The sequence below is a fragment of the Ruditapes philippinarum genome, unplaced genomic scaffold (genome assembly GCF_026571515.1).
Source record: "Ruditapes philippinarum isolate M1 unplaced genomic scaffold, ASM2657151v2 ctg1599_1_1_1_1, whole genome shotgun sequence".
Taxonomy (NCBI): domain Eukaryota; kingdom Metazoa; phylum Mollusca; class Bivalvia; order Venerida; family Veneridae; genus Ruditapes; species Ruditapes philippinarum.
The window spans coordinates 288,547-356,485 of record NW_026862866.1 but is presented as its reverse complement, the minus strand read 5'-3'; the positions used below and the strand labels follow the sequence as shown (position 1 = coordinate 356,485).

The 67,939-nt window shown below is 32.1% G+C and overlaps 4 protein-coding genes across 10 annotated transcripts; 2 read left to right on the top strand and 2 right to left on the bottom strand.

Annotated features, from left to right (window-relative positions):
• Positions 1 to 7,832: 7,832 nt before the first annotated feature.
• LOC132720432 (NFU1 iron-sulfur cluster scaffold homolog, mitochondrial-like) lies at positions 7,833 to 51,639 on the top strand. Of its 5 annotated transcripts, none has more exons than XM_060704579.1 (9): positions 7,833 to 7,963; positions 10,009 to 10,145; positions 10,685 to 10,820; positions 11,240 to 11,306; positions 12,818 to 12,935; positions 13,710 to 13,813; positions 14,975 to 15,109; positions 17,688 to 17,762; positions 51,630 to 51,639. In XM_060704579.1, the coding sequence occupies exons 1-8, from the start codon at positions 7,905 to 7,907 to the stop codon at positions 17,727 to 17,729; spliced, it is 798 nt and encodes a 265-aa protein (XP_060560562.1). In that variant the 5' UTR covers positions 7,833 to 7,904; the 3' UTR covers positions 17,730 to 17,762; positions 51,630 to 51,639. The 5 variants fall into 5 exon arrangements, with proteins under 5 accessions (XP_060560562.1, XP_060560558.1, XP_060560560.1 ...); XM_060704575.1 differs by lacking the exon at positions 51,630 to 51,639 and adding an exon at positions 15,634 to 15,726 and having other exon boundaries at positions 17,688 to 17,938; XM_060704577.1 differs by lacking the exon at positions 51,630 to 51,639 and adding an exon at positions 15,634 to 15,758 and having other exon boundaries at positions 17,688 to 17,938.
• On the bottom strand, positions 32,861 to 38,224 carry LOC132720421 (uncharacterized). 2 transcript variants are annotated; one of them, XM_060704563.1, is made up of 6 exons: positions 38,014 to 38,224; positions 35,384 to 35,475; positions 34,802 to 34,832; positions 34,386 to 34,507; positions 33,932 to 34,053; positions 32,861 to 33,124 (listed from the first exon to the last, which is right to left on the bottom strand). In XM_060704563.1, exons 1-6 carry the CDS (start codon positions 38,136 to 38,138, stop codon positions 33,062 to 33,064), a joined length of 555 nt encoding a protein of 184 aa, XP_060560546.1. In that variant the 5' UTR covers positions 38,139 to 38,224; the 3' UTR covers positions 32,861 to 33,061. The 2 variants fall into 2 exon arrangements, with proteins under 2 accessions (XP_060560546.1, XP_060560547.1); XM_060704564.1 differs by lacking the exon at positions 33,932 to 34,053.
• LOC132720420 (uncharacterized) lies at positions 42,568 to 49,662 on the bottom strand. The gene is made up of 6 exons (XM_060704562.1): positions 49,498 to 49,662; positions 47,309 to 47,400; positions 45,956 to 45,986; positions 45,589 to 45,713; positions 44,575 to 44,696; positions 42,568 to 43,837 (listed from the first exon to the last, which is right to left on the bottom strand). Exons 1-6 carry the CDS (start codon positions 49,620 to 49,622, stop codon positions 43,772 to 43,774), a joined length of 561 nt encoding a protein of 186 aa, XP_060560545.1. The 5' UTR covers positions 49,623 to 49,662; the 3' UTR covers positions 42,568 to 43,771.
• A 4,898-nt stretch (positions 51,640 to 56,537) lies between the features above and the next one.
• LOC132720431 (plasma kallikrein-like) lies at positions 56,538 to 61,823 on the top strand. 2 transcript variants are annotated; one of them, XM_060704573.1, is made up of 9 exons: positions 56,538 to 56,619; positions 56,817 to 56,874; positions 57,434 to 57,522; positions 58,822 to 58,913; positions 59,392 to 59,577; positions 59,975 to 60,072; positions 60,411 to 60,550; positions 61,255 to 61,312; positions 61,610 to 61,823. In XM_060704573.1, the coding sequence occupies exons 2-9, from the start codon at positions 56,823 to 56,825 to the stop codon at positions 61,732 to 61,734; spliced, it is 840 nt and encodes a 279-aa protein (XP_060560556.1). In that variant the 5' UTR covers positions 56,538 to 56,619; positions 56,817 to 56,822; the 3' UTR covers positions 61,735 to 61,823. The 2 variants fall into 2 exon arrangements, with proteins under 2 accessions (XP_060560556.1, XP_060560557.1); XM_060704574.1 differs by lacking the exon at positions 56,538 to 56,619 and adding an exon at positions 56,625 to 56,699.
• The last annotated feature ends 6,116 nt before the right edge of the window (positions 61,824 to 67,939 follow it).

Below are 67,939 nucleotides of genomic sequence, written 5' to 3'. Positions count from 1 at the left end.
AATTAACCGTAGCATTATCAATGATTGTGCCAGTAATGCATTCTTTTTCTTTAGATGTATTATCTGATGAAGAATAATTGGATAAATTAAAGCCAAACTGTAGAAGTTGGCTATGACCCTCAATAACAATGGATCATGATTGAACAGGCTGCATTCCAAGGTTCATGAGCACCTTTTTTCTGTAACACAATATGAATCTGCCTGGCCTCAGAAGTCAATAGGTTTCAAAAGCATCCAGTGTCACGTCTTTCAAAGCCTTGGTTTGGCTTTTATGTAATGTTTGGAATTCAGATTGTCTTCTATCTAGCAGACTAAATTTGGTCTTCAGTATTTTCTATCCAGTGCAGGGTTTATAGAGTAAAACTGATTCTAATTTTTTTTGAGGAAGCACTGAAAGGCCAGTTTTACTCTTGATACTGGGTTTTCCCGCTTTCTGTACCTGCCCCGTATCTTAGTGACTTTCATACAACCAACAAAATTGCCAGCAGTAAGTAATAAGGGTATGGTAAATGAGACGAAGAAGAGAGAACTGTGGTCAAAAAGTGTTACAGTAATGCATTTTTGTGTCAAATTTTTAAAAGAGATACACTGTGGCTCCTCATAGAACTACAATAATGAAATGTTCAGATCTAACACACAAGATAGCATAAATAAACATAAGATATCAAGATGATGACTGTTGGATGCACTTGGCTGCAGTTGATTCTCTACCTTTCCTGTACTTCCTACAATATAAAGTCTACAAGCATCTTCACAGGTATCAGGATCAAGCAAGCATCTCAATAAACTTGCAAACATTACACATTATTTGAAACAGGATGAAGTACCTTGACATAAAAGAAACAGCGACTCATGTTTTAGGCGAATGTATGGAACTAAGAACACCACAGACCCAAACAGGCAAATTTTTAATACATTTACCGTGCTATCTCTGCGAAAAAGAGCAAGAAATAATGTGGCAAGAATTCATATTTGTCGGCTACTCTCTAGTTTACAAGTTGGCAAAGAAAATTGACAAAAAAAACACATACAGCATGAAAGGTTTAATTATAAAGTAAGACTTTTTTTAGTTGAGCTCATCCTACTGATAAAATAGATAATCTTACAGGCTTTTTTCTGTGTATTCTATAGGTTGCTAATCAAATATAAAGGAGAATGTAACCAGAATGAGATTTATATAATGAGAAGTGTTAGCTAAGTGCTACTAATATATTGATCAATGGAGGATATGTATCCCATATATCATGTCAGCAACATATTTAACAGATTAATGAATTGCAAATTCCACTCATTTACAGTTAAAGGGAGACACAGGCAAAATTTTCATTTCTTCGTTTTGAATTTTTCAGTGAGTGGGGGTAGATGGACGTGGTGTGGAGAGATGAGTCCGTGCCGAAAAGTGAGAGTGACACTAGTCAATCAAAGGAACAAAATTTTTCTCCTTATAAAGAATAAAATGTTGTTTTCTTACTGGACCCAAGCGTTAAGATTTCACAAAAGTTGTCACAGTGAACTCTTGAAACGTTAAAGAACGTGTCAAATGAATGATTAAGGTTTGTTTCAATCATACAATATCCACAATATTTTGTTTATTGAACTTTCCAGGGTTTGTTGCAAGTTCACATGAATGAGATTTAGAAACTAATCGGTGATTCTGTCAGCGTCTAAAATTTCTTTAAACATATATAGATATATTTACACTTTATTAACTCAAAATATATAGAATTTATACAGAAATTCATGCTGGGTCTTTTACAAATGACTTGAGTACATAAGATAATTTTGATATTTTTGTCATTCATTTGTCTGAGTATTCCTTTAAAATGAGAAACGAAATACTACCCAAAAATATTTTTTTTAATTCTCCAAATGATTTCTCACAAAGTCTGTATTGTTTGTGTGTTTATGTAATTTACATGGAATTTTGAAAAGCTTTTTTGAGCTGCATAGATATTTTTTTTCTCTAATGTTAAGATCCTTTAGAAATAATTTACAAGAATATTAATCTAAATTGATTGTATTGGGGAATATATCGGTGTGATAAACAAAGTTTTGTAAAATTGGATTAGTTTATTTTTTGTATTATTTATATTGTAGATGTTTCTTTTATATATATATGTGTTATATGAGTCATATAAATCACATTGATTTGAGTTATACATGTGTATTATATACTGTGAGAATGCTATAATTTCCCTTTGTATTATCTCTAATCTATCTTTCTAATTATTTTAAATTTTGTCTCTATATTAATCTCTATATTTAGACCTCAGGTATTCCATATTGTTTGTAGCGGACTTATGTCACACTTATTTCATTATTTTGCAAAGAGGACCAGTTATTGCCTCGTTGCCTGTATTGATATTTTTGACATTAAAAATCATTTGATCAGAGCTATTTACTATATATAATGGAAAGGGCATATTGTAAGTTTATACCTTCTTTAGTTACACTTTATATCAATATTCACTTTACATATCGTAAATAATATTGAGTAAATTAATCAAATAATTATTCAAAGCGACGATTCATAAACTTGTATAAGAAATGACGGAGATGATAAGCAGTTATAAATGGACAAATAGTTTGTAAATGGCTTGATACACCCGACAATGTCCCCTTTGCCGGAGAACAAAAAATCTCATCTAAGAAACCCCATAAATAAAAGACAAGGAAATAACCCCCACATCTTGAAGGTTTGGACCATCAAACTAGAGAGACGAGTGGCATTTATTTACTATAACAGAGAAATGTTACATACAATTATTAAAGAATCATTACATCCATACTCTCGATTTATATCGTGCAAAGGTATACTCAGTATGGGCCTCGTATTGAGTTTCAAATAAAGTATTCCTGAGATTGAACATTAGATATGATGAAGTAATCCAACCATCAATTAAGTAACAATTTTTGTGACGACTACGAAATGTACGTCCTCGTTGTCTATAGATTTTCCACTAAACCTGAGTGTTAGATATTAATAACGCAAATTTCATTTTGATGGTTATATGTGATAGTAATTGGAAGCTATAAGCTTATTGAAACACGTCATCTCACGAAATGCTGATTTTACATACCCGTGAACCAACTCTCATCGTCATAGAGCAAATTGATTAGTAAAGTTTTCTTGTGATCTATAGAGAATTTTGATGAGTGAACAAAATGTGTTCTAATCACGCATCACCCAACTAATAATGTTGAAGTCAAGGGATTATGAAACACACGCGGAGTAATCGAGGAGATATTACTTATGACTTACGAGTCCCCAGTTACATGTGAAACGACGAACTGACACTGCTCCTGAAGCTGAGTTAGACCCCTTCACGTAGGAGAAATACATGTGCAATGCCTGCATATAAGAACAAATCTTTAAATAATGTACATCTCGTTAGACAAAAGGATAATGGGTTCTTCTTAATATTTATGTATAACAGATATGGAGCCATCTCATTGCCGATGACCATATTTATATATGAGTCTTAACGTAATTAATTAATAGAAATCGACAGACATATTCAATCATTAGAGGCCATGTTTATGTCATATCCGTAGATAAGTTAGTTACTATACTTACGACATTTGAAAAGTTAACCAAAGAGCACTAATGGACATTTGAGAAGCGTTCTCATTTTTACCTATAATGTGTTCTCGACAGTGTCCTTTGAGACACATCTATTGAGATCGTCCATGGTCCTATCATTTACTGAAGGTTCGCAATGTGTGTGTGTACTTGTGAAATGTATTGATTTGTAATTTGATGATAAGCATCACTCATGCCATTATAGCCAGGTGAGACTTGTATCCTATTAATCAGAGTCTCCCACATACAATTGACAAAAAATAAGATACACTAATTTAGCGACAGACTCTAAACTTAGTTTAAGATAAATTTGTCCTTTTGCTACACAATACTAGATATGTTGTGACCAAAGAAATTTACTATTCTGAAGTATTATTTGTGGTAAACACATTATGATCGTATTCCAATAAGTGGTTAACGTAATGTATGTTCTATTGAGTACTATGCAAATAATTATTGTTTCTAGAAATATTTTCTTGCCGTTTCTCGCGAGGAGATTGCACTGAGTGTGCATTGTAATGCATGAAATTCCTTTTATTAGAAAACCTTAATAAAATTGTCTAGAGGGCTACAATCTGAAACTAACATAAGAGTTGCGTTTGCGACCAAGCAATGGATTCTAAAGCCTGCCTGCCATGAAGACCGCGCAGGGTTGACTGCTGTTCGCTTACATAGGTGATTATTCGCGACTATCTCGAACAGCATGGATGCACTACTGCGCAAAGGCTGGGGATGCCATGCTGAGAAGAGTCGCAAAGGAGCCATTATATGTATGGGTTTTGTCGTGGCAGCACTGCTCAAATATCTGCGAGGATTGCGTAGTCGCCGCCAGTGTTTCCTTTAGTCTTTAGGTCAACGCATAAGGTTTTTAATTTCGTTTGTATCATAATTTTAAGAATATCTGGATTGAATAGATGTTAGAAGTATTAAATGTATACAGGTGATACATGCACATTGATGTTAACTGGAATACAGTACGTATTAGCTACCTCACCCAAAGCATACAATAGATTTAGCCTCATTTTTTCTGGGTTTTTCATATTAATTGTGACAACGCCCCCCTCGTACAATTCCAGATAAACTCGTGTTTTCGATGGGGCTCTTTCTAATTACTTATATATATATATAATAATTTGATAATTTGTACTAAAGTGTTAGTGTAAGCAGATAGTGCATTTAGTAGAAAATTATAAAAAAACAAGAAAGGAAATTAAAGCTATAAAAGGACTCGCAATGTAAGTAAGGTATCAAGTGTACATTTGTCTACTGAAATAAATCACTCTTTGCGTCAGCTAGTACAACAGAAATAATCATCGGGGATATATATATGATTCTAAAATACATTTGTATTGTCATATTTGACAGTGACCTGTATGAAAAAGAAACAATTACAATTCTTTGATTTACAGACCTGAAACATGCATGATAACTTTCTTTTTAATTTTTATATGCAAAACAGATTGTAACACGGTAACACACATCTGCACGTGCATAACGTACACTGTAAATTTGCACGGTTGTTTACATTTCGTTAGCTGTTACATAAATTACATCACCAATTTGAAAACCACCTGGATTTACCAAATTCAACCTATATTGGATCATTAAGTTAATCGGTACAGAGCACCCTTTTCCTCCCCGTTATGTTTATAAAATATAGTACAAATACAATTATGTTTTGTTTATCTTAAACAAATGGAATTCGATAATTATATTCTAAGTAGGATGACTGTTTCATTTAATTTTAACTTTCTATATTAGCATTGAAAGTAATCGAGGATTTCCTGTTTCCTGTTAAAGTTTTGCTTGCTGATGAGGAAAGGGTCATTTTTGCTTCTTTTTTCATTTTCTTTTTCTTTTCTTTTTTTATATTTTACCATTTACATGTAAATGTTTTCTGAAAAAATATTTATGGATCTTACTCCATATAAATTGAGTAAGTGAGCAAATATATATTATTCTTTTGGCAACGTTACATGTAAGAATGTTGTGCAAGAGGTGCGGTTTGACTGGCAGTTAACTATTTTTTAAATTTTAGTAAAAGAGGCCGTCAAATGCTCATCGCTCGAAGCCAGTTGTCAACAATCGTCATCTCTAAAAATTACAAGCCGGTATATAAGCTTCAGGGTGCCGTTTTAATTCAACGGCCATACGCCCGATCATAGCTAGGATTTGGCCGTAAGTTACCGATCTTACTTTTATGCCGCATTTTTATCTACTTGGTTGCAGCAATTAACGAAGTCTTGAAACTGCCACCATTGATTTAGCTGTATTGCAGATTTGTCACCGTTTTTTAGTTATCATTCAAGAAGATTGAATTACAAAAAAAAACAGTAACAAAGATGAATTACAAGTATATAAAAACTTGTCTTATAATATTGAGCCCAAGAAAAAATCATGTTTGGATTCAACTAGGTATCTACTTTTGTATTTGTTTTTTATTTTTTAATCATGTAGATCTATTTTTTCATCAAAGTTGGAAATAAATATGCGTATTTCTCAAGATTTTTACACCACGGTTGCTATCTCTTGGACAGCAGGACTATTTCAAAATGTTGTAAATAAAGTTTTAAAATGTTGTAAATAAGCAATAAAAATCGCTTTTGAAAATAAAGAATTTAATTGAAATGATAAAGTTATGTGTTTCATTTAGTGTAACAAAAATAATAAGATAACGTATAACCCCGGCGGTAGGTTGAATTACAAATACATCCTATAAATATCTAAAGAATTTTAATTAGCAACATAATAGAATGCGAAACGTTTGTTTTGCCATTTTATTTGTATGTTTGCTATTTTTATTTATATTTGTTTATACTGATACGTCTTTATTCTTGAATAATCTGAGTTAAAAGAAATGTTTAATCATAGTAATTTAAGATTATGAGAAGAACGTTAAAATAGTACAGATCGAAGAATTTTAACTTACCTGTCGGAGTGTCTGAGTAAAATTGCGGTATGGGCAGAATTTATATTAGAAAAAAATCGTGATTTTAATGACAAATAATGAAAAATTAATTAAAATCGCAATAGACAAAAAATGTTCTTTAAGTTATGTGTTGTAGGAATGAAAGATGGAAAAACAAAGAAAGGAGAAGTTGAAATGGTTTTGAAATATTAGTTAATACATCTTTAAATTCCAGAACATATATAAACACTGCAGGATATACACACATTCAGCTACAATGTGCGAATTAGTAAGAATGAAAGATATAAAAAATTACTTTTATCCGGGTTTTTTAAAGATTTTTTTCTATTAGAAAATTTAAATGTGGGTGCGAACGTAAAATGTCTCGCGGTATAGGACAGTCTTGAGCTTTTCTTTGAAGAAACGCAACATGAAATATTTCTATGGCATATACAGTACATATAACTTGACTTTAAAAAGATAAATTTTACATACATGTATATATTTTATATGCAGTTCCTATTCAGTAAATTGTTTCAATTTAAAATTTCTTGTCCTTTCCTCAGATATTAACATTACATGATTTTCTGCAAATATGATAAATTTTCCCATGTTTTTAGCTCAGAAATCCAAATCCTTTTGCAGCAATAATATTGGCACTCTTAAAGTTGAGGGGTAATGATTTCCTAACAGTTAATGTGAAATTGCCCTTTTTTCAAATAAGAAAAAATGTCTACTTTGACAGAACACACCTTGTATCGATGTTGCTCATATACTTTACTCTTAATTGAATATAATACGGGACAAGTAGGCCTAAGCAATGCATATATGGTTTTATAAAAGAAATAAAATTTGTTTACACAATTCCGTATCGTCTGCAAGTATATATTGTTCCAAAGTATTTTCCTACAATTGGATCTCAATTATTACGCATGAGCATTCGAACTGGAATTCCCTAGGAGTTGTAGCAAAATTCTCTGAAATGACTTTAAAACTAGGTAAATCTTCAAAATATATAGACCACTGTACTAATTTAATATGTATTTGCCTAGAACAAGTCTCTCTAATTTCACGGAATTACATATTTATATGCCTTATTGGCAAAAAAAAGACTGTACTGGAAATGGTCGGGAAATTTGCTAGAACAGGAAATCAGCATGTGTTGTTCACATACAAAAATGATATCATGACTGACTAGAGTGGAATCGGGAGTTTTGTATTAGCTGTATACAGTGCAATCAAATTACTTTATGTACTAAAATACTACAAAAGCGGATTGAGCTTATTATATATACTCCTGGTTAAGATCCCGTGGTCTAATCTAGGATATCTAGCCGATTTGTTTAGGCTGAAACTCGTCTGTCCCGGGATTTATTGAGTACGAAATAAAGGAACACAACAACAACAACAAGTATGGCTGCAAATGGAATTTTGAGAAATTTATCAAAATTTAATACGCATTTTCGGTTATGGTGAGTTTGTTAATGTTAAATTTGATTGACATTTACAAAAATATACACTTTTCAGTATACAAGCAAATTTACAAGGCATGACATCTTCATTTATAAAAAATAAAAGCATTTTTATATGACCTTTTCCGTTTGTCTCTAATTTTCGCGAATGATTTTTGATTTTCATTGACAAGAAACTGTCTGTTTAAATTGGTAAATGGTTGCAATAATTTTATTGTGCTTAACTTCACTTATGAATTGAACATTTTTATCTTAATCAACAGGTCTTGAAAATAAAATAACTATTTTTATAGATACCTCGATACTGACAATGGCAGTAACTTCAATCGATACTGACAATGGCAGTAACTTCAATCGATACTGACAATGGCAGTAACTTCAATCGATACTGACAATGGCAGTAACTTCAATAGTTCTATAAATATGACGTTGCTTTGCGATATTTTTGCTTCTGGGCAAAGCATCGTCATATTGAAATTGCTCAAAAACCCATAGCACGTTCCGCCAGAAAATCAGGCGGAACGAAATAACAATTAAGACAGCATGTATTTACATTAATTTTGACCTATTTATGAACAAAACTAAAAAATAAATACCTTTTGACAAAATTACTAAACTGTCATATCTTAACAATCATGATTTAATCCTCTCGTGTAATTAAATTACCATATATAAACAGCCGATAAACAAATGGATGTCATACAATGCGCGAAATTTGATTGGCTAATTCAAATGCAAGCGTTTAACTGAGTCAGAAGATTCTAACAGAATATTTTTTACTGAATTAATTGCCATGCATCATCAGCGTGTTTGAATTTATTTTTTCGTTCAAAAATTTGGAATCAATCTGTAAAGCACCTAACTTAACCAGTATGGCCGTTAGACAAAAATAGATTGATGTTTATATTTTATTTTGAATTGATATGTACATTGTTTGAGAGACTTTGTTTATGATTGAGCATGAAATTGAAAGAAAAGAAGATAATCTTTTGAATACAGTTTAAAAGGCAAGACAATAGACATTTTTTTAGTTATTTATGATGCTATGCGTTTATGAGCAATTACAATTAGACATCAGGCTTGGCCGACATAAACTGTAACAAGCCTGTAATGTCTGATATATTGGACTATAACTTCAACAGTTCAATGTCTTATTAAATAGAATTTTATCTTTTTGCCCAGGGTTTCAATTTGACCAACAATAAGGTACATGAACCTCTTATTCATTAATTAAACTTTAAAGGTAGCTTTGCTACCAACAGGAGATGTGCAAACTAGTAAATTTTGTGGCTCATTGATTTACATTCTGTCTCTGAAAATAAAATTATGAGAGAAATTTTAAAGAGGGAATAAAACCATATTGTACTGGCATGTGATTAGTTCCAAAACAAATATTGTAGTTACTTTAAAACTATATTTTGATATGTTTACTCAACTTAAAATGAATTGTAACACATCAATATTCAACTTGTCACACAAATTCATGGAAATTCCATTTTGTTCTACATTGAGAATGACCGTTAGTTATGAGGGCAGAAATTGGGTCAGAAATTACATATTATCTGTTTTCTCAGATTATCGTAGGGTTAAGGACTGAACTGGTGCAAATGAACATTTCATTCATAGCATTTCTTAATAGTATTTTTTGGCTTATACACAGAAAAATACCCCTTAAAGAGGTTATAAACAAAGAAAATATCTTAAGTTTAAACTGTGGGAAGATTTATAACATTCTTAAAAATTTAGTTCAGAAAATGTTCAACAATTACTTTGAGGTATTTTTAATTTGTTTTCTTAAAAACATACATGCATGTGTTGTCAGATCAGTAAAAAAACTTGTACATCTCTGTCAACATGGGACTTAAGTATATTGTCGTGGTAAGGCTTCTGTTTGAGATCTTATTGATAGAAGGTGCCTGCAATACATTTAATTAAATAATCTGTTTAATGAATTTGAAATGATGCTTGCTTGAAATAATTTGTAACGTTTAAATATTGTATGATGGTAACAAATTTTAATATATGATTTTAATGTATGTTTTCAGTGAAAGGTCAACAGTTTCAAGACTATCAGACATATGTAAATCATGCAGACAGCATTCTACAAGTATTACTGAAAATCAGTCCAGGGACAAACACAGAAAGTTGCTTTCAACAGTCAAGTCACCTCTGATACAACATGGTAAGTTTTTAACTGTCAAGACACCTCTGGTACAACATGGTGAGTTTTTAACTGTCAAGTCACCCCAGATTCATCATGGTGAGTTTGTACTGTCAAGTCACCCCTGGTACAACATGGTAAGTTTGTAACTGTCAAGCCACCTCTGATACAACATGGTAAGTTTTTAACTGTCAAGTCACCTCTGGTACAACACAATAAGTTTGTTACTGTCAAGTCACCTTTGGTACAACATGGTAAGTTTTTAACTGTCAAGTCACCCCTGATTCAACATGGTAAGTTTTTAACTGTCAAGTCACCTCTGATTCAACATTGTATGGTTTTAATTGTCTAGAACTTCATATTTATCGAAAGATAAAGTTTTTCATCAGTTTAAATGAAATATCTTTAAGATTAGTGTATTTGGATTTTAGATACTGGTACTGATACTGGTAGCATTTTATTAGTCCTTTTTTTCTGTGCAATATGAAAGAATTAGTCTAAGATGTTATGCAAATACCAAATATGTGTATATTTTAAGCATTCATTTATTATTATTTTAGCAAGGAGCATGTTTATACAAACACAAGACACACCAAATCCAAACTGCTTGAAGTTTATTCCTGGAGTAACGGTTTTAGAGTCTGGTACTAAAGATTTCCCAAATGGTCAGGCAGCATTTTGTTCTCCACTAGCAAAGTGAGTGATATATACATGTATTGAGGTTATGATTTTTTTTAAACAGAGAAATTTCACTGTGTTTATTTATAGTTTGAGTTATTTGATAGATTCATTATTTGTAGAGTTGTTCTAGTATCATGTACACTGCAATAATGTTTGACTAGAAATGAATGAATTATGACCACAATAATTTATACAAAGGATAGTGCTACCAGCCTGCCACTGGTTCAATTCTGTCAATGGGTTCATATGTTGCAGGTGATTTATGCACATTTTTGTGTAGCTGTTATTTCATAATTACCAGAAAATCTTTTTTTTAATCGAAATGAAATTTGCAAAGTTCAAGTAAGCAAATATGTTTTATTTGTATGTTTACCGTATCTTTTATTTTTAAACTATATAAATAACATACCTACCCACCACTTATTTCTTTTCAGGCAGTTGTTTCGTATTCAAGGTGTAAAGGCTGTTTTCTTTGGACTTGACTTTATAACTATTACCAAGGTAATTTGTTTTTTTTAAAAACTTCCATTTGTTTCTACATAAGTATATGGAAACAATATGAATACATGTATTATATTTTCTATCTCACATGGTTTCCTAGCATTCATAGCACTAGAAGGAATAATAAATTGCTAAGGCAACTAGTTAAAGTTTTTGGTATCTAGAGCAGTTAACCTTTATAATGCTCCTGGGTTTAGATTTGAATATCTTCTGCAAGTAACTGTCGGCTTGAATCACAGGTGCTTAATAAATACCCTCTTTTGTATAATGTCTCAAATAATAATTTGCATACATGTGAACTTTTTTTGATTATCAAGAGGGAGATTTTTCTTTAAAAAAAAAACGAGATTTTTCTTTATAAAAAAGCGAGATTTTTCTTTAAAAAGAGGGAGATTTTAGAATTTTCATTTTTCAATAAAGTTGAATAAGCAGAGAAGAAAGTTCTGACATCAAAGAGGGGTAAATTTCTTTAATTTGTGAAAATACCCCTTATTTTAAGAAAAATCTTTGAAAATATGGCTGCAGAAAGAGGGAGTCTCCTGCTGAAAGTGGGGGAGTCCACTTGTATGAATTTGTAATCAGCATATGCTTCCAAACTTCTTCAAAATCAATATATTGCTCAGTATATTTAGTGTCACACAGATTTGTATATAAACAGATAGTAACATTGTTTGTATGGTATATAGGTAGATGATGATATGGATTGTTATTATATATAGGTAGTTGATGATATGGATTGTTATTGTATATAGGTAGATGATGATATGGATTGTTATTGTATATAGGTAGATGATGATATGGATTGTTATTGTATATAGGTAGATGATGATATGGATTGTTATTGTATATAGGTAGATGATGATATGGATTGTTATTGTATATAGGTAGATGATGATATGGATTGTTATTGTATATAGGTAGATGATGATATGGATTGTTATTGTATATAGATAGATGATGATATGGATTGTTATTGTATATAGATAGATGATGATATGGATTGTTATTGTATATAGGTAGATGATGATATGGATTGTTACTGTATATAGGTAGATGATGATATGGATTGTTATTGTATATAGGTAGATGATGATATGGATTGTTATTGTATATAGGTAGATGATGATATGGATTGTTATTGTATATAGGTAGATGATGATATGGATTGTTATTGTATATAGGTAGATGATGATATGGATTGTTATTGTATATAGATAGATGATGATATGGATTGTTATTGTATATAGGTAGATGATGATATGGATTGTTATTGTATATAGGTAGATGATGATATGGATTGTTATTGTATATAGGTAGATGATGGTATGGATTGTTATTGTATATAGGTAGATGATGATATGGATTGTTATTGTATATAGGTAGATGATGATATGGATTGTTATTGTGTATAGGTAGATGATGATATGGATTGTTATTGTATATAGGTAGATGATGAGATGGATTGTTATTGTATATAGATAGATGATGATATGGATTGTTATTGTATATAGGTAGATGATGATATGGATTGGTCTGTGATAAAGCCGGATGTTTTTGGAACAGTGATGGATTTCTTCGCCTCAGGACTTCCTGTACTAGATGAGAATGCAGCACCATCACCAGATACATGTAACAATAAAAAATCTTAACTTAATTACCTTTACATAATCAAACTAGAATAAAATTCTTTATAAACCAATAGAAATCTTACCTTGAAATACAGGATTAGATTGAAATCTGGCTTTTGTTTCATGACTTATTTTCTGTGCAGAAACTTAACAGTTGATGCAGGAGGTCATATATAGTTGCTTATTTGTGTGTGTCCATCTGTTCATTCATCATATTTATTTATCATGTCACAACACCTTTATTTATTAACTTATGATTTTAGAAAAGAAAATGTATTTGTTCTTAGAGAGTCTTTTCCTTTGTGTGGTGTTTTCAGGTCAGTTGGCTGTTGGACATTTCAGTTAAAAATAAATTTTGCATGTTTTCTTGACCATTTAGATAGCTTTGTCAAAGTGTCATTCCCTAATTTTTTTCTCTGTAAAATTTATGAAATGATAATCATTTTTGTCAGCATTCGAAAGATAAGTCTAAGTTATTATGTGGAAAGTACTATATAACCAAGTAATGCCACATAAAAGTTTGTTTCATTTTTATTAGATGATCAGGTATAGCAATTTTGTAATTTTCTTTTAATGTATTGTGTTGTCTAGGGTTCGAGGTTATAATTTAATTATCTAGGCTCAAACTCAGATTTCAGTTATTTAATTGGTCAGAAACTGCCACAGAATGTTCACTGACCAATGAAAATCCTGATATTTGAGACAGAACTCAGAAAATAGTTCTATAACCTTGTGGTCAGTATCTGGTATACAATGAGTGTTATATTTTCTATAGTGGCATGTGATGAAGATGATGAGACGGTGTCAATGATAAAAGAACTGTTAGATACAAGGATAAGACCTACAGTACAAGAAGATGGCGGCGATATTATATTCATGGTAAACAAGTATTTTTATTACCTACTGGCTTTTATAAATACTAATACCTTAATTGAACCGCTGAAATCCTGTGCATCCACTGTGATGAAATGAACTGTTGATCAGTCAACATTTTTTAACTGTTTCACCATTGTCAATGGATATTTCCATTAATGCTGTCCGTCACTAGTCACTAATCAGTAATCGAACATCACTCAATGAATGGTACTAGTTTTTCTGAAAATCATCTGTAGGATTCAGTTGTAAACAAATCAGTTGTAAACATGTAATTATAGTATATGGTTGCAATATATATCATACATGTAGTTAGATTGCAAAGAATTAGGTAATAAAACAGTTATTTCTTGGGTGTTTGTGAAACAGTCAAACTGTTGCCCTGAGGTATCAGGTATGATATTTGGAACTGTTGCTGGAGAACTGTATACTTTTAAAAACATGTTTTCCACAGGATTACTAAAATATCTGACGGACTATTATAATGATATTCTTAATAAAATTTCACAAAAATACAAATATAATCACAATATGATTTCACTGTAGATTTACTTTATTTGAATGGGAAAGAAAAGCATATTATAAAGGAATAGAATTTACAGAAGAATTATGTTCTGTCATGATAAAAACAGGGGAATGAGCATTTGTGCACTTCATATTAAAATGAAAACAAAACAACATTTAAAATCAAACCGAAATGTTTTGAATTATAAACATTCTGATCAGCCGGCTGTAAAGGTCTTGTATTTTTTAATCAGAATAAGTCACATAAACAAAGGGCAGTATCAAATTTTAAACTGGACAAATTTAATGCAGAATTTAGCATGGTTCCAGTATGGCTTCAGAGAGCATCACATAATATTGTTCTTTAACTACATTCAGTTAAATGACAAAGTTGGCACTATATGGCTTAGTTTATGGTAAATGATGTACATGTATATGGAATGGGTATCTTCCAATTACTTTAATAATGTTTAATTGCTCTTTGAATACAATTTAAGAACATTATTTTCACATAACAACAATTTTAACAAAGGGAAAAAGGATTGAACAACAACTTCTAGAATCAGTAGCAACTGTCTTTCCCTTAAGAATTATAAGATATAGAAACAATCCAGTTATTTTCTGTTGATTTGATTTTTTAATGATGATTGTTTCTGTTTGTAGGGGTATGAAGATGGAGTGGTGAAATTAAAAATGCAGGGTTCATGTACAGGTTGTCCTAGTTCAACAGTTACCCTGAAAAATGGTGTACAGAATATGCTTCAGTTTTATATACCTGATGTAACAGAGGTTATACAGGTAATTATTGTATACTGTGTTAATTAGATTGTCAGTTATGAGGTGTTATAATTTCTATAATGAGATCATGTGTTAAAGTATGTGTGGGGACATAATTAAGCTTCCAATAAATAAACATCAGAATTGTATTGTCCAGGCCTTGAGGTTATAAAATTTTTTTTCTGGTTTCTATCTCAAATCTCAGGACTTTCATTGGTCAGTGTACATTATGTGGAAGATTCTGACCAATCAAATACCTGGGATCTGAGATTGAACCTAGGGAGTGTCACATGACCAGTTATGAGTGTACAGTCCGGGCCAAAAAGTCATAATCATAATCAGTCCGTTGAACATAAGCAAACACTAAAACTGTCAAATGTGATGTCAAATATGATGTGATCAAAACAAGCCCTTGGACCATTATTCATTTTACAGGTGAATTATCACCTTCCATCTGTTCTCTGTTATAACTTGTATATTAACCTCATGTTATTGATAGACATGATATATAAAGGACTACTAACCATTATTGTTTTCTACCTTAGGTGGAAGATGAATCTGATGAAGTTATCAACAGTGAATTTGAAAAGCTTGAAAAAAAGTTGGGAGAAAAATCAACTGACGATACTTGAGGAATGGTACTAACAGTTTCTATTTATTCCAGATTATGGTAATCATTCCAGGACTACAACCATAGGGCATAATGTTTCATACTTAATACAACTTTTCATTTTGTTGTGTTTACCTCTAAAAGAAAACTTAACAATATGATTAGCTGAACTTTTATATACCCAAATTATGTAAAATAAACGGTTTATAATCAACCTATTGACCTGAAATTAGATACTAAAGACAAGAAATATTTTCACTGTGTATTTAAGTGTTCACTTAATGATACTGTTGGTTTATCAGATTGTACAAGATGGGCTGTTGAGATGAGCACATGCACGTCTGTCTCTCTGCGCAAACATTTTTGGTATAGCTGCAATACGATAAAGTTAACAAAGAATAAAAATAGTTTCATATTTAATTGGAACTACTGCTTATAACCTAACAAACAACAGATTAATGCCATTATTAGCTCACCTGACACAAAGTGACAGGGTGAGCTTTTGTGATCGCTTTTCGTCCGGCGTCCGTCCGGCGTCCGTCCGTAAACTTTTACTTTAAATGACATCTCCTCATAAACCACTAAGCCAATTTCATCCAAACTTCACAGGAATGTTCCTTTGGTGGTCACCTTTAAAAATTGTTCAAAGAATTTAATTCCATGCAGAACTCTGGTTGCCATGGCAACTGAAAGAAAAAACTTTAAATATCTCCTTTTAAAAAAACATAAGAGCTAGAGCTTAGATATTTGGCATGAAACATCTTCTAGTGAGTGTCTACCAAGTTTGTTCAAATAAAAGCCCTGGGGTCAAAATTGGCCCTGCCCCGGGGGGTCATTGATTTTCCCTATATGCATATAGTAAAAACTTAAACAATCTTCTTTTAAAGAACCCAAAGAGCTAGAGCTAAGATATTTAGCATGAAATATGTTCTAATGGGTGTCTACCAAGTTTGTTCAAATAAAAGCCCTGGGGTCAAAATTGGCCCCGCCCCGGGGGGTCATTGATTTTCCCTATATGCATATAGTAAAAACTTAAAATATCTTCTTTTAAAGAACTCAAAGAGCTATGGCTAAGATATTGAGCATCAAACATGTTCTAATAGGTGTCTACCAAGTTTGTTCAAATAAAAGCCCTGGGGTCAAAATTGGCCCCGCCCCAGGGGGTCATTGATTTTCCCTATATGCATATAGTAATAAAAGCCCTGGGGTCAAAATTGGCCCCGCCACGGGGGTCATTGATTTTCCCTATATGCATATAGTAAAAACTTAAAGAATCTTCTTTTAAAGAACTCAAAGAGCTATGGCTAAGATATTTAGCATCAAACATGTTCTTATAGGTGTCTACCAAGTTTGTTCAAATAAAAGCCCTGGGGTCAAAATTGGCACCACCCCATGGGGTCATTGATTTTCCTTATATGTGTATAGCAAAAACTTAAAAAATCTTCTTTGAAAAAACCCAAATAGCTAGAGTTAAGATATTAAGCATGAAACATCTTTTAGTGAGTGTCTACAAAGTTTGTTCAAATAAAAGACCTGGGGTCAAAATTGGCCCCGCCCCGGGGGTCATTGATTTTCTTTATATGTGTATAGCAAAAACTTAAAATCTTCTTTGAAAAAGCCCAATGAGCTAGAGTTTAGATATTAAGCATGAAACATCTTCTAGTAAGTGTCTACAAAGTTTGTTCAAATAAAAGCCCTGGCCAGGGGTGTCATTGTTTTTAACTATATGTGTATAGTAAAATCTTAAAAAAAATCTTCTTTTAAAAAGCCCAATGAGCTAGAGCTTAGATGTTTAGCATGGAACATGTTCTTATGGGTGTCTACAAAGTTGGCCCTGCAACGTTGGTGGGTGGGGGTTGGGGGGCCTATATACAGGTGAGTGACCTCAGGGCCATCATGGCCCTCTTGTTTAAGTATTGATTTCTAGCTTTTTTTCATCTATACTTGAAGTTTCATTTTGGTCTCAGAATTTTTGTTCTTTGTTTACAGGTTGATGATGAAGAAGTGTCTGATGAAGAACAGGCTGCTTAGTTGGACTTTGATATTATCAATGAACTATTTATTCATAACCAAACTCTGTGCATTATAAGTGCTGCATTATAAAGGGCGTTGTTGTGAATTATTTCTCTTTGTGAATAATTAATTGATGTATGTCTTATTTTAAAATATAAGATGTTTTTTATTATTAATCAAAATGTTTTCTTTTGTTTGTTTATAAATCAATAAATTGTTTTTTATGATACCTTTTTACATTTGATGAGTGATGAGTGAATATAATTAGTTAAAAATGGCCTGCCCTCAGTGATAGTCCCTTTTTAGCTCACCTGTCACAAAGTGACAGGGTGAGCTTTTGTGATCGCTTTTCGTCTGACGTCCGTTTGACGTCCGTCCGTATCTTTTACTTTAAATGACATCTCCTCATAAAACACTAAGCTAATTTCATCCAAACTTCACAGGAATGTCCCTCTGTTGGTGACCTTTAAAAATTGTTCAAAGAATTTAATTCCATGCAGAACTCTGGTTGCCATGGCAACCGAAAGAAAAAACTTTAAATATCTTCTTTTAAAAAACCCTAAGAGCTAGAACTTAGATATTTTGCATGAAACATCTTCTAGTGAGTATCTACCAAGTTTGTTCAAATAAAATCCCTGGAGTCAAAATTGGCCCGCCCCAGGTGGTCATTGATTTTCCCTATATGCATAAAGAAAAAACTTAAAAAATCTTCTTTTAAAGAACCCAAAGAGCTAGAGCTAAGATATTCAGCATGAAACATCTTCTAATGAGTGTCTACCAAGTTTGTTCAAATAAAAGCCCTGGGGTCAAAATTGGCACCGCCCCATGGGGTCATTGATTTTCCCTATATGCATATAGTAAACACTTAAAAAATCTTCTTTTACAGAACTCAAAGAGCTAGAGCTAAGATATTTAGCATGAAACATGTTCTAATGGGTGTCTACCAAGTTTGTTCAAATAAAAGCCCTTGGGTCAAAATTGGCCCCGCCCCATGGGGGTCATTGATTTTCCTTATATGTGTATAGCAAAAACTTAAAAAATCTTCTTTGAAAAAAACCCAAATAGCTAGAGTTTAGATATTTAGCATGGAACATGTTCTAGTGAGTGTCTACAAAGTTTGTTCAAATAAAAGCCCTGGGGTCAAAATTGGCTCTGCCCCTGGGGTCATTGATTTTCCTTATATGTGTATAGCAAAAACTCAAAAATCTTCTTTGAAAAAACCCAAATAGCTAGAGTTTAGATATTCAGCATGAAACATCTTCTAGTAAGTGTTTACAAAGTTTGTTCAAATAAAAGCCCTGGGGTCAAAACTGGCCCCCAGGGGTGTCATTGTTTTTAACTATATGTGTATAGTAAAAACTTTAAATAACTTCTTTTACAACACCCAATGAGCTAGAGCTTAGATGTTTAGCATGAAACATCTTCTAATGGGTGTCTACCAAGTTTGTTCAAATAAAAGCCCTCGGATGAAAGTTGGCCCTGTTGGAGGGGGTGGGGAGATCATTGTTTTTCATTATGTGTGTAGTAAAAACTTAACATCGTGAAACATCTTCTAATGAGTGTCTTTCAAGTTTGTTCAAATAAAAGCCCTGGGGTTTAAACTGGACCCGCTCCGGGGGCCTTAATACAGTTGAGCGACCTCAGGGCCATCATGGCCCTCTTGTTTCATAGATTTGAACAGTAATCTTTACATTAAAGATACATACACTGATTTGAATAGTAAAAATCATAGAAATCTTTTTGTCAGAAACCATATCTTATACAGTCTTGATATAGCTCACCTGAGTTTAAAGTCACAGAGTACTTGGAGTTGAGCTTTTTCTGATCTCATGATTTATGCTTTGTGTCTATCTATAATCTCTTTTAAAACCATGTGCTATATTTTGACCAACTTTCACAGGCAAAAGTTAGAACACAAAAGTTATCTGAATGGTTCTAGTCTGATGCACATGTAGGTCACAGAAGCTAGACTTACACGACATCTTTAAAAAATGCCTAGTGCTAAATATTTGACAAATAGCATCGCACTGTGGACAAATCATGCCCCTGGTGTCAAAATAGACCCTGCCTTGCAGGTTACTTTGGTTTGTTAAATTTAGGTTACTTAGTTTAAATAAACCTGTCAGGGAAAAAAGATGACCAGGGACAGTATTAATTATATGCTCTGTTGTGCTTCGGCTCTTACTGAAAAGACTTTTATCAATCCTGGGTTTTGTATTTTTGAAAAGTTTGTGCATCTGCATTTGTACCATACCGTAGATAACTATTTTTAGCTCACCTGTCACAAAGTGTGAGCTTTTGTGATCGCTTTTCGTCCGGAGTCCGTCCGTCCGTCTGTCTGTCCATAAACTTTTGCTTTAAATGACATCTCCTCATAAACCACTAAGCCAATTTCATCCAAACTTCACAGGAATGTTCCTTTGGTGGTCACCTTTAAAAATTGTTCAAAGAATTTAATTCCATGCAGAACTCTGGTTGCCATGGCAACCGAAAGAAAAAACTTTAAATATCTTCTTTTAAAAAACCCAAAGAGCTAGAGCTTAGATATTTGGCATGAAACATCTTCTAGTGAGTGTCTACCAAGTTTGTTCAAATAAAAGCCCTGGGGTCAAAATTGGCCCCGCCCCAGGGGGTCATTGATTTTCCCTATATGCATATAGTAAAAACTTAAACAATCTTCTTTTAAAGAACCCAAAGAGCTAGAGCTAAGATATTTGGCATGAAACATCTTCTAGTGAGTGTCTACCATGTTTGTTCAAATAAAAGCCCTGGGGTCAAAATTGGCCCCGCCCCAGGGGGTCATTGATTTTCCCAATATGCATATAGTAAAAACTTAAAAAATCTTCTTTTAAAGAACCCAAAGAGCTAGAGCTAAGATATTTGGCATGAAACATCTTCTAGTGAGTGTCTACCAAGTTTGTTCAAATAAAAGCCCTGGGGTCAAAATTGGCCCCGCCCCAGGGGGTCATTGATTTTCTCTATATGCATATAGTAAAAACTTAAAAAAATCTTCTTTTACAGAACCCAAAGAATTAAAGCTTAAAAATTTAGCATGAAACATCTTCTAATGGGTGTCTACCAAGTTTGTTCAAATAAAAGCCCAGGGGTCAAAATTGGCCCCGCCCCAGGGGGTCATTGATTTTCCCTATATGCATATAGTAAAAACTTAAAAAATCTTCTTTTAAAGAACCAAAAGAGCTAGAGCTAAGATATTTAGCATGAAACATGTTCTAATGTATGTCTACCAAGTTTGTTCAAATATGAGCCCTGGGGTCAAAATTGGCCCTGCCCCGGGGGTCATTGATTTTCCTTATATGTGTATAGCAAAAACTTAAAAAACTTTTTTGAAAAAAAAACCAAATAGCTACAGTTTAGATACAAAGCATGAAACATATTCTAGTGAGTGTCTACCAAGTTTGTTCAAATAAAAGCCCTGGGGTCAAAATTGGCCCCATTCATTTTCCTTATATGTGTATAACAAAAACTTAAAAAATCTTCTTTGAAAAAACTCAAATAGCTAGAGTTTAGATATTAAGCACGAAGCATCTTCTAGTGAATGTCTACCAAGTTTGTTCAAATAAAAGCCCTGAGGTCAAAATTGGCCCCGTCCCGAGGACATTAATTTTCCTTATATGTAAATAGCAAAAACTTAAAAATCTTCTTTGAAATAACCCAAATAGCTAGAGTTTAGATATTAAGCATGAAACATTTTCTAGTAAGTGTCTACAAAGATTGTTTAAATAAAAGCCCTGGGGTCAAAACTGGCCCTGCCCTAGGTGTGTCATTGTTTTTATCTATATGTGTAAAGAAAAAACTTGAAAAATCTTCTTTAAAAAACCCAACGAGCTAGACCTTAGATGTTTAGCATGAAACATCTTCTAATGGGTGTCTACAAAGTTTGTTCAAATAAAAGCCCTCGGGTTTAAACTGGCCCTGCTCCAGGGGCCTATATACAGGTGAGTGACTTCAGGGCCATCATGGCCCTCTTGTTGCACAATACCACTAAATGCAATATGAATTGAGCATGGTGGTGGTTGTATTACCTATTCTTTAACTATTAGTGAAAAAGGTAAAACAGAAAACTATTTAATCAAGGAAATAAAACAAAGTCATACAAGTACAACTGATAATAAAAAAATATGACAAGTGTTGACTGTAGGGGAGGTCAACATATTTTCCTGTTTTATGACATGTCGTTAATTTCAAGCGCTCATTCAAGAGTATCATTAACTTTTGAATGTACATATACGTATGTACAAGAAATTAAAGAATGTATTATATGTACATAGAATAATGCAATTATAGCTAGTAAAGTAGGGTTGTAAAGGTTCACTATAGGAAAGGCCAACAGATGTCAGAGCCTTGCGTGCAAAGTGTTAAAACAATAACCAGGAATAATATATGAATTCAGTCAAGAATAAGTCGGTAGATTGAGAAATTTAGAAATTTTCTCTTTTTCCCTGTGTTATGTCATGAGATAGTTGACACCCTGTAAAATATACCTACGGAAAACCAATTTCAGTCTTACATGAAACTACAATGACCAGAGTTTAGTTAATTGGAATGTGACATTCTAGTTAACATCTACAAAATGTATATAAATCATGCTCCTTTGGTAAAAATGGCGTCTTTTTGGGTGTCATTTAGTTAACATAGACTTTTATAGTAAATGTGTTAAAAAATCTCATCTAAAACTACAATTATCAAAGTTATGATATTTTGTATGTAACATCAACTTGTCAATATTGAACCCACCCAATTTGTCACTTTAGTTTATGTAGACTTACATGTATGTTGGAGAACACAAGACTTTATCCAGTAACTGAAGAAAAATCAATGACCCCCTAAAACTAAAGAATGTAACAAAATAAATGGACAATTTACATGTTAGTGTGGTCAGGTACGTATATTATTAATATACGTACCTGTTAATATACGTACCTGTTAATATACGTACCTGGTGTGGTAGCCATATTAATATCCTCTCAATAACTTGGTAACTATCTGGCTTGCCTTCAAACTTAATAGGGGGAAGGTCATGGGCAGTAGATGACCCATTTTCATAATGAGGTCATTAGGTTAAAGGTCAAGGTCACAGTGACAATTATTGGAAATCTTTGTGTGCTCTATAACTTAACATGGAATTATCGTATGTTTGTAAAATTATGTTTTTGAAACTTGGTGGGACAGTAGATGACCCTAATCATTTTGACTGTAATGTTCAAAACCAGTGCCACTTCAAAAATCTGCTCAAAAACTTTAAAATGATTAAGTCTAGGTTGGTAAACTATTTATGACACTTTTCATTAGTCTTTAATACACTTTGCAGAAATCGATTGCAGGAATAGAAAAAGCTTAACCAAGTGCAAACCATATCAAAAATATCTCGGATGTATTGCCTGCCACTCGCTCTTGGCCTACGTATTGTTTCTTGGGTATTCCTTCGATGTGGCTGTGTGACGTTGGTGTCTTTAAGACTACTAGTATTTCCGACTAAACATTATTGATAAATATGCAAAGAAAGGAAAACTTTCGTATTTTTATGAATGTTATAATACAATTTTTGTTTTTTTTTGGTAAATAACATATTGTAACTCTTTAACGAAGAGAAATATTAAATGTGTATCGGTTACTGGCTAATAGGTGACTTTCTAACATATTAGTTTTAATAAACACGTATCTATATATACATGTACAATGCATATAGGGATGTTTGACAACGGGTGTATAAGAAAATAGAAAATATGTATTGGAAATAATGATTGTACATAAACTTTTATTAAAGCATTTTGCTCTGAAGAATTATAAATTGTTTTAACAATAATAATTTCATTTCGTTGAATAGTTGAAAGTTCAAAGATTCTAGATTCTTATTTTTTGCCAGCTTGTGCCTGTAAAGCAGCTGAAAGATCGCATCCCTCCAGAGTCATGTGGAAGTGTAAGTTGCCATTCTGAAAACAAATATTTATGAGGGTATATTCACAATTTTACAATCAAAGAGCTAACTTTTTATATACAATGTATACTGTAATAGAAAGTCTCTAGTACATTGTATATCATCATATCAACGAAAGGGCAGATATCTTGCTACTGTTTCCTTTAGTTAACGTTCAGTTTATAAACCAAGATTCATTTTTATTAAACTTAGCCACCATAAATAGCGACTTTGGTTGAAATGTCAGAATGCTCAAAGTCAATACGTAATTGCATATCGTGAACCATTTTGCTTGCTTTCAATTTATTTTTGTTTGTTTGTTTTGGGTTTTTAAGTCACATCGACACAGTATAGGTCACATTGCGACCTACTGGTCTTCCTCCTACAGCTTTACTGGTGGAGGAAGACCTCAGGTGCCCTTCCGTGCATTATTTCATGCAAGAACTAGCACCTGAGTAGAACCACCGACGTTCCGTATGCTTTCAATTTAAACGACGGTTGTTGCACGAGTAATTTAAAGAAACGCTAAATGAATGTTTGGATATATCCAAGAATGCAAATAAAGCAGTATTAATTATTTTCTCTTGGTGCCAAAGTTTATTCAGTATTGAAAAGATTATCCCCGGGTCATAAAATGTTCAATTTTTTAAATTTAATTTACAGTTCATTTTATAGAATATTAAATGATTGTTCCCGTGGATATGTTTTCTTATTTTAAACACTTACCTCTAGACAGGAAACTGTCCCGCAAGCCTCGTTTATCATTACAGATTCTCCTGATGGTATCTGATGTGTTGTGTCGCCAACAACAAGTTCACAAGATTCCCCTTTAAAACGATAAAAATCCACTATGAGATCTTTTTTTTAATAAACTTGCGACTAAATGAAAATGTGCAGTACATGCGGAAGTAGAGGAACATATGTCTTTTAGATGCCTATTGTATTGTACCTATTATGGCATTTATTTTCGTTCCATTGTAATAACCAAGACTTTTTTTCTATGATGTTTCCGGGACAACTTTAACAAACATTGTCTTGATTTCTGTGAAATAATGGCAATGCATGAACTGTCTTTCAATTGTCGTTAACATGCATGTACGTTATAGTAAACGTATCTAGAATCCATTTCTTATTTAAAAAGATTCATCAGGCAAAATGGACTTAAAACAATATGCTTCTTATATTTGTGTGAGCCAGCAAGACTGAAAGTTACAATGATCAACAACACGAATATTAAAACAATTAAAACAATTTCAGTGTCTGATGTACTCTCTCTCTACCGCAATAATATCATTAACACCCTTTGTTATGAAATTTACAGAAGTTATGCATGTACGTTTGCTAGATAGATATGTCTTTTAATTTATAATTATTATATAATGAAATATAGCATTAAACTTCATTTTATTTCTTTCATAGAATTAAACTCTTTTTTAATTATGTATGACAAGATGTGCAATACTTTTTAAGTTTTCTCACTAGCATCTATTAATTAATTAATGTTTGTTTTTTTTATTTTGAAAAACGGTTTACAGATGTCTTCCCGGCAAAAACTCATTTATACAAGTTTAAAGGTAATTCTAGGTGTATTAAGACGTAAACATACCTGTAGCGTCTAAGGTTCCTAAAAGGAGAGAACACAGGAAGACAAAAACCAGTATATGCCGAGCCATCGTGATTTCTAACAAGACTCTAAATAACTAAATCTGCCCTCACTCTGGACGATGTGAATAATTGATTTGGTATATTCAGAATGGCAACATATTTTGTATATTTTATCTAGTTAACCATTAAATACGCATTTGTGAGGATAAAGAGAACCCTAGTCGTGTGGCACGTGCGTGAAAAGTTTGATTTTTTTCGACCGAATGCCGTCTGATCCGCTAAAATTAACAGTAAAGAAATGAATATAGGCAAAATTTTCATTGATCATTTCAACACTTAAAGCATGTTCGATTGATATTTAAGAAGAGCTTCCGTTATAGGCAGAGGTCTGTTCGATTGCGCGATGGCAAGAACTGTTGGAAAAAGACATAAGTCAGAATAAATATAAAACACAATAATAATATTTTCTAGATGGTTCTTACAGCTTTTCAATAAATATATAAAATTAAATATGACAGACCGCCTTTTTGATACTTTAGTTTTCGATTTGGTTTCTCTTATTGTAGTAAAACAAAATGCAGACATGTTGAAAAATTCTGATGTGACCTTGATCTTAAATTGAAATTTGCTTAAATTGTCACAACTTTGTTATTTATTTACGTATTTAATGTATACTCGGACAAACATACTCGGACAAAATACACATATGAAAAACCCGACAGGTTGCATTCTTCTGATCTGACCTTTACCTTTTTCTGTTCAGATTAATTATTGAAATTTGCATCAGTTGTCATAACTTTGTTATTTTTTACGGATTTACGGAATATACTTGACCAAAAGGACGCATGTGACAAAACCGACAAGTTGAATTCTTCTGATATGACCTTGACCTTTCTGTTGAGATTGACTATCGAATTTAGCTAAAATTGTCATAACCTTGTTATTATTTTACGGATTTGATTTATACTTGGACAAAAGTGCACATATGACTAAAGTGACATGATGAATTGTTCTGATATGACATTGACCTTTAATTGACCTTAACCTACAAGGCCAAATTATTGATGTTTGTTAAATTGTAATTACTTTGTTATTTATATACATATTTGATTTTCTACTTGGACAAAAGAGCGTGTTCCCCGCCTGGCGGTGGCTCTGGTTAATTATTATATTAGACATAATTTAATCAAACTGGAACGAAACAACACCGACAAACATAATTGAAGTATGCTTTGTAAATGACGCTAGTCGAGACTAAAAATGAAACTTCAATTATTATATTGTACGAGAAAATAATGTTTTTATGAACATGTTGTACTACTGGACAATATTCTACCTCCGATGTGATTGACTTAAGACATAAGAGAGAGTTGAGCTTGGCCCCTGCTTGGTGGTGGCTTTTGTTATGGTTAAGATATTTCGAACACACAGTCTACAGGTTTGGAGGAACGCAACCGTAGGACATATCTCTATAACGACAACGTTTTAGTTTAAAACGTTTCTGTAAACACAATACTTCCCGATTATTATTGCTTTTTGTCATGTTAAGTTAATATTATGTATGTTCTATGCTCATTTTCCTAGTAAAACTACAAAATATTGAAGATACTTGTGTTCATGTATAAATCATGTTATCATACATTTATTTAGTGTCTTGTAAAAATTAATACATATGTACTGTTTTTCAAAATTATTATTAAGAAATTGATACAAAAAAATAAGAAACAAATACAAAAAAACAACACAAAAAAACAACAATACACAAACAAAAAACTTATAAAGGAATGCTAGCTAAACCATTGCCTAATAGAATTATTCATCATACATTAGGTTTATGTTAATTAGACCACAATATATAGTGAAAGAAATCAGAACGGATTAGCGCTTTCGCCAGCTTCAAAATATGTTAGCTTCAGGAGATTAATTATTCATGATACAAAATCATGTAAAGTATTTGTCTCGTTTTGCCTGCCAGTTAATACAGTTTGTTTTTCTGCCATATGGTATTTTATGGTCGAACAAACATATACATCAACCGCGAGGATAGATTAATACAAAATAACTGCTGAATTAATTAAACACATACTGATATAAGAGGTCGAACTGGCCAAACACATCCTCATATGAGTAGAGAAAATGGTGTTATTTATTGACATTATTATGACATGCAAGTCTACAAAACACATATTGTCCGCAGCGAAAAGAGCCGTCTTATGAAACATGTATAAAGGGATCAACGTGGGTTGTTTGTAGTCTACCGTTCGACCTTCGAACAACAACTGCGAGTCACATTGGATTCACCAGAGCGGAGTTCAGCCACAGCACCTCTCCTTGACAAGCTGTAGAGCAATTACTAGACCTAGATACCTTTCACTTTCGAAAGGAACTGTTAGTTACTTCAACAGAGTTAGAGGTAGGGTGCTCATATTCGTAGCAGGATTTCATGATTTATCGCAACGAAAGTTTCCTACACCGTCCGGGAATCGAACCTAGGTTGCCCGATTTACAGTCGAACACTTTACCATTTGAGCTGACCGGTCGTAGTTTAAACATATGTAACTTAAGTTTAGCCATTATCTATTGCAGCCTGACCAGACTTTTAGTTGGAAGACAGAAAAAAAACTTATTGAATAAAAAGTTGTTTTTGTTTTGTTCACTTCTATTTTATGGCTGTCTTAGAATTTTTAAAAACATATTCTATCAGCGGAAGTTAAAAACTAGCTCTAAGATTGATCGTTGTAGTACATGATTGGTCTACAAATCCTACTAAGAACTTTTAAATCTTTATCCAAGTGCCTACCAATGCTTGAAATGATGTCTTGAATAGCACTTAAGGTCACCCATCACCCGTACAGTTGAAGTCCTTGAACATTGTTAGCGTTAAAACAATGATATAATACCATTTCCCACATATAACCGGGGGTTGTTTTTTTAATCCAGTAAGTCGTACAACAAACAATGTGATTAATATAAACAAGTGTGTCAGCTGGAAAATACAAGAATTCTATAACTCATACTTCATTAAAATCATTTGTTGATGGTGTATATTGACATTATTAGCATTTCTCGTAAATACCCTAATCTTAGAGAAAAACAATTTTAATGACCAAGGCATGTATTTGTATTTCAACAGTTAATTAAGTGGCCGTATTGAGAATGAAGGTATAGTCATGTTTATTTTGGCCCATCCAAAATGAGTATAGACGAATAGAGACCCTTTGCACAAATGAATGATTCTTGTTCATGATATTATATCGGAAGTGAGAACGTGGCTCATTTTGTAAAACAAGCATATATTATTTTTATAAAACAAAAGATACAACCCACAGTTATTGTGTGCAACAATAAATATGTACTGAAAATCTAGAAAAAAATGCATGTGTATATTCTAAACGAAATCGTAGCATTTACCGTGCATCGAAATTTGTTGACCGTTGAAGACACTAAAGGGGAAACAAACAGAACATAAATGGGTTAAAATCAGATGCAAAAGAAATGTAGAAAATGATGAAAGGATAATGTTAATCATTCATAAAGCAGTAATGTAAAAAAATGAAACTAACGAAATGATTTGCGCGAAACCTACAAGTCATACTTTAAACATCAAAATGTATTCAAATATAAGATTTGATATAATCATTGTCACAATCAACATCTCTAGTTTAGTTTGTGATATTTATATATTATTGTAGTGTTTCTCATTTATTAACATATGAATTATCTACGATTCAGAACATGATGGTACGTATATAGTAGAGAAATGATGTAACATCAGTGCGCATTCCCGGTCCGTCCGGAAAATATATACAAAAAGAGTCCCTATATATAGAACATCGCGTTAACGAAAACGTTTAATATTCTGGTTTAAGGGGAAAAAATCTTACAAATCAATATGCATCATGGTCGACTTTATTTTTTTTTTCCTGCTGATGAGTTGTAGAATAGCTGTTAATGCTTTACTAACCAATGATATCTATATAAAGTGAATGATTTTTCAATGAGGTAAGCCATTAGGCCAATAAATTTCAAATATTGTTTGGGGATTATGAACTTCCTTTACAAAATAGAGAAAACAGTATCTCTAAAGAACGCCTAAAACGACGAAATTACCGGTTTTATTGAGCCTGTTTGTAGATGGTAATGGCAATTGCAAATTACCGTCCATGTTCCCTGGTAGCGGCTTAAGCAGTATGCAACATTTAAACATGAAAATGGTGAAATTTTGAATTTAGAACCATCCGCAGAATAGAATAGAATAGAATAATTTTATTTCACCAATCAAGGGTCATATTATATGACATATATAATCACAAGCATAAAAAAATAAGGCATGAAACAAAATATATCAACCAACAAATTGTGTATTGTATGGTAGAAATGAAGACAATAAAGTAACTAAAGCTTATTTCGTATTATTGGAAAAAAAACAAACAAAAAAAACACAGGCATAGTAATGTTAAAATAAGAAGTAAATAAATCAAGTACAATAATATACATTCAATGGTCTGACAAATTTTTATTACTAATAGTACTACCTTACATAAGATTTCTTTTATTATAAATTTCGAGAAGGTATCTAGAAAAGACATTCAAGATTCTAGGGTCTTCTGAGGACATTAACCAAACAAATTTCTGCTTATTATTCATCATATAAAAGTTCTTATTTAATATTTCAATTTGTCTAAATAGTAGTTCTCTATTACTATCAAATTTTGTACAACACATGGAAAAATGAATTTCATCTTCTACAAGATTGGAAGAGCAACAGTTACAATACCTTTGATTTACTGGGATCTTTTTATATCTGCCTGTTTCTATTTTCAATCTGTGTGCACTTACTCTAAACTTGGTGAAGAAAGTTCTTATATCTTTGTTCTTAATATGGTAAAGTACACTTCTCTACAAAACATTTGTTTAAACAAAGAGTATGTTCTAAGTTTCCCTTCAGTACCTGAGATATTCAAACACCAGTTGGTTTGGTACATTTTCACTAACTTGAGTTTAACAACATTTACTAAGTTCTTATTGGTTAAACCAGCATCAGATATACCTAAATGCTTACAACAATGTTGTACACCAGAAACCCAGCAAACTTTTTTATCCGTAAATAATGTTTGACTTTCAATAAAGGCAGCAGATAGTAATTTGCTAACATTTCCACTTAGCAGTCTTTGGTAAAACTTAACATAATTACATATTACATCAACAAATAGTGGATACCGTCCTAGTTCACTGCATACTGCCTCATTTGATGTTTTTTTGTGTACACCCAGAATATATTTTAAAAATTTCACATGCATCTTATCACAGGACATATTTCCAAAGGATTTCAGCAACACATAATCTGTTTTCTTAACAATAGAACTACTAATATTTGGTATACCCCAAATCTCACTACCATACAGAAGAATGGGTTTAATAGTATGATCAAAAAGATGGATGATAGTGTCAACATTTTGGTGTAGCTGACCAAAAACCTTACTAATCTTAAAACTTGCTTTCAGTGCTCTTTTATAAAGATCATCTTGGCAGTAACTGAAAGTACCAGATGATGCAAAAATAATTCCGAGATATTTATAACTTTTAACATGATTAACTTCAGTTCCCTTAAAGTAGAATTTCTCACTAGAAAGCCTTCCACTTTTGCAAAAGGTCAAAATACTTGTCTTTTTAAGATTTACTATAAGACCATTATTGTCACAAAATGTTGATAACTTATTCAAACAATTCTGTAAACCTTTTGGTGTAGTTGACAACAATAACAAATCATCTGCATACAACAAACAGCTAATTTTTACTTGTACATGTTTAAATGTTGAATTCTGCTTCAGCTGGTGCTAAGGGCGTGGACGGTAGCTTTCAATTTCCAATACCGTGACTGTGCTTTTCTTCATTGCATATTCAATTTCGTGTACATGTACAAAGGCAGTTGTATGCAGTAACATTTTAAAAGCATAATTCCTTCAATGTATAAACTACTTTTACAAACTATCCTTTACCATATCTTAGAGCCAGTACTCGGAGGAAAGTATAAGTAACCAAATATATGTTTGATGTAATTTATTGTTTATATGTAAAACACAAATTGATTTGCAATGTATTGACAGGAACAAATAAGAGAGAATTAAAATGATCATTCTTGAAACAAAAATTGTATTATGAATTTGAGTCGTATATGATTCTGCATCTCCACCCGCTGTATAAATTACAGCAATGCTGCACCTTGTCCTCATTGATATTGCAAGATAATTGATTTTGTTTAAAGGTTTTGTATTTCCGTCGTCTGCTGTTACAGCAGGACAAGACGCATTGTCCTCATGATGAAAAGTGTCTGTAAAGATGCTGTTGTGAACTGATCTGAAGAGTACCACGACTTTGAGTGCTGTGTACGATCTTTGTGGTTCAAAGGATGTATTTATTTATTTTTGCAAGTCTTTCCCATCAATAATATAAAATGACTATGGATTGATAAAATCATGATAATGTCATTTTAATTGCATTTATATATTAATAAATAAAACAGATTACGACTTTAACTTACCGAATAATTTCGACAGCTTGATGGCGTTCTGCAATAGTCATTCTTGTTATAAGTGCGTAATTATTTTATATAGGGCAAGCTGTGACAAAAACTTACATGCTCTTGCAATGCGAGCACATAGCCTATTTTTACAGGTGCACAATACTAAAATTTATGTCGAAAAACATCAAATTTTATGTTGTTCATTGTCGTTTATCTGAAGAACACGATTAACTTGATGTAATCGTACAATGTATAAAAAAATAATGTAGATTTTCTCTGAATATATTCACAATTGTATACATGGTATGCGGGTTGCTTCTTTTTGTCAAACAATTACTCTTCCTTAAAACATTATGTCACCTTATGTAACGTTACGATAAATATGTGTTATTATGTTTTACTTGATTGACCATTATCAAATAACCTTTTTTTCAGCGATTGGTCGGACTTTCAGTGACACCGACATTCCATATGTCATATGACAACTTTCCAGGCTTACCGGCGGGTAGAAATCCTCAGGCGCCACTCCGTGCATTGGGCAGGTGTAAAGGGCCGCCGTCCTTTCGTATGGAAGCTAGAAACCATCATCATTTCAATATTCCCGGAGATATGATTTCTTTAATTCTAATTCAAATATAACAATGTATTTTAATTTGCAGGAAATATCCCCACTGTACTTGTTTTTTAATGGTTTAAAATTAATTTGTCGAATTAGTTTTGGGTATTTATTTATTGAGTTCACAGCCAACTATACGTATGATTTTCAAATTATTGAATATTGCTGTTACCACTGAATCTTTGTCCATGTTTCATTCCGTTGTTTTTTTATCAATATGTTGTATGATGATTGATCTAAAAACCTATTTGACCAGCTCCTTTATTGGATGCAGGTACTAAATTAGGCATGTCAAACGTAAACACTTGTTTAAGAATAAATTTTAGTCAACAATGTAATTTTATTTTTGAATATGTAATAATTTAACAAATACACTTAAAAGCAGTTGCTGTGTTCTAAAGACATTTAATGAAAAAGGGAAAAATACATTTTATGTAAAAGTATGTACGATGTAATGTTTTTGCAATATTTACTGTGTGCCATAGAAAATACATTTTAAGAAAAGGGAAAAGTTTTTAAAATAAGGTTATAAAAACTTGAAACAGAAAATAATATGTATTGTAATGTCATGTAAGCAAGATGATAAATGTATAAATGATAAGCATTGAAACATAAAAATCTTCATAAATTAGAAAAGACTCTTTCTTGTCTGATGACCATCTGATGTCCGTTTATGGATCGAAAATCAGGTGAAGTGCTGCATTACAATTCGGTTTTGGGCGGCAAAAATCAACCTGAAATATATACAATGTAGAAGTAAAAGTCTCTTAAGTACTGGAAGAAAGGACTATACACGAAATATCCAAACAGTGTTAAGATTTTCAACGATCCTCAAGAATCAGATAGTGGTGTAACATATGAATTTAAGAAAGTTTAATGATCGTATAGAAATGCACGATGATGTTACATATGAATTTAAGAAAGTTTAAAGATCGTATAGAAATGCACGATGATGTTACAATTTGATTTAAGAAAGTTTAATGATTCCTCTAGAAATTCACTGTTACGTTACAATTGGATTTAAGAAAGTTTTATAATTACACAGCGGTGTAACAATTAAATTTAGGAAAATTAAATGATTCTACAGAAATACCCTTTGATGTTGTAATTGAATTTAAGAAAGTTGGATGATTCTAAAAAAAATAACGATAGAGTTATATTTGAATTTAAGAAAGTTAAATGATCCTACAGAAATACACGTGCGTGTTACAATTGAATTTAAAAAAAATATGAAAGATTCTATAGAAATAGCCGGTGGTGTAACAATTCAATTAAAGAAAGTTTAAATATGATCCTACAGAAATACTCGGGCGTGTTACAATTGTATTCAAGAAAATTAAGTGATTCTAAAGAAATACCCGTTGGCACATTTGAATTTAAGAAAATTAAATTATTCTATAGAAATGCACGATTGTGTTACAATTGATTTTTACCCAAACCTTAGGAACAAGAAAAACAATCTAAAGTCATAAAAGTTGCACTATTCTAAAGACCAATACGGTGATGTAATAATTAAATGTAACAAAGTATGAGAAGCTTACATAGCGTGGGTATCTCGGCATGCACATGCACTCTTTACACGGCATCTCTTTAATCGTGTGGAATTTGTGGTCTAACGGTATAAATATCTTGATCAAATCAACGGCGACAAAGCAGCCTGGACCTAAGAATATATAGGTCGACATCAATGTCATGTCAACATTTCACGTGCAATGAAAGCAGATACAGCCTTAAATCTCACAGCATAGAACTTTCATGATCACGTTTGCAACTTTTGGCACATGTACCTTCGTTTCGTATCGATTTATGAGGCAAAATTTATTAAACGTCGTTTTGTTTATTTTCTAACCAAATCAGAAAACAAACACGAACAGAAGGCTAGGATATTCAATTCTTAAATTGAATTGATATGTCTTTATTGACACGGAAAAGTGCGTTCATTTTTTATAAAGTATTTCTTTGCTAATAAATAACAAAGAAGATGTACATACTTACCATTAGGTGTATTTTCTGGCGCGGTCTCCTTCTGCACGGTACATTTACAATTTTTGGATTGTTTGTTGATACAAGGATTTCCTTTCTTTTTGTCGAGACACACTTCATCAGTTTTGCACACGCTAAAATAAATACCATCTATATTAAAACACATTCTCTCAATTCAAATACATTCATTAAATGCATGTGGTTGCATTCACTGATATAAGATAGACAATATCATCACTTTTTACGCGAGACTATTGAGTTCTTCTTCTATTGTATTTTGGAAACCGAGTCTGCAATTCATATGTTATTTTGTTGTGATCAATCCTTCCGAGAGATCACTTTGTTTCCAGAATTTTATATAACATTATATAAATTCATTATATAAAAAAATATGTTAGAACAAAAATATATGTTTCTGCTATACTTACGATCTTCCGAGCATATCCTCGCATCCTTTCACTGAAAATAAAGCAAAAATATACTTCTACTTTGATAAACATAACAATAGTAATAAGTAAGTTACAAAATGTTAATGCACTGATATTTAAGGTATAAATATAACATGGGTATATATTTTTTAGTTGCTCGGCTTAAACCTTCGTCAAACAAGTCAAACTGTACAATTTCAAAATGGTTATTATTGTGGCTATAGAAACACTGAAAGCTAAAATTACAATGATTATCTTTTTCGAATTTCAACACTTAGTTGTTGTTGCGTTTTGACGTCCCACTAACACTGTTCATGTCATTTGGCGACTTTCCAGCTTTATTGGTGGAGGAAGACCTTAAATGCTCCTCCGTAAATTATTTTAGGCACAAACGGGCACCGTGCAAACACCGACGTTCCGTAAGTTAGCTAGATAGATAGCTTCTTCATTCCAAAGAATCCAAAATCCGAAAACACAGCGGTGAAAGGCAAGTGGTTTTTGAGGTCAATGACCTCAACCTGGTCATGGACGCCCCCTCATCAGTTAGACTAAGTTGAAATTAACCAATGTTTATCAACTGACCTTTTAGTTTCTTGCATTTACACTTTGGTGACATGTCATAGGGTACACATAGTTTCTTCTTGTCCACACACGCTTGCTTTGAGTTGCATTTTCTAAAAAATAGTACTTTTGGATCAGATTTAGATTAATTCATTCTTTAAATGTCATAGACATTATTTTAGATATACATGTATTATGATTATATCTAGGTACATAATGTTATGAACATAAAACATTAATACGGTAAAACGCAAAGTATGCATAGCAAGAAAAAAATGTTTCAGTGTTTTCAATATAACTGTTAAATATAATTAAGGGTTTAACATTTAAGAATCAATAAATTAATCAATCTTATTTGTGTCCAACAAATTTCTTTTTTGTGGTCTTTGCGGTTGAAGATGCATTACCTTAGATCGTCTTGTAAATGAAGATATTGTATCGTATTTGTTTTCTACTGTTTAACTTTCTGAAAGTTTTTTACACGCCTGATGTGCATGGTTAAATATGATTTTAAACTCTGTTTTCAAGCTGTTCGGTAATATTTTTTACAAAAACTCCTTTAAAATTTTTGACATAGTTCCATAGAAGTAATGGCCCCCCCCCCCCCTCAAAAAAAAACCAAAAAAAATTCAATTAATAAAACAACCCTTCTAACAGTTATAACTAAACTTAAGTAAAAAAAAGCTGTAACAGATTAGACACATTACCTACCGTATATGTTAAGTTCTGTGAACTATCACAACAAAAATTACCAATTTTATACGAACAAAAACAAGCGAGGTTTTACGCACGCGTAAAATGGCTGAACAGGAATGGTCAGCTGTGCATTAGACACCTTTAGAAGGGCAAAATAAAATGCTACCTAGTCGAATGTCTGTTTAGATCTGCGCAGTTGTTGGAATTAGGGGAAAGCGTTACGACACGAAAGTTCCATTACGGCCGTACAATAAATAAAATATCAATTTTGATCATAAATATAGTATATAAGACATTAAAGACATCGGGCTCGTTACAAAATCGAACCAAAATAAAACAGCACTCGTGTGACTTCGCTTTACAGCTATCCAGCTAGCTCACGGAACGTCGGTGGTTCTACTCAGGTGCCCGTTCGTGCCTGAAATAATGCACGGAAGGGCACCTGAACTCTTCCTCCACCAGAAAAGCTGGAACGTCGCGATATGACCTATACTGTGTCGATGTGACGTAAAACCCAAACAAACAAACTTCGCTTTACTATATAAAAGACGCCTTGAAACCAGAATGATGTCTGCTTAGCACTATCCAAATCATCTCAAAAGAAAAAAAAGCTTCCTCAAAATGAACTTGTTAACGGAAAGATTGAAAAATTCTGATGTTTTATGACAGTGCAATGTAACAGCTCTTATACCGATGCGATTTCGCCAAATCCTTTAGGTGACGCATGATTTAATTTTAACTTTGCTTTCACGATTTTCAAATTTTGGGAAAAAACCCCAACAGGACAGTTGAAACCGGTCCATTATTTAAAAGGGAAATAAAAAAACATTGTTTTCTCCATTTAAAGGGAAAAATGTAAAAAAAATTTTTTGGGCCAATTTTTAAAAAATTTTTTCATGAAGCGAAAAGATGATGTATGTGAAGGTTTTTATTAACAAATCTATAATCATATAATACACGGCTTCGCAGCCGAATCACAATTGAACCTAAGTCATTTCCTACGTAACCCACACAAGCCCAATTCAATTCATAAACGACATTAATTAATAAATAGGTGCACGCTAAGTATGTAAGCAGCGGAGTGCGTTTGTAAGTGAGTGGTTGGCGATGCCTTCAACTGTTGAGCGTCCTCGTTTTTTAACAGTTCTTGTGTGCTCGAAGGAAATTAAGCTCGGTATAGTATCGCATTTACTGATTTGCCTTTGGTGACAGCAGCTTAAATGGCGAAACCCAGAGGTGTGAAGAACATTGAAAACATTACACTCTAGGAATTTATGGTCCGCTCCCAATGCAAATTTTGTTACTTTCTTGCCCAAAAATTATTCTTTGTTTTCCATTTAGGCTCACCTATCAGCAGACGCCATTTAGGCTCACCTATCAGCAGACGGATCACATATCTTGTACACAATTTTTAAATAACATTTAAGAATAATACGATCTGCTCCAAATGAGATGATATCTATGACGCAGCATCTTGTTTCAGTAGCAACTGTTTTTTTAAAATTCTAGGAATCATCAGTTATAGATAGTCTATTGAGATGAACGCATATTTGAATTGAATCTCTTTAACCAACGAACAACTATTTTAAATGATTGGTGCGATTAGCAAAGTGAAGCTTACAGTGTATCTACTCAATAATATTAATTTACTTGATTATTTAGCGGCAATTTTTCTCGACGCATAATATTATATTTTTGAACAATCGCGTTATTTTCATTACAATTAATTAACTTCTTCGTCGATCTTATTGATAAAATACATGTAGTTAAAACACTTTTTTCAATATCAAATGCTTAAATATAATTTTTTAAAGTCATTAACTCTTCTGAAACAAAACAAAACAAAAAAAATACTATTTATTGCTAAATACAGGAACAGTTTAATATAAAGAGAATACTGTGAAATTCTTTAAAATAAATTGTATAACAAAATAAAGCAAATTAAAATGTCTTACAATTTTCCTTGTTTATCTAAACATTTTCCAACTGTTTTTGGCTTTCTTTCCCTTTTTGCTTCCAAATAATTTAAAGCCAAAAATAAAATAATTAAGATGCTGCAAACACGAATTCTGTGTACCATTTTAACTTAAGCAATCTGGTATTCAATGTTGAATAAATCCGTATTAATACCTGTCTGAATATTTTGTTATGTTATGATCAGCAACACCTGGCTACACTAACAAAAATGACGGGGGAAAAACAAAATCTTTATTGATTAATGCCAAGATAGTTGTTTTTAGACAAAAACAAAATACTTATTGCATTACAGATAATCAGTTTGAGGCCCGCATGGAAGATCGGGAAACTGAATGTGTTAGCCTCATAAAATAAAGTCGTTACTTACTTACTTACTTACTTACTTACTTACTTACTTACAAATCTTTGCAAAAAACCCAGCATCCGGTTCGTTGTTTAACGACAAAGAGATTTGTATGCACAATTAAGTTGCATAAATCTGTATTACCAGTATTAACATTCCACTGAATTCATACTAAATACTTCAATCAATGATTGTTTCATGTAAGGAGAATTTATCTAGTTCGGATAAAAGAATTATGAAAATACCATGCCGATAAAGAAAGGACATGCCCTGTAACTATGTCACATACCGAAACAAGATGCAATGAACTTGGGTTGTATTTCTTGAACAGTAGTCTCTTGGTATATATATTTCATATAGACCTCGACAAAGAAAATTTAAAGAAAAATCATAGAAAAAGTAAATTAGGAATGACAGTTATTATCACTTTACGCATAGTTGTTTGTGTCTCTCCAAAATTACTCAAATATGAAATGAAACACAATTTTTGTTGGGGATGGTCCTTGAGTGTATTCATTTAAACTGTATAGATATTTTGGTTTAAATGAGTGATGTTTGGCATATAAGTGTGCAAGTCTTTTTCGTAAAAAAATTGTTTTATCAGTTCGTTTATGGAATGCCGGTAGGGACATGCCAATTTGCTTATTTGCCAATTGCTGAATTGCTCATTTGCTAATTGCCGATTTGCTTATTTGCCAATGGCTGATAGGCTTAATGACAAATTTGCTTATTTGCCAATTGCTGAAATGCTAATTTGCTTATTTGTTAACCGCTGGTTTACGTATTTGCTTATTTGCCTATTGCTAATTTGCTTTCTTGCAATAGAAAAAGTTTACACTGTGCCGGAAGTATATGGAACATCTGACTACAGACAACCAGTTGAGTCAGATCTGTTAACTTTCACCAACAGTATTCTTGTAAATTTAGTGTTTTTCCAAGAATACTGTTGGTCAATGAATTTAATTGCAGTGATGCCTACGCAGATATATGTCTACAACTGATGGCTGACATGTCCTTGAGAACACAGACGCTTGGGGTCAGATCCCGTACCCCAACGTGATACGTGCCCCTGTAAACACTCTATTAAAAATATTTTAATATTTAAACGCGAATTGGACATCGTTAAAACTGATTTTCAAACAATTTTTACATATACCGGTATGAAAAAATACCATATACCACCAAGTCTCAATAAAGTACTTAATGGTTTTATCGTTGTAACGAATTACCAATTGTTATTTAAATAAATGTTAAAATAGTTTTGATATAGTGTTTACAGACGCGTATCACGTTAGGGGCAGGATCTGACCCGCCAGCATCTGTGCTTGAGAATGCCTCATAATGTGTTGCAGCTATAGATCTGTTTGTGCAGCTTAAGTCAGAGATTGGTGGCATAATAAACACTTGATTAGTCATATATAAGTGAAAAATATTGGTTAAAGATTGAAAATAAAAGAACTTGAAAACAAAACTATTTATTATTTTATGGCATATAAAATGTCGTTATTCTCAGCAGATTTGTCACAGAGGGCCTCATTTTAGTGGTACGAACACATAGTATCACGAATGATTCATTTGGTGCATGCTTAACACGGGTGTTTGTCTTTGCACTTAAGCAATAGGCTTTGTTTTTAGCTCTGTAAGATTTTGAGATCACTTATGTCAGTGTGTTGCATCAACATTTTGCTTTGGTCAATGGTTTTGAAATTTGGTCACACTTTTCCATTTTTTCATATTGTACATTTTACATGCTATCAGGTGACCATGACCATGATTAGGGTATAATGGACAAAGCCTCTTGAATATTGTGTATATGCATGCTGCCTATTTAACGCTTATGTGAAGTAACAGTTAGATATTACGCAATAGTAACAGAGATATGACAGAAAAACAAAGGTTTCTCAGTACAATACATTGGTGACCTTGACATTCAGTATATAACGGGCACAGCTTCTTCATGTACATGTACTTTGTATGCATGCTTGTAACTCAAAGTTTATGCAAAGTTGCAGTAAGATGCACGAATCAGCAAAAGTAACAGAGATATGACAGAAAAAACAAGTTACTAAGAATAGCATCCCTATTCTCTGAATAGTGGAGCTAAAACGGAAACTCAAGATAATTAAAAAAAACAACTACTTTCTGAAACTGAATTTTCTTTTTTTCGAAATTGATTAAAATGTATCCCTGTCTTTTCTACCTATATTCTAGGTAATGATGGATTGATCATAATTGTCACAAGTTATAATTAACAAAACCTTATAAACATAATATTAACATGATATATAGGTTCATGAGCTGAAATAAAGTCTACAAAAGACTTGTTATTTTATATCAAACAAGAACTTAGCGAGTCGCACGTTTCGCCTGACAATAGCATAAAAAATTATGTATGCATGTGTAAGCAAATAAGCAATTAGCAAATAAGCAAATTGGCAAATAAGCATATTGGCAAATAAGCAAATTGGCAAATCAGCAATTAGCAAATAAGCAATTAAGTAGTTGGCAAATAAGCAAAGTGGCATGTCCCTACCGGCATTCCATAGTTCGTGCACTGTTTATTTATTTTTAATCTTTTTTTGTTGTTGTTGCGGTTTTCGTTCTTTTTTACCTTTCCTTTTAATATTGTTTTTGGTTTCGTTTTACAATAATAATATATGGACAGATAGGAACTTTATGTAAGTAAGAAAATGTACGAAAAATGACTGTTTTCCATCATTATATTTGCTTATACTGTTATACATAATAATGGATATTGTGTAAGACTGGTACTGAAACGCTACAAAGCTTCAAAAATTGCCACTAGAAAGCAAGTGAAGTTACTGTAAACAGAATATACAATGGCCTATGTATTGTCACTTCTATTCCATTACATATACAACAAATTTTGCTCCATAAATATGGAGTTTGTTTTATACGGAATGCATCTTTTTAAAAGAAACATGTAAATAGAAATGGAATTTTCGCTATGATATAAATCATACATAGATTTGTTTTTGTTTGAGCAAGTCCGACACACAACGTTAACGCCATGATAGCTATCACCAACGGGTTCAAGTTAGTATTACACATACAATTCTAGCTATTAACTCTTTGATGTTTAATTGAAAATAATATCATCTAAATTATTTACACGGAGAGACATTGCCTCAAAAATATTAGTTGTTCTGTTATTAAACATTTATGTTACATGTTCAATATTATTTAATGAAAAGTCATTATAGTGTTTAGAGTGTTGATTTTAAAGCACAAGGCACTGAAGTTGAGTTCTGTTTTCAAAAGGCAAACCGATGTAACTTTAAAATGTTTTGTCTCGAGTTATGGATACTTGTGCAATAGGAATACCTCTATCACTACCAAAATAGAGGAATAAATGAATTCTGAAACAACGCCCAAAATGACAAAATTGTAAATGTTGCAGGCTCGGATTGATTGAGCCTGTTCATAGTACTAACAAGTGCAAGTTACCATCCACACACCTAGCTCCGGCTTCAGAAGAATACAAAAATTAAGCAAATTGGTAAATATTGAATTAATATCAATGTTTAATCAATAAGATTGAACACTTTTATTTTATATGAATGACATATTTCTTGATTTATTGAACAGTAGAACAGCGCATCAATACGCATGCTCAGTCTGAGAACTATATTTAGAACGCTATATAAGGAGCTTCGTTAGCCCGCTGCGTCCTTTTCGTTCTGGAACTCTGTAAGTAAAGGTAAAAATCTTAACAAATTAGGTTTTTAATTTCCCACCCTCCCGCAACCCTTTTTCTGCTGTGCTTTGTTTTACATTTCAGGAGCCAACAATCACCCTACACTTCGCCATGATTGGGACAAATCTGGGTGACGGAGTACTTAAATTACAGACGATTGCTAATTGGAAAGACATTTGTCAACTGGATAGCAACCATGAATAGCAGGATATTGTTCTAAAATTAATCAAGCTTGCATCTTCAGGTCCATGTATTTATTGTATATAACAAAGCAAATTTATGAATAATCATGTAATATGTTAATTCAAATAGATATTTTTTTTCGTTTGTTTTATTTCCTCAGTATTTATATGTATTTATGGACGCCAACTACCTTTAATCATATCTTATAAATAGTACTCGGAGAAAAGTATAAACAACATACAAGAAATTTACGTTTAATATCATTTATTGTTCATATTTTATGCAAAATTTATTGCAATTTATTCACGGAATAAACATAACAAGAGAGAAGGAGTTAATATGGTCACTTTTCAACAAAAACTGCAAGATTCAATTACTTCGTGTTTGATTTTGTTACCTGTTGAGGTAGTTATAGCAAGGCATCTTGTCCTCATTGATAATGTTAGATACTGTTGTTCAATATGTGCGAAAAATAAATGATAAGGACTAGGAGATGTTGCACAGCTGACCAGTAATCTGTTAATATTTACAAGTTTTAAATAAATTTGAATTTATAAACTTTTAACTCTATTTTAGGCACATGTTTAGGACCCCAGTCAATTCGTTAGGTTGTTGGATAGCTTTATCACATGAAAGAATGTAAAGCCCCTGACATATAACTTCATGAATTTTACAGTCAGATGTTCCGCTAGCTTAGCTTATTTTAAAGATAATGAGTATGCGACTTTTAGCAAAATACCATAAAACGTGTACACCACAAGTTTTCCCTTAATTGAGTAAACTATCTCTCAAATTTTGTTTTATTTACGACATATTATGTTTTAACGTTGCTATGACCGTTGGATACTTGTCCATGAATTTATGACGGTGTAGTTTAGATAGATATGTTATATGATGATATATCCAGATACATATATCCAATAACCTAGCTGGGTGGATAGAGCTTCATCTACTTCAACAGTCATGTAAAATTACAGATTGATTTGGCAAATAACTTAAAAATCAACATTAATGTTTTTTTGTAATGTTTTTTTGAATAAATGGAAAAGATAATACACATAAAACACATAAGATTTTAAACACATCTGAAAACAGCAGTTGTATAATTCAAAGGTGATCTAAGGAAAAACATTCACTCGAAAACAATCAAGACAATTCTTTATTATATAAAAATTGTGAACGTTGAAATTGTATTTGTAATGAGCCACACAAAATTAATTTTAACATGTTTTGTTTCCGGGTGCCTTGTAATACAAGGGAAACAGAACTTTCCGAAAAAACTATGTGCTGTATAAAATCAGAAATTTAAGAAAAGGGCACAGTTTTTGAAATAAGCTTATGAAATTTCAAAACTTAAGACAAGTTACATTTTTTGATATTATGTTAGCGAAATGATATGTATGTAAATGATAAACATTGAGACATAGAAATCGTCATTTTTAAGAAAACATAAATTCCTCTCTTGTCTGATGATTGCTCCAGGATTTTCGCTCTAAGGAACTTTGACAAACAGGTGAATTGCACCGTTACAATTTGGTTTGACGCGGCAAAAATCAACCTGAAATAGAGAGTAAAAATATCTGAAACAACGGGGAGAATAAACAAGATATGCAATGGAAATATCCAAGCAGTATTTAAAAAGATAATGTTCTTGAGAACAAATACGGTGATGTAATAATTAAATGTTATTAAGTATAAGAAACTTAAATGGAAACGTAACACTACATGGCAACATAATGCCGTATTATGGAAACATAATTTCGGTATCATGGCAACAATATGTTTGTATCATGGCAACATAATGTCGGTATCATGGCAACATAATGTCGGTATCATGGCAACATAATGTCGGTATCCTAGCAACATAAAGTCGGTATCATGTCAACGTAATGACGGGATCATGGCAACGTAAAGTAAGTATCATAGCAACAAAATGTCGGTATCATGGCAACATAGTGTCGGTATCCTGGTAACATTATGTCGGTATCATGGCAACGTAATGTCGGTATTATATCAATGTAATGTCGGTATCATGGCAACATAACGTCGGTATCATGGCAACGTAATGTCGGTATCATGGCAACATAATGTCGGTATCATGGCAACGTAATGTCGGTATCATGGCAACATAATGTCGGTATCATGGCAACATAATGTCGGTATCATGGCAACATAATATCGGTATCATGGCAATATAGGAACGAGAAAAACAATCTAAAGTCATAAAAGCTGCACTATTCTAAAGACCAATACGATAATGTATTAATTAAATGTAACGAAGTATGAGAATCTTACATAGTATGGGTATCTCGGCATGCACATACACTCTTTACACGGCATCTGGTTTATAGTGTGGAATTTGTGGTCTAACGGTATGAATATCTTGATCAAATTAACGGCAACATAACAACCTATACCTATGAATATGAATAGATCGAAATCAAGCTATGAAAGCAATGCATTAGAAGAATAAGATCAATGAGTCCATGTCAAACACCAATATTTAAAACACATAAGAAATTATGTCATCTCAAATGAATGACATGATGTTAGAAGTGTCCGTATGTCTTGAAACCCACATTACTATTACAGCAAAATAAATGACATCCATTGTACAACACCAGTCCATGTATATATATTCTGTTGGTTACTTGTGAAAAAAATGGCAATTGCTGCATAGATATCTAGAAAAGCCTTTAAGATGGACTGGCTGCCGAGATATGGCGTAAAGAACAGATAAAAGAACACAATATTAGGACAGGCAGACATACATATAACTTCATTTGGCCATAGCTCCTTTACATTTATTAGGCTAAAACTAAATATATTAATCATAATAATCACTGAAAAATGTTATGAAACGTCTTTTGATTTTTTGTTTATGTGCAAGGAACAATGATCCTCAAATATGCTTATTTATGCAGTCCTTTTTAAGTTACAGCAATAAAGTTTAGTCATATTTTGCTGTTTGCGTTTTGGCTTTGGTATTAGCGATTTAATATTTTGCATAAAAGACAAGTATTCCACATTTGACTAACTTAATCAAAATTAGTTTCGTGCGCTATATCCTTTAACAAAGCAAAATACATTTTCATAATATGTTATAACAAGTTATAAAGCAATTGTTTGCACTTTCTACGGGAAATATCGCTTCTTGGACTAATGTACCTTTAATAGTTCATACCTAAACAAGAAAACGAGAAAACAAACAAAAACAGAAAGCAAGGATATGCAAATCTACAATGTTATAAATTTTATAAAACATTTCATCTTTGACAATAAACAAAGAGTAGGTATGATATCTGTTACCTTTAGCTGGTGTATTTTCAGGCGCGGTCTCCTTTGGCACGGTACATTTGCACCCTTTGGATTGTCTATTATTACAAGAATTCCCAGTCTTTTTGTCGAGACAAACTTCACCGTATTTGCACACGCTGAAATCAAATATGAGTTTTAAATTCCATATATTGATATAATTAGTTTTATCAATTCGAATACATTCAATAACAGTAGCATAATGTCACATACACAGAAATAAGTTTAATAAAATAAAACATTTCAAGTAAGAATAATAAATTAATTTAGAATTATAATATAATGTAAAATAAATCATTTGAACAAAAACCTGTCAGAACAAAAAAGTAAGACCCAATATATATGTTTCTGCTATACTTACGATCTGCCGAGCATGTCCTCGCATCCTTTCACTGAAGATAAAGTAACAGTGAACTCTTTTATTACTTTTTTAATAAACTTACTAATAAAAGTAAGTTACTAACAAGATAATCATGAAGTGAAATACGAACTTATAACATCTTTTTGGTTTATTGGGTTTTGTCAAACAGAACATTCACAAATTGCAATGCGATATGAGAGTCATTATCTTTAGAACTAAAATGCACATAAATGAGCAAAAAAATGATTCAATTGTTTCTTTCTTCGTGTAAAGCATAATTTTGTAAGAAAGGGGTTCTTATCCATTTCATCAGTTATACAGTTATATAAACGGGATCTTCACAATTTAAAACAAACCAGTAATACAGAAACTTTTGTCAAAAATATTTATTTGTAATTGTTGATAGCATGGAAACATAAAGGGGATAGCATGACACAAATAAAACGACAGCATTTAAACATAAAGCCAAAAGCGAGACACAAATATGACGACAGCATTGTAACATAAAGCCAAAAGCCAGACAAAATATGACGACAGCATGGAAACATAAAGCCAAAAGCAAGACAAAAATAAAACGACAGCATTTAAACATAAAGCCAAAAGCAAGGCACACATATGACGACAGCATGGAAACATAAAGCCAAAAAGCAAGACACAAAAAAACGACAGCATTTAAACATAAAGCCAAAAGCAAGACACAAGATGACGACAGCATGGAAACATAAAGCCAAAAGCAAGACACAAATATGACGACAGCATGGAAACATAAAGCCAAAAGCAAGACAAAAAAAACGACAGCATGGAAACATAAAGCCAAAAGCAAGACAAAAATAAAACGACAGCATGGAAACATAAAGCTAAAAGCAAGACACAAATATGACGACAGCATGGAATCATAAAAGCCAAAAGCAAGACTAAAATATGACGACAGCATGGAAACATAAAGCCAAAAGCAAGACACAAATATGACGACAGCATGGAAAAATAAAGCCAAAAGCAAGACAAAAATAAAACGACAGCATGGAAACATAAAGCCAAAAGCAAGACAAAAATAAAACGACAGCATGGAAACATAAAGCCAAAAGCAAGACAAAAATAAAACGACAGCATGGAAACATAAAGCCAAAAGCATGATACAAATATGACGACAGCACGGAAACATAAAGCCAAAAGCATGACAAAAATTAAGGCGACAGCATAAAAACTGAAAGCTGAAAACATGACAGTAATACGTCGGCAGCATGGAATCGTAAAAGGACATAGCATGAGAACAATGACAAAAAAAACGACAAAAACAATCTAAAGCCAAAAACACTGAACTTTTCGGAGAGTAACCGATGTTGATCAACTGACCTTTGAGTTTCTTGCATTTACACTTTGGTGACATGTCATAGGGTACACAAAGTTCGTTCTTGTCCACACAGACTTGCTTCGAGTTGCATTTCCTGAAAAAAGTCGTGACGTTTCAAATATGTTTTAATATATTTTAATAATCTATATTAGGTTGATACGGGTATTTCTATAACTTTTATAAAATCATTTATCTGTAATATTGATTATTCAGAATATAAAACGATAGCAATATTAACTGTAATTGTTGGAATACGCGTCTAAAATACAATGAAGGGTTGAACTAATGTGATTTGATAAGCTGATCAATCGTGATTAGGTCCAAACAATTCTATAGTCGATATTTTGGGAAAATATTCATTTCAAGGTAACATCTTCTAATCAAGTTAAATATTATTTAGCAGACTGGGCATTTCATTTAATCTTTTGCATGATTTCTTTCATTTTTTCCATAGATTTTTACACAATAAGTCTATGTATTATATTACTTCATGATATTTTTTATGATAATTTATGCTTATGTTTTTGATATTTATCATTTTTTGCAAGTTCGAAACTTTATTTTGGAACAGAGGCTGTATTTTTTGTAGTATTTCTTTTTTTAATTAACAGATTTATACAGGCCATGTATGTCTGTAGTGCAAATCATTTTGCTAACATAGCATTTATACAAAAATACATATGAGGAAATCTATATTGTAAAATATTGCTTGCAAAATATAGAGGAAAATATTGAATACAAGTCTGAAATATATCATTTAGAATTGCAGATTCAAATCCCGTCAAGGGCAAGCCGTTGTGACTGTGAGAAAGATTTTTTTACACGGGTATGTTCCATGACCTGATCCGATAGTGTTTCTATAAGAATATAGCGTATAGAACAAAACTAGCTTCTGTATAATACAAAAAAAAACTTATTTTTTCTAATTATTTATCATTTTTATTTTATTTGTATTTATTTTTTATACACAAATGACATAAGTTTATATCGATTTATTATGGGTTTGCTATTTTTCAAAAAACAATCGCTTAGTTTAAAAATATTTTTTACGTTAAGTATAATAATAAACATACGAGGAATGTTCAAAAAATTAATATGAATGCAATTTAGCATATTAAAATGTGTTTTTGATTGTTATTGATTTCAATGATAACTTTACTCAGTTCCCTTGAGGTATTCACTTCGCACAAACACTTAGCATACGAAGTTTCAGTCCTTTGGCGCGTTTCGTAGTCTATTCTGTGTATAATATGAAACACTGGATTATTGCAGAGCGATATAAAATTTTCTACCTTAAAGCCTTTTATAAGTCTTAGGTACACAAAATGTCACACGGGCAAGATCAGCCTTTACTAACTTGACTCAACAAACAGCACCTGAATGGTGGACCTTAAGCTATGAAGAATATTGCAAACATTACATTCTCGAAACTGATAATGCAAGGTATTTTGCCAGACTTTATTGAACAAATTTATTCTGAAATTTTCATATGGACTCAATGAAATATCTACCATTAAAATAACGTTTTCTAATAGCATGATCTGCTCCTAATTAGATACCAATATACTAGCTATTTGTTTTACGGTGCACCTTGTACCATTATCAACTATTCATTCACCATAGCAACTGTCAGGGATTGCTGTGTTCAGCTGACAGTCATATGATGGCTCTGTTGAGACGAATGCACATAAAATATATAGCAACGAACAGAATAGATTCTTAAAAATATCATAACCATCTGCGAACAGCCATTCTTAACATTATACCGTATTTCAACAGCGTACTTGAACTGTCTGTCTACCTACCATTATTGTTTAAGCATACAAAAGTAATCAATGTTTAGACAACGATACATTTAAAACCATGCAGGTAGTTAATATTATCTGCTCAATAATTTTGATTTTCTTGTGACTTCAAATCATTGAGCGAGATAATATTCTAAATGCATACATATCTGAACAATTGCAGCAATGACGTCCTCCTATTGATAACATAGTTCAAACACCTATTAAATATTGTTGTTAAAGTTCATAATCGAAAATTATAGAAATAAAATTACAAATTCTAACAAAAGAAGTGTATTGTGCTACAGAATACTTGACTAGGTAGAGATAAAACAAAAGGAATATTGCAATGTAACAGTTTGAAATAGATTTTATAAAACAAAATGAAGCAAATAAGGATGTCTTACAATTTTCCTTGCTTGTCTAAACGTTTTCCAACTGTTTTTGGCTTTCTTTGCCTTTTTGCTTCCAAGTAACTTAAAGACAAAATAAAAATAATTAAGATAGTGTAAACACGAATTCCGTGTACCATTTTAACTTCCACAATCTGATATGATCAAATCACTTCAATGCTGACTAAATCCGTATAAATATAGTTTGTGTACTTTGTTATACTTTGTTACGAACAGTAACACCTTGCTACAATAACAAGACTTACGAAAAACACTAAAACTTTATTGATTAGGGTAAATTGTGGGGCAAAAGAACATGATACTTATTGAAATAGAGATAATCAGTTTGGTCAAACCTTTGCTTAAACCCCAGCATCGGGTTCGTTGTTTACCGACAATGAGATTTGTACGCATAATTAAGTTGCATGAATTTGTATTACCAGTAATAACGTTCCTCAATATGCATACTTATACCAAAAACGCATGACTTTTCATGTAAAAGAAACATATCTAAGGCTAATAGAAATAAAATGATTGCAGGTCACATTCGTTGGGATTTATAATGGAATCCTTTCTACGGTCATTCGCACTTTATCGTACAGAAGTATTAAGCAGTACCTTGCGAAAGTGAACGAAACTGCTTGTCCAGGAACATTGTGGTGGCTAAATTGTACACTGGTGAATCAAATGTGGCTCGCAACCGTTATGTGGAGAGTACACTGCAAACACCCACCACAAATGATTTACAAAAATACCACAACAAAAAGTGCATGCGCTGTGCACCAATACGCAAACATGGTATGCATTCAATACAGTGCCATCAGTTAATATATTCTTAAAGTGATTTTAATATTTATACACAAAATATAACTCACAACCTGTATTTAACCAAATTTATTCCATACATAACAATTTTAATACCAATAATGCTAATCATTTATTTTAAACCAGCGATTTGTCACAATTATGCTTGTCTGTGGTAAGTATTTCTAGACACTATAAAATTTTGTTAGATGTGCAAATATGTCAAGAAAAGTTTGAAACAGTAAAAAACTAAGTAGACACATGTTCGACATTTTCTAAAGAATTTAATAAATATGGATTTCTGGGGCATAATGTGCATTTCACTTGTTGTTTATATAAAATAAAAGCATAAATGTGTATGTTTTAAATGATGAATATATTTAATGCCTAATATAAGCTAAATTTGCTCATACCTCAGAGAATTACCCTTGTTGCTGTAAAATATGTAATAAGCTTAGGAAAAAAAGCTTATATTGAACATCAGCATTTTCTACTTTCTATAACTTCTTAATCAATACATATACTATGGATTTACTAGTTTTTTCATTTGCCGGACACAATTGAAATACAGGTCTGTTTTATATCAATTACAGTAATTAAATTTTCCTTGGTATTTTATGGTAGGAACCTTACTGTTTCTTGATGCTTTCCCTTTTCCCCCTCCACCTCTTCCTAAGCATCATTGTCATTAGTAAGTAAATAAAAGCCTTTGTATCAGCTGTTGTTTATTATCTTGTCATCGTTTATCTAATCATTTGTAACAATTTTAAAATAGATAAAAAAATGGATTTTTTTAAAAAAGGCCCCCAAACGCAAAATTCAATATGTTGAAACCAGCTGAAAAAAGAAAAATATTACTGCAATACAAAATATATACATGTATTTAATACAGGCAAAATCCCCATTTTCAATGTATTTAAATTTTAAAATTTTAAACATTTTGCATTTGATGCTTTTCTAAATCCGATAAAGACTATGTTTAAAACCTTTAAAAGAATTTTGTGGTTTTTAAATTTGTTTATTTATACATGTATTACTTTGGGTCACCCTTCCCTTGCTAAACTTTTCAATTTCATTGCATTTTCAGATATTACCGGAGCCTTTATTAAGTTCACAAACGTTTTGACTTTTTTTGTGCAGTTGTCGAAATCGGTTTAAAGGGCCATCTTCTTTAAATAAAATAACCAAAATACATGTATTATCATAAAGGTACATCAAACCCAAAACAAGTCAATGACCGCTCTAATAAGTTCTGGAATAAACTTTATCCTTAAGGTCATTTAGAGTTGCAGAGGTTCATAGTCGCCTTTTCTTGATATTATGACATTTTTGAATACCATTTCTATAACCGATATGTACAAAATGCGAAGAAGTAAAAGAGTGTAAATTGTTCTTGGAAAACATGCTATAATAATATAAGCACGTAAAGTACATTGGCGTCAGATGTAGTGACGAACTGAAACGTTCAGCTTAATAACGAGTTACGCAGTTCTGTAAATCAATTTATCACCGGGAAATGTAACATCTGTGTTTATAGCATCTTGTATTTAAGCTTATAATTATCATATGATTGAAACAATGACCTCAGTGTTAAATACTTACAGCTTAGAAACATAAAACATGGAAATCAGTAGGCGGTACTTAAGTGAATAATCTCAGTTTATATCATATCTTAATATACTCATATTCGCCTACATGTTGAATTTTTTTTTGAAAAATATTAAGCTTTCTAGGGCAAAGGTTTTCATCAAATAAAGTGCTTGCTTTACAAAAAATAATTGCAACTTCAGTACAAATATTATCAGAATCTAGATCTGCAAAAAAAAGCCGTTAATATAAAATAAAGAATTAAACAAAAACAGAAATTTAAAAAATGTTTCTAATTATAATTTATTTTAATAAACTACTTTTAGTTTTCCCCAATGTTAATATTTTTGTGTTCTACAACATTTTGAAAAGAAACATATATTAAAAATTCTTTAAAAAAAAAATTATTTATACATCCCAAAACCTTTTTTTAAATTTTGTTTCATTTTTCCCTCGAATAATGTTATGCTTGAGCACGGGATAAAAAAAACGGCAAAAATGGCCGTTCTTTTGAGTAAAACAGTTCCCCAATCCCCGGTTGTACAAAAGGGGAGAAATAACTTTTGGCTGAGTTTTTAATTTAAACACTTTTTTTTCGACAACCTCTGCTTTTTTTAAAAAGGATAAAAAATAAAAATCTTTTTAAAATTTTTTCCCATGTACCACTTTAAAAAGGTCTCATTTCGCCGGGCTACAGGACGTTATTGGAAATTCCACAAAAAGGTTATTATTTTTCAATCCCTATTTTAAGAGTTTTAAGGAGGCGGAATTCCCCGGGGTTCTTTTATTGGAATTACTGTGGGGCCCGGGACGTTTAAAATTTTAAGAAACATGTTTTTTTAAATTAAGCATACGGGCATCTGATTCAAAACAAAACCCTCAGGTTATGACCGTGTTTAAAAGTAAAAAAACTTGGGACCATTTTTTGAGGAATGGTCCCCCAGTGACATAATTTACTAGTCATGTGAAAAGAAGTTTCACCTCATATGATTCTAAGGTTCTACGGCCAGTCATGTTATGTTCTACGCCAGGTTATGGTCTTCCTTTTCGACTGATTCATCCAGGACCAGTCTTGCAATATACACAGAGTAGTGTCTGTCTATTTCTATTTCTTTAGTATAAATGAATCTTTTGTCGGCTGTTGTTGCGTTCTTGCGCAAGGTGCCTGGTTCGGAATTTTCAACGGCCTCCTCACCAGCATGATCTGCCTCAAACAAGTGTTAACAAAGCATTGGTCCAGGCGTTTAAGCGCCATACAGAAGAACAGTCATACGTTGCTGTTAAGGAGCCTAATCTTATTAAGTGCCTGGGTGTTAGGGTTTCTTCCACACTGGTTTCATGGCAGGCTTTCCTATCATTGCCTTAATATGTTCTTTTGTCACCCGTCCGGTTTTGCTTACCATGCCGCTCAGAAATGTGAACATATAACGTTTTTTATTGCGGGTGCGTTGAGTTCGTGGGACAAGACAGTTCAAAATCTTTTTAAAGTACGAGAGTTGTGTAACGCCCTACAAATTGAGATAACAGACACATCTTAAAGATTCTTTCCGTTATTTATATGAAAGGCGTTAACTGTATAAATTGTGATGCATTTTAGTATATACCGTATATTTGCAATGTGTTTAAAATACGTACAATACTGAATTCTGTCGGACGAGTACATAGCTGTCAAACCTATATTAGGTCAATATTACATCAATTTAAAAGAAAACACTAATAAAAATAGTGTTTTTGTATTATATTTATACTTTGAATACAATATGAATTTGATATGGATTTGATATGAAACTTTTGAACCCGGTAATGAAAACGAGGGTAGATAGAGTAAAATATGCAATTGATATGGACATTTTGAAATAGGGAAAAACGTGTCGAGATGGATTACAACAAGCATTTGATACGGGAAATGAAAACAAGGCTAAATTAAAAAGATTGGATCCATTGATGATTTACTTTCGGACATCACGTTGTGCAAATGCTAGGTCATGTATTCATTTTAGGCCTCATCCAAAACATGTGTGACAGCTGTGTTCTAGTCCAATAGGATTCGTATGTTATCGATAGGATCAGGAAGTAAAATTAAAGGTGAAATGAAATTTTTCACAGTCTACTTTTGAAAGCGACTTATATCTTATCAAACGTAGACATTATGTAAATCACGTAACGTGAATGCAGTTTATAATTACATTGGCTCATTTTATACACGGAACATTATATCTTTAAATACATAACTATTTTTCACTCCATTGTGTGTGTGTCATCTTAATTTGCACTTTGCTCACATTTTCATTCACTTCCCTAAAACGTGCGAAATTGCAAAATATATCCTTGAAAAATAAGTAAAAATTAAGACTTAAAAAGAACTCTCAAGTTCTGAAAATATTGACATTACTACTACTTTAAGGCATTTGATTAACAATATGCAAACAATCATGTGTTTTTAAAACATGAAAAAAATAGTTAAAAATCATTCACTCGGACGAGACATTTGACTAGTATTCAAATTTTTTTTTTATTTTTATTTGCTTGTCCATGTCTTGCCTCTGACATTATGCAACACAATTAACTATTTCAATAATCGCAAATGTCCATTTTTAGACCATGCAGCCTGCTAGAGTGTGTGTTTTTCTCAAATTTCATTTTCTTTTTCGCTCCATATGTTGTTTCTTTTTTCTTTTTTTCAGAGGATGAGGTCTGGCAACTGAATTGTACATCACAAATACACTGAATGTTTTATCTTCTACTGTGCATTTGTACCATGTATAATATTATGTAATGTGATACTGTGTTATATAATTACTGTTGACAACAAAACTAAATTTAATCATTTTAACATGATTGTCCAGTTATAAAGTTGTATAAGGTCTCATGAGACTTTGTCAGTTTATGTGCTACTAACAGTAAGTTGCGCACACCATGATGGTAGTTTGATGATATGTTGGTGTAATGTTGTACAGGGCAACTAGTATACCGCAGAAAGTAACTGGGAGACTGCATGGCATGGTCTGCACTGACAATTTGAAGTACATTACTACTCCACAAGTGCATCATTTGGAACAGGTCAACAAGTAATGACACCAGAATCACTAAAGGAAGGGAGTTTTAGATGGCCACTTCAGTCATCAGAGTCGAACCACTTCAAAAATTTTCAGTACACCCACCCTTGGCATCCTGCAAGATCTTGAAACAAAATATCTATAATCTTGCGAAATATTAAATTTTTGATTGTGTCAGTCTTTTATTCATGCTAAAGGTGCATACAATTATAATTAGATAACGGTTAACTATGTGAACAATTCTTAAAATACTGTGGATTTCAGTTAACCCATAACTTCATGAGCATTTTGTGAAAAATGGCTGTTTTCATTGAAAATCTCCCGTTACAAGTTCAAATTGCTATAAAACTATAAAAACTGCTTCAATACTTATCACACTTGGCACAAATGTTGACTGGACCATGCCTTTGTAACAACATGCTCAGGCTTAAATTTCCTGTTACCATGGCAACGAGGGGACATTTAAAATTGCCAAAAATCACTATTTTGTGTTGATTTTTCCATCAAAATTGCAACTTCTCAATGGGTTGAGATAGACTCAAATGCTTTTCAGCGTTGGTTACACGTTACCTGATGATTGATCTGGGATCATTTTGACCCTCTCACAACTCCAAAATTTTCTTGACGATGAGAGGGACTGCCGCCCCCTTCAACCCCCCCCCCAAACAGACGGGAACACATCCCTCTCCTGGCAACCCCCTGATGTATCTTTTGGTTGGGAGCTGCGCCGAAAAAGTGGTCACTTTTTTATCAACATTTCTCAAAGAAAACATGTGCTTTGGGCCCAAAAAGGACACTTTTTCACTATTTGAGGTGGGTGGGGGGGGGGGCTTCGAAAATGCGTTGTTTCGCGTTTGAAAAAATCTGAAATTACCCAAAATTGCGTTTTTTCCATGTTTAAACATGGCCTTACATATAAATTTGAAGAAAAATTGTTGTTTCGTAGAATTCTTAATTTTTTTCATTAATATATGAAAATGTGAACAAATTTTCTAAAATAATAATGCATTTATAAAGTCTTTAGGCAATTACACTCAACTTGTGTAAAAAAAGTATGTAAGAAATGTATAAATCTTTGTAAATTAACAAGAGGTGTAAAGGTATTTATGTACAGCTGTATATGTAAAACGTTCTACAGTCGTGACATTCCGTTGGTAATGTCTAAAATATGCAAGATAATTTAGGTCTGTAAATGGGACGACAGTGTTGTCAGCGGTTAACTGCAATTCTGTGGGAACTTGCAAGATGTCTTGACAGAGCATATCACTGCTAGGGACAGTGTACGCGCATCCTTTCTTAAAGCAGAGCAAAAGAGACACAACTTCTTTCTTAAATAGCATATAATCTTAAATTGTTTAAGTTTATAGTATGTATGTCCATTTAATAGCCGTTATATCTGTAATTTAAGTGATGTTTACGTTGATACAAGAGAATATTAATTCACGTCACTTGCTAAAAATATTTGGCTGTTAGATTTAAATTTACGTACATTTACAGAACTGACGTCATAACAATAGAATAACACGATTGCATGCTATTCCCGTTACACAATGTATGTGAACGTTTCTAAAGTACACGTCCTGAAATAGAAAATCGTGTACCAAATGGACAATTAGTTCGTAATCTATTTGCGTAGATAAGACGTTATCTGTCATTGGCCTCAAAGTCTTTTACTTCAGTCAGGCGATTAGTAAGTGACTACTGTGTATTTAAACTTAAATCTCGACTTTTCGATTTATTTCTCGTATTAAGAACAAACCACTATTAACGGTATATCATTTTATTAACGTATTTTTGTTAACAATCATTTAAATCATTTGTAAATTGAGTGGCGTTTTTTTTAAAGAACTAAAATTGATAGCATTTATATATATTTATTTTTTTCAGAACAAAATGTTCTCTACTCTACTCCTGTGTGCGTGTGTCGGTGCAGCAGTGTCGCAAAGTAATCTTCTTTATTTTCTTCAAAGCATTAATATTTCATAATTACTAAAATTGAATTTTTTTTAAAAAAAATATATTCTGAAATTAAAAAAATAATGTAAAAGACCGCACAGATTTTAGATTGCACAGATCATAAAATGTCTTGAATTCGTTGATACACCTGGATCATCTATGTGCAAGTGCGTGTCAGGAACTAACAACACATGTATATGATTTGCGTTGGTACATAATGTCTTTGGATTTGAAGAAAAACAAAGTATGAAAAGTTAAAAAACGGATAGTTGCTTCTCATGTTGCAGAAAATAAAAATCTATTTAAAAATTATAGCGGAAGAGAACATGAAAGTTAACATTTACTATAACGAAAAATAAAGGCAGGTTTATCTTTTTAAGGTAAGCTTACCTAAAATATTTTAGAATCAAACTCTTTGTACAACGTTTTCATTCCGTAGGATTAATTTCTGGCATTCTGATGAATGATTCTTCTATATAAAATGGGTTTCTTTAATAATACTTTATTGCGATTGTCTTAAGCTTAACTTTCGTTTTTCCCATTAATAGCTGTACCATGCGGATCTCCAACAGTGCAGCCAATCACCAACCGTATTGTCGGTGGTCAAATAGCTAAACCTGGATCATGGCCCTGGATGGTGAGACCTTATATTGTCACTTTTTTGTTTGTTTTCTTTTTCATCGCACCAAGTCTGTAAAGGTCATATGGCGACTTTCCAGATTTACTGGTGAAGGAAGACCTCAGGTGCCTCTCTGTGCATTATTTGAGACATGAATAACCAGCGATGTTCCGTTAGCTAACTGGATAGATTTATAAGATATGGAAAACATTTTTCCTTGGATATTTTACTAATGTATAAAAAAGGAGAACTTTTTTCTTTCTAAAGCTCTTTAAAGATGTCAATTAATACGATACTTTGTCGAAATGACAGATGTATACCTATGAAATATGTTGGAGGAAAAACATGTTAAATATCGAATGATCTTCCAATAACCTAATTCTTTAACAACTTTGAAATTTTGTGGACAAAATCTGAAATTAAGATATAATTCTTTAGTGGCAGGAATGAAGTCATAAAATTGTTTGAGGAGAAAAATGTATACACTATTCTTTCGCTTTTTATTATAACTTCAGGTGTATTGATTTAAATATGCATGCGCCCCGTTCCAAAAGAGAGTGTGCATTTGTACAGCGGACTATTCTATACTTCCTTGAGCAAAAAATTAGCAAATTTGGTATCAAAATATGCAGAAATATATTGATTTCAGGACGATTTACATTTAATTTTAATTTGATTATAACTAGAACTTAGATTACGTGTAAAAAGCTAAAAAGTGAAAAATAAAAGTTTTAGAAATGTGTAAATAAGTGTTCAAACCAAGGTTCATATGACGTTTCGACAGTTCCATGCGGTTTCGAACATTTCCGTTGATCTATTGGTGAGATGGATGCAACATAATTATATTGATTAACTGCTTCATAATTAGACAACAACAACAACAACAACAACAACATTAAACAGTTACAATAATGCGACTTTTACTTTTCGCCCTTCTGCTATTTACAGGAAGTGATAATTCTGTCAATTATCAAATTTCAATTCAAACAGTAAACCATTGTATGGTCAAAATATTTCTGCAAATGTTGATAAACAAAAGTGCCACTATTTTGCTCAAAGAGGTCTACGGAAAATCAAAGTAACAAAGTGCACACTTTCTGTTGCAACTGATTAAAGTTACCTTCTCTGGTGAAAAAAAAAAAACAAAAAAACAAAGTCACACTATTGTTTCGGTGGACCTCTTTATACTGTAACACGACTGTTGAAATATTCAACAATTTTGTTTTCATTTTGAATGATTAAGCAGTGCCTATTGCTTTCCCCTGTTGCAACTGATGAACAATATATTTATTATTTCATTCACCATTATATGTGTAGGTTTTATTGGTTGACGATCTCGGATTTATTTCCGGAAGTGGTGCCGTCATTCATCCAAACGTGATTCTCACGTCAGCCCAACATTTTGAAGGGTACGTGTATTTACTTTTTGGATAAATAGAACATAATTATTCTAGACGTATATGCTACAAAAGTGATCAAATAACACTTCCCAAGAAAGCAAAATTCAACAACAACAAATACAATAATAAGAACAAACTTAACATGTACTATACAAACTTATTTTAAAGTATTGAAAGCCTTTGAGAAATCAAAATACGGAAAAAATATTCATGTAATCTATTTATGTTTATATATACTCAGTACAGAAAAAAAATAAATAAAAAAGAGTGATCGGGTTCTACAGAAATGTCCATGTAAATATAAAGTTATCCATATCTATATTTAGTAATGTCGACATGTCTTGTTTTATGCTATTATCATGTCATCATGGGCTTGTAAGCCTTATATGACTGAAATAAAACTATGTATATGTCTATAAAATATAAGATAATAATAATATATTAAAGGAGTTTCCTTTTTGTTCACGTCTTAAGCTATTTATTTTAGTCATGGATTCTCTCTGTACGACCTTGACCTTCATTTCTGGAGGGCATACGCTGGAGAATACAACATCACAACAACAGATCCTCATGAAAAATATTACCACGTTAAACGTGTTGTCCTTCATCCTGGTTACAACTACACATCCTTGGAAAATGACATCGCTTTAGTAATTACAACACAGCCTATCCAGTGAGTATATGTACTCTAACATTTTAGACTAGACTATCGTGAAATATATGTGTTAATTACAACACATTTCATCGTGTGTATATGTGCCCAGCATATGAGAATATATGTTAATTACAACACAGACAATCGTGTGAGTATATGTGTTAATTACAACACAATTTATGTGAGTATATGTGTAAATCACAAAACAGCCCATCACGTGAGTATATGTTTTAATATAAAAAAAAACAGCTTACGCCTTAACTCAGTAAGTGACCACTTAAATACAAATAAAGTAATATATGTGTTTTCTTAGAGTTTTTTGAAGCTTTACTGCACTTATAAACTGTAAATGTATATATATATATATCTTCGTCGTCACTTACAATTTGAAGTTACATATTTTGTCCGGTTACAGGTTCAACGACCACACACGTCCAGCTTGTCTCCCAGATGCCAGTCACACATACACGGTCGGTGAGACATGCTATCTACCTGGATGGGGCAGCACAGCAAGTACGGTTTAATTAAATCCATATTCTAAAGGAATTATATAATTTTGTATTTGACCTCGTTTACATTTTTCACAGGTTATGTGTATATATATAGATAATTATGAAGTTCCTTTGAGAGAAAAAATGCAAATGCAGTCAGGTGTACGTAACCGCAAACAAATGAGAGCATTTGTCTTTATAACGTGCCTTATGATAGCGCCATAGTACTGTATACATGTATCTAAAAACCATGGTAATAATGTAAGTGAAAGATGTGAACACCAAAACAAGATAAAAACGATCCTTGTTATAATTGTTCCATAGTTCAATCTAAAAATAATGTTGTTTCCTTTATTCCAGCAACCGGAAATGAAGAAGTTTTGAACCAGGTTGATCTCCCAATCCTGGATGACAGCGTGTGTGCCAATGAGTTCCCTGTATACCTAACCAATAATGAACTGTGTGCTGGATATAAAAACCAGGGCAAGGACTGGTGTGCTGTAAGTATCTAATTGATTAGTTGGTTGGTTGGTTGGTTGGTTGCCTGGCTGGCTGGCTGGCTGTTTGATTGATTTATTTTTTTAATGTTTTAAAGTACATAAAAACCGATAGAACTTTAAATTCGGTGGTCAAGATAAGATATCATAGAACAAAAGAAGGACATAAAAACTGATAGAACTTTAAATTCGGTGGCAAGATAAGTTATCATTTGAAGTAGATAATCATTTCGTACCTACTTTCTGCACCATATCTGTGGAAATTAAAGAAAACTCATAACTGTTGACATTGATTATCACAACCTTTTACTTACCGCCTTCTCCGTACTTCTACAATAATAATGGAGATAAAGCCGGTCTTTGTAAACGTGTATCATTTAAAGAAAGATTTCATAGATCAAAACTGCCTTTGATTTGCCTATACCAAAAAGTAACTAACATTCTAACTGTTTTGTGTCCATTTTCTGTTTGTGGTAGTGTTGCTTATGTTGTTGATGTTGTTGTGATGCTAGTGTTGTAATGACAGCTAAAATCGAATGACCCACGATGTTAACCATGAAAAGTATAGTTGTGAATAGAAATTTTGTTCAATGCAAGAAGACGATCATAACACATTTTGCGTTACATAAAATATGTAACTATATCGTGCATATATTACAATAATTTCTACAATGATAACAATAATAAATTACTTTTTTGTATTTAAGGATGATATTGGAAGTCCTTTGATGTGCAAGGATCAGAGCGGAGCATGGTACATTCAAGGTATAACATAGTGAATTAGATAAAACTTTTTTTAGAAAAAGACTTAAAAATACTTTACTTGTACATGGTATTGGTATAATTCATCTGCGCATATTTGAAAACATAAAATATTTCTTTGAACTGTTTTACAAGATTTTCTTGTTGAGCAGTAGTAATGTATCAATGTGTCAATCGGAACATTTCGGCTATTATCAGTAATAACCAAGTTTGACGAAAAGGACCGTGAAGTTGCGATGTATATATACATGTATGCTATAGTTGGTGTTTAATGTGACGTAATTGATATTGTACATGTAGGTCTAGCATCTTCCGGTGGTGATTGCACCAAGGCCGATCAGCCAAGTGTGTTCGAAGATGTTCCCCAGTATTCTGAATGGATCAAGAAGACAATGGAAGAGGCCGGCTACGGTTACCAATATTAGTTCAATATTAGTTCGAATAAATCTATAGACACCTAATTCTTTATAATATAGTGAGTGATTCAATAAATTTTGGCCAACATGAAAGATGATTATTGCGTTTGTTTCTTTTGATGTTTAATTGTAATGGAAAGATTGTTGACTTTCATGAGTAGTCATAGTTATGAGGGAGATCACTTTCCTACAAGCAGATTTTGACTAAAGGATTCTAGAATTAACTGAAGCTTCTTGTGAAGGAATGTTTAAAAGTGTTTTATCCAACTTCCGAAAATGCCGAATGCTGAAAAAAATGTTTAAACTAAGACTTTTGATTTGACTTATGAATAAAATTTGATATTTGATGTTGAATGTGATGGAACTGATTTGATATTAAAACTAAGGATGATAAGTTTATATTTCTTTAAGTAAGAAAGTTGATTTTAAGTATTGAAACTGAAGAATTTGATTTGATGTTTTAATTTAGGTAGTTGATTTGATGTTGTAATTAAGGAAGATGATTTGATGTTAAAACTAAGGAAGATGATTTGATGTTAAAACTAAGGAAGATGATTTTAAGTTAAAACTGAAAGTGTTGAACTTATGTTTAAACAAAATAACTTGATTTTATGTTTAAAACAATAACTTGATTTTATGTTTAAACGAAATAACTTGATTTTATGTTTAAACGAAATAACTTGATTTTATGTTTAAATGAAATAACTTGATTTTATGTTTAAACGAAATAACTTGATTTTATGTTTAAATGAAATAACTTGATTTTATGTTTAAATTAAATAAATAAATTTCATGTTTAAAAAAATAACTTAATTTTATGTTTAAAGGAAATAACTTGATAAAAATGTTGTTTCGCTGTTTAAACTCAGAGAACTAATGTTGAAATTTAAGAAGTTATTTTTGTTTTAATTTAAAACTTTGATTTAAATTGAAATTAAAGAGAAATGTTTTATTTTAAAAACTAAAAATAAGTTGATTCAATCTTAAAATTAAGGAGGTTATTTTTACATTCAAACTAAAATGTTGCTTTAATCTTTAAAAGAAATCATAGATTAAAAAACACTCATTGAAAATAACCTTAAACATTAATAAAAAGAATCATTTCCAAGATCAAATGCTTCCAGATTTTGTAGTTTAGGTGTTACGAGGTTTGACTGTATCCAGATGCACTTGTCTGTAAATGGAGTTATCATGTCCTGCTGAAATACTGTCTAGCTTTAATCTATAACAGACGCTTCAAGTACCATATTTCATGAAATATATGGGCCGTGTCACGACAAAACCAACATAATGGGTTTGCGACCAGCATGGATCCAGACCAGCCCGCGCAGTCTGATCAGGATCCATGCTGTTCGCTATCAGTTTCTTTACTTGTTATAGGGTCTATAAGCGAACAGCATGGATCCTGATCAGACTGCGCGGATGCGCAAGCTGGTCTGGATCCATGCTGGTCGCAAACGCATTACGTTGGTTTTGTCATGACACGGCTCATATATTGATTTTCGCATGAACAAACGACAAAATTTTTATTTAATTGTTATAACAGAATTAGCAACAAACCTACTCATGGACATTTTCTTTGTTTTACCGACAATTAGATAATTAAAATTGCGCTTTCTATTTAAATGAATAAAATTCCAGTAATTAGGCCGCTATAAAAATGGTTAAGTCAGTATAGTTTTGATCGGATCAAAGTTCAGTTTTAAACTTCCTTGTCACAACAATAGATATTCTTTTTCATTTAATAAATTGCTTATTTTAAACAAGAGGTCCAGGATGGCCCTAGGTCGCTCACTTGCTATACATTGCTAGAAAATGTCTTTATGTTTCAATTTTAAATTTAGTTACTAGCATAGAAAAAAATGTTTTTAACTTTTTTCTGTTTATTCAAGTCTTTAAAACTAAGTGGCCTCCAGGGTCAATTTTAAGCCCAGAGGCATCACTTATATAACTCTTCTAGAGTGAAGATATCTACTAAGCAATGTTGCGTGCCCAATACCTAAGGTCTTGGCATTGTAGTCTCACAAAAGAAGACTAAAATGTATTAATAAAAGTCAATATACTCAAAGTGACTCTCGGGGTTGGGTCATTTTTTACCAAGGGGAGATTATTTATATAACTTTTGCAGAGGACCATTTCAAGCAAATTATCTAAGCTCTGGGCATCGTATTAATAGGGAAAATATTTTTAAGACATAATATAGCAAGAATATAATACAATTCTATGTAAATTAAGTGATTTTTTAGAGATCTTGTAGCTAAAGGAAATGCTACATGCCAAATAAAACACATTTTTGGCATTGAAGTTTCACAAAAAGAGACATAAAAGCATTTTGCTATACAAGCCTATATAAACTAAGTGACCCCTGGGGCCGTGCCAATTTTGACCTCAAGGGTTTTGTTTATATCGCTTTTTAAGAGGACCACAAGGTGATTCAACATGCCAAATATCTCATGCCAAATATCTCATGCAAAATATCTCTAAGCTCTAGGTATTGTAGTTTTTAAGGTGAAGTCCTTTAAGATATTTTACTATACAGTTTTTATATAAATAAAGTGACACCCAGGGCGGGACTAATTTGATCCAAGAAGCATGGTTTACAAAATTTTTGTAGAAGTCCACCTAACAATGCTACAGCCAAATACCTCAGCATTGCAGTTTCATGAAAGAAGGCATAAATGTTTTCCTATACAAGCGTTCATAAACTAAGTGATCCCTAGGAACGGTCATTTTTGACCCCAGGAGTATGATTTGTGAATTGTGTATAGAACCACAAGGTGATACTACATACTACATATCTAAACTCTGGGCATAATAGTTTCTTAAAGGAACACTTTAAAATATTTAATTTTTAAAAGTTTATTTTAAGCTGTTAGACCTACTTATGCACCAGACTGGAACCACTTTCATAACTTTTATCGAATCATTCCTGTGAAGTCAAAATCCATCAAGTGGTTAGGGAGATATTGTTTAAACGAATTTGAATAACGACGAACGACGGTCGCCGGACACACTGCCATCACAAAAGCTCACCTGCTGAGGTGAGCCAAAATCACTCACACAACAAAAAAACGACCACATATACTTGCAGCGATTTCATTCCAAGTGAAAAAATGAAATAGATATTTGTAAAACTTTAAGATTATCGGATTCAGCTAGTTTTTATAGTATCATAATACGGGTATTTCCGCTGACTTGTTTACAAAATATGTTGATAACGAAATAATTCACCAATAAGGAAGTTGCGCGGGTCGTTGCAGAAATATCATTAGATTCGACTGATTTTGTCATTGCGAAATTCATTCAGTAACGGAGCACGTAAAATGTACGGAGGAATCTTATTGTGCCTTTTCTTGGTGGGAAATTCTCGCAGTTTGAGGTATAGTCAAGTTTGCTCCCTTTTTTTCTTTTTTTTTATATATTTAATTTTTAATTTTTAAGGGGCGCGGGATTAATTGTCATTTTACAGTTCGCCGTTAACCTATAATTAAACATAATAATGTAAAGAGAAGAATGCGATTTTTTAAAATATTACAACGATGCCATGTTTATAAACTAAGAATAATATGAACGTAAAAGAAACAGAAAAGAAAGAAAAAAAACTTGGTTTTATCGTTTCTAATACAGTTTGGAAATAATTATGTAATTTTAATTGTTGTTAGTATATGTTTCATATATCATACGAAAACGTTAAACGATTTAGCAGGGTAGTCGACATAATTATTATTTTTGCTTTGCCAACAAGACAAGACAAGACATATTAGTTCGAATAAATCTATAGACACCTAATTCTTTATAATATAGTGAGTGATTCAATAAATTTTGGCCAACATGATAGATGATTATTGCGTTTGTTTCTTTTGATGTTTAATTGTAATGGAAAGATTGTTGACTTTCATGAGTAGTCATAGTTATGAGGGAGATCACTTTCCTACTAGCAGATTTTGACTAAAGGATTCTAGAATTAAATTAAGCTTCTTATAAAGGAATGTTTAAAAGTGTTTTATCCAACTTCCGAAAATGCCGAATGCTGAAAAAAATGTTTAAACTAAGACTTTTGATTTGACTTATGAATAAAATTTGATATTTGATGTTGAATGTGATGGAACTGATTTGATATTAAAACTAAGTATGATAAGTTTATATTTCTTTAAGTAAGAAAGTTGATTTTAAGTATTGAAACTGAAGAATTTGATTTGATGTTTTAATTTTGGTACATGTAGATGATTTGATGTTAAAACTAAGAAAGATGATTTTAAGTTAAAACTGAAAGTGTTGAATTTATGTTGAAACGAAATAACTTGATTCTGTACGATAACTTTATTTTATGTTTAAACGAAATAACTTGATTTTATGTTTAAAAAAAATTAACTTGATTTTATGTTTAAATGAAATAACTTTATTTTATGTTTATACGAAATAACTTGATTTTACGTTTAAATGAAGGAACTTGATTGAGTGTTTAAAGTTAGGAAGATGGTTTTATGTTTAAGCTAAGGAAGATGATTTGGTGTTTATACTTAGGAGGTTGATTTCATGTTGTACTTAAACAAGATAATTTGATGTTAAAACTAAGAAGAAGATTAGTTAAGATTTAAACTAAATATGTTGATTTTATGTTTTAACGATAGAAGTTGGTTTGATGTACTTAAACTAATGAAATTGGCTTGGTGCTCAACATAAAAATGTTGATTCGCTGTTTAAACTCAGAGAATTAATGTTGAAACTAAAGAAGTAAGTTTAAATTTAAGACTTTGATTTAAATTGAAATTAAAGAGAAATGTTTTGTTTTAAAAATTAAAAATAAGTTGATTTAATCTTAAAATTAAGGAGGTTATTTTTGCATTCAAACTAAAAAAGGTTGATTTAAAGAAATTTAAAGAAATGGTATATTTGAAAAAAAGAAAAAAACAACTTGAAAATCGTCTAACACGTTTAATGAGAAGTATAAACACTTCGAGATTCTCTAGGTAAGGTGTAACGAGGTTTGACTGTATCCAGATGCACTTGTCTGTAAATGGAGTTATCATATCCTGATGAAATACTGTCTTGCTTTAATCTATAACGGACTCTTTCATGAAAATATATTGATCTTCACATTAGGAAACGACACAATTTTTATTTATTTTTATAACAGATTTAGCTAATTCATGGCCATCTTCTATTTTTTAACATTCCAACTCATGTCATTTTCTTTGTGTTTTTTTTTCTTTGTTTTACGGACTATGTAGATATGAAAATGAAATAGTTAAAATTGTGCTTTCTATTTAAAAATGATTCAAAGTCCAGTAATTAGGCCAGTATAAAAATGGTTAAATCAGTATCGTTATGATCGGATCAAAGTTCAGTTTTAAACTTCCTTGTCACAACAATAGGTATTCTTTTTCATTTGATAAATTGCTTATTTTAAACAAGACGTCCAGGATGGCCCTAGATCACTCACTTGATATACATTGCTAGAAAAGTCACAATCATTATTTATGTTTCAATTTTAAATTCAGTTATTAGCAGAGAAAAAAATGTTTTAAACTTTGTTTCTGTTTATTCAAGTCTATAAAACTAAGTGGCATCCAGGGTAAATTTTAAGCCCAGAGGCATTACTTATATAACTCTTGTAGAGTGTAGATATCCACTAAGCAATGTTGCATGCCCAATATCTAAGGTCTTGGCATTGTAGTCTCACAAAAGAAGACTGCAATGTATTAATAAAAGTCTATATACACAAAGTGACTCTCGGGTTTGGGTCATTTTTTACCAAAGAGACATTATTTATATAACTTTTGTGGAGGACCACTTGAAGCAAATTATCTAAGCTCTAAGCATCGTATTACTAAGGAAAAAGATTTTTAAGACATAATATATAAATAATATAATACAATTCTATGCCAACTAAGTTTTTTTAGAGGTATTGTAGCTAAAGGAAATGCTACATGCCAAATTGGCATTGAAGTTTCACAAAAAAGAGACATAAAAGCATTTTGCTATACAAGCCTATATAAACTATGTGACCCCTGGGGCCGTGTCAATTTTGACCTCAGGGGTTTTGTTTATATCGCTTTTTTAAGAGGACCACAAGGTGATTCGACATGCCAAATATCTTATGCCAAATATCTGTTAGCTCTATGTGGTGAAGTCTTTTAAGATATTTTTCTATACATTTTTTTTATAAATAAAGTGACCCCGGAGGCGGACTTATTTGGTCCAAGAAGCATGA

Bases quoted from the DNA above. Each gene is read 5' to 3' on its own strand.
- LOC132720421 (XM_060704563.1), bottom strand. From the start codon at position 38,138: ATGGTACACAGAATTCGTGTTTGCAGCATCTTAATTATTTTATTTTTG. The intron at 34,054-34,385 runs GTAAGTATGTAC...ATATATTCTTAG, and splicing joins GCCAGAAAATACACCTAATG to GTCCAGGCTGCTTTGTCGCC. The intron at 33,125-33,931 runs GTAAGCTTCTCA...TATATATTTCAG, and splicing joins TGCCGAGATACCCACGCTAT to GTTGATTTTTGCCGCCCAAA.
- LOC132720420 (XM_060704562.1), bottom strand. From the start codon at position 49,622: ATGGTACACGGAATTCGTGTTTACACTATCTTAATTATTTTTATTTTG. The intron at 45,714-45,955 runs GTAAGTATAGCA...ATTTGATTTCAG, and splicing joins GAGGACATGCTCGGCAGATC to CGTGTGCAAATACGGTGAAG. The intron at 43,838-44,574 runs GTAAGATTCTCA...TCTCTATTTCAG, and splicing joins TGCCGAGATACCCATACTAT to GTTGATTTTTGCCGCGTCAA.
- LOC132720432 (XM_060704575.1), top strand. From the start codon at position 7,905: ATGGCTGCAAATGGAATTTTGAGAAATTTATCAAAATTTAATACGCAT. The intron at 11,307-12,817 runs GTAATTTGTTTT...TATTGTATATAG, and splicing joins ACTTTATAACTATTACCAAG to GTAGATGATGATATGGATTG. The intron at 12,936-13,709 runs GTAACAATAAAA...TATTTTCTATAG, and splicing joins AGCACCATCACCAGATACAT to TGGCATGTGATGAAGATGAT.
- LOC132720431 (XM_060704573.1), top strand. From the start codon at position 56,823: ATGTTCTCTACTCTACTCCTGTGTGCGTGTGTCGGTGCAGCAGTGTCG. The intron at 60,073-60,410 runs GTACGGTTTAAT...CCTTTATTCCAG, and splicing joins TGGATGGGGCAGCACAGCAA to CAACCGGAAATGAAGAAGTT. The intron at 60,551-61,254 runs GTAAGTATCTAA...TTTGTATTTAAG, and splicing joins AGGGCAAGGACTGGTGTGCT to GATGATATTGGAAGTCCTTT.